Source organism: Muntiacus reevesi, chromosome 18 (assembly GCF_963930625.1).
Source record: "Muntiacus reevesi chromosome 18, mMunRee1.1, whole genome shotgun sequence".
Classification (NCBI taxonomy): Eukaryota; Metazoa; Chordata; class Mammalia; order Artiodactyla; family Cervidae; genus Muntiacus; species Muntiacus reevesi.
The window spans coordinates 55,134,814-55,206,902 of record NC_089266.1 but is presented as its reverse complement, the minus strand read 5'-3'; the positions used below and the strand labels follow the sequence as shown (position 1 = coordinate 55,206,902).

Sequence of the window (72,089 nt, the reverse complement as noted above, 5' to 3'; positions counted from 1 at the left end):
ACACTTAAAAAGAAAAATTAATAAACAATCTCTCCAGATTTTAGGCATTTGAAATTAAGAGTTGTGATCAATTAAGTCAAATGATGAAAGTTTATTAAATAGGTCATTTCCAAATAAAACAAGATACCAAGACATTAATCACTGAAAACTGGTTTCCTTTTACAAAGAAATTAAAGGTATCTAGATGATTAAAAAATATACTTGGTGCCACACTGAGATATTTTCTATAAAAGGCACATAGCTTTAGAAAATATTATTGGTTTTATGTTTGCCAATCTACAGAATGCTAATGTAAAAGTTCATAATTGCTTACTTCTTAGTTTTCACTTATAATTAAGGTTTTAAGAATTAAGGATTTGAATTTAGATATGAAATTAAAGTTGCTAGAAGTAATAAGGGAAACATTTCAGTATACAATGGCAAAGTAGGATATGTGTTTTCAGTAAAAAAAGATAGGAGTAGAACTGCATTATGCTAAAAAAAAAAAAGAAAGTAATTTTGTCTTAGAGCTGGTTGTCTGGATAGAAAAAATAAAAATAAAAGACAAATTAATGTGGATACAGAAATTTATGGAAGATTTGTGGAAAATAACACTGAGAGCAGAGTTTTGTGCATGGGAATGGTTGGCTTAGAATAAATTTAATTGTGTAAATTTTATAAGTAAGTTGGTATAAAAGCAGGATTTGTTTTTTTTTCTCTGTTAGAGGAGAGTTTTCTTAAAATACTTATCTCCTACCTTTAGCCGGGAATCTGTTATAACTTCCTTATTTTACCTTTGAGATCTTCAGTTGTCATTTTGGTTAAGTGGATAAATACTGATTCACAGTGACCTATGATCCTGTTTGACCAAGTAGTTTGAAACTTTTTGATATTTTTGGTGAAAAATTTCCCAGATCAAATTCTAACATAGTTCTTTGACCTCTAGCCAAGTTTTGGTTGCCTCAAAGGAACGTTGAAACATCCCAAAGAGAGATATAAGCTAATTAAGTTAATTTGGTACGTTAAATTACTTGGGAATCTTTGTCAAATAAGTAAAAATCTTCTTAGGTTACATTATATGAATAAATGTTGTTAATCTAGAAATCATATTGAATTTCTAAGAATCTGATAAGTTCTGGTAAAATGTTATCAGTCATAATTTAAGTAAATTATCTTAAAATGTTGTATGTCACAGCTGTAACCAAATTTCTTTGTCGATTGTGTAGTAAGCAGGTCTTTAACCACGTCTTCTTAAGTCTTTAGGCATTCATAGGCAGTTATTATTTTATTCTGATGGCTTTGCAAAAATATTTCCTCTTCAAGAATATTCTTAGAAAAGACTTTTTGACAAGTACAGGATTTTGATAACTATGAGGACACATCTGCTGAACTGGGTAAGAAATTAAGCAGTTCTAATGGAAAATCTGATGGCTTCATAAAACTGGTAACAAAAAGGGTTATTTACATAGTACTGTGTGAAATAGTGAATATGGTTATAAATTTATGGTTTCTAGCTAATGTATTACTAAGTTTCAATCTTTATTTTCCAGATAAAAGACTCTTATCTGGAAAAGTATCCCCACCTCAAACTAATTATGAGTTACAGCAACTTGGCGAATTATACCTTTTAAACAGAATTGAAACGTTTATCTTTTCTTTCTCCTTGATCCCTCCAGGGACTGGAAACTCTTAGGTTTCCAGAAACTTTGAAAATCAAGTAAATTAGGAAAACAATCTCCTAACAAGTTCAGCGATCTCAAATTATTTTGGGCCCTTGAAAGGGGAGAAATTGACTCAAATCTGTAGTTAATACAGGTGAAATCTGTGACAAGGCTTTGGCATGACTTTCCTGGCCTTACGAGGCCTTTTAAAAATTCAACCTGAATTTCCATATGAAAAGTTTTACCAAAGCCAGTTTTTAAAGGCCTGCATGATTACACATGTATAAATCATCAGGCCAAGTTTATTGAAACCAGAGTTATTTTGCAAACAAATTAGTCTTGTTTGGTAGAAACGAAGGTAATTTTAGGGAGAAAAAGATTATATTTATGTGGAAAGTAAATTCAAGTTGTGTTCATTGAAATCTCTGTTTACTAAGACTTACTTCCCAGATAGCTCTGCTGTTGCATTGTTGTAACTTTTAGTTGAATTATTAAAAGGACACTCTAGTTTGTTTCTGAAATGTCATTTATTAATATGTCTTTGGATGAAGATCTGGTGCCCCATGAGCTGCAATCCGGGGATTATTCATACTGGAAAAGGTATGATTTAAAGGACTATCTCCAACCTAGATGGGAGGATTCTTATCAGGTACTCTTCACTAGCTCATGCATATTTAATCTGAAGGAAATTGATGCTTTGATTACTGCTTTCACTTAGAGAGGGACCTTACAATGTCCTGGACTATACACAGGCTACTGATCTCAAAATCACCTTAAAACAAAGCTCACACAGAGGGCAAACTGCCAGACAGGGTGGTAGGAAGAAGTAGACAGATGGTCTAAGATGCCGAAGCAGCCCTGAAGACTGATTACTTTGGTAATTGCTCGTGCTTGCTTATGAAATGAATGCATTTCGTGATCTTATGTACAGATAAATTTAGTTGCTGCTGCTACTGCTAAGTCGCTTCAGTCATGTCTGACTCTGTGTGACCCCACAGACGGCAGCCCTCCAGGCTCCGCTGTCCCTGGGATTCTCCAGGCAAGAACACTGCAGTGGGTTGCCATTTCCTTCTCCGATGTGTGAAAGTGAAAAGTGAAAATGAAGTCACTCAGTCGTGTCCAACTCTTTACGACCCCATGGACTGCAGCCTACCAGGCTCCTCCATCCATGGGATTTTCCAGGCAAGAGTACTGGAGTGGGTTGCCATTGCCTGAATTGTTGAGTTTATGGCCAATTACTTATTTCCAGTACTTCTAGATTAACTTGAGTGGGTTTCTCCACTCAAGACTCTTAATGAATGACCCTTAGGAAATTATTCTAGAAGGAAGAAGCTATAGTTCTTTTGACATTGATATTGAATGAGATTCTCTCATTTGGCCAGTCAATCATAGCTGCTCTGATCATAAATATAAAAGACCCTCCTTCCTCTTTATGCTGGGAAGAGTTAAACAATAGTAAGTATGACCAGCTTAATAATATGAAGAAATGTGACTGGGTGCTTAATGAACAATGTCAAGATATCATTTCCTTCAAAGATAAGGATTGCTACTGAATATGTTCAAGTCAGATGACCTGTGGATATACTGGGCGGCACCTAATGGAAGTTCTTATCTTGAGTTCTTACTTACAACCTTACAGATACTACTAACTCCATTACTTATATTCTGCCTATTTCATACTCTGATAAAACAATGATTAGGTGACTTGCAGCAGTTGATGAGACATATAGTTCTATATTAGAACAATAATAGTAATAGTGTAACTTTAAATATGGGAAGAAGCAGCCAGAGGGAGTCATTTTCCGGACCGTAATGCACTAGTGAGACAGGTGGTCCTGAGGCTTGGCAGTGGTTGATAGGGCCTAGGCCAGCAACAGCACACTGAGAGGCCTACGAGTGAAGTCTTGGCCTGATCTAGGAACAAGCAATCCTAGCACTCTGACACAAAATAGTCAAGAAATGCCTCCCAGGCCACGGTCCAATTTGTGACCATGAGAGGGCACTGCCAACTAAACCCTGGCACTTGCAGCCTGTCACTGCAAGAATGATGTCACTAGCCACTGCAGTTGGTGACCTTCTGCTCACCCTGAAAGGAGTTCAGGGCGGACGTCAGGAATAAGGCACTCGTTTTTACTGAGAAATTCTGGCAGAACAGGCTTTCGGATAGCCAGATATTTTCAGGAGTTTTCATCAGACCAATTTCTTTCATCCTCTCCTATCTAGACAATCACTGAAGTCTTTAACAGACACATCTGCTCCTCATGACAAATAGTAACATCTTCGTGACCGACAGGAAACTTCTGCCAACATGTGTGCTTGATCGCATGTACCCTCCTTCACTAAAATCACATGCATACTGACCTCCCCTTCCACAAGCTCTTCAGAGCAGTTCCTCACAGTGATTTGAGTAACTTTCTCCAGGGCTATAGTCCTCATTTTGCCCCAAAGAAAACTTAACTCACAACACTCGTGCTCTGCATTTTTTTTTCAGTCAACACCTTCAGACTAAAAATGTTTAATAAAATGTTCTCATTTTTGATAAGCAGCTCTGCCACCATCTCTGATAGTCTACATAATTTAAGGCAGTAAAGTCATTGCTCTAAGGTCTCTTGAGGGTTGGGTCAAAAACAACTCCAAAGTTTTCTGCATCCCTAAGTTTCCCCTTTCAATGGAGGATAATTTTGAAAAATACACATAAAGGAGTATGACAATCTAAGTCATGGTGTGTGGCATCGTGCTCTATCACTAAAAGAAAAGCAAGATTCACCATAAAGCTTTGTGTCTACTTGTCAAATAAAGCTAGTTTTAGTTTAGTTTAATTAAAATAAGCATATTTTTATATTTTTCAGCATTAAATACTTTTATTTTACCTGTGTTTGTTGAAAGTCATATAACTTCATATTATCTCTATCACAGAATCCATAGCAAGAAAGATAACAAGCTGGATTTCCCTGGTAGTCCAGTGTTTAAGAATCTGCCTGACAACACAAGGGACGTGGGTTTTATCCCTGTTCCAGGAAGATTCCTCATACCTCTGCTCAATGGGGCATGTGCACCACGACTACTGAAGCCTCTGTGCTCTTGAGTTCATGCCCTGCAACAAAAACATGTGTGCTGACTGTCTCAGTCATGTCCGACTCACTGAGACACTTTGGACTGTAGCCCACCAGGCTCCTCTATCCATGGCATTTTACTGGCAAGAATCCTGGAGTGGGTGGCCATTTCCTCCTACAGAGGATCTTCCAGACGCAAGGACTGAACTCGTATCTTCTGTGTCTCCTGTGTTGCAGGCAGGTTCTTTATCCACAGAGCCATCAGGCAAACCCATAGCAAGACAAGCCACTGCAATAAGAAGCCCACATGAACTGCAATGAAGTGTAAACTCACTCACCACAACTAGAGGAAGCCTGTGCAGCAAGGATTTCCACAATCTTTTTGGGACTTCCTAGTCTACATAATTGTGTGGAGTCAAATCCCTGTGATAAAGTTGAATTTGGATGAAGATTAGTCAAAACACAGAAAGAATTTTCTTCAAATTTGAGGAAGTAAAAGAACTAGATTCAGTCAAAGCACAGAAGTTAAGTAATAATAGTGAAGGTTTACTTACCACTTTCAAAATGCCAAGCACACTCTGAACATTTCACTTATTAGAATGTTTCATCCTAACACATCTGTAAGTATAAAGCCTGTAATAGAGCAGGAACTTTATCTTGTTCCCAGCTATACACTCAATATATAGAACACATACAATTTTCAACTCTCTGCTGAATGAATGAATGAATCAAAAGTGGAACATGCTAAAGTCTTAGGATCTCAATCTGATCTTATGGCAGAAAGATGGATATAAAAATAGGCACTTTATCTCACATTCCACTAATTTCTTAACAAAAGAGTGAGATCTTAGAACAAATGAACTTTTAGAATTTTTAACAAATAGATTTTTTTTTGCCTTTTAGTTATTTTTTGCTTAAATTTTATTAAATATTTTATTGATTAAATATTTTATTGATTAAATTATTTTATTGATTTATAATATAGTAATATAATATATCAATTTATAATATTTATGATTAAATATTTATAATTATAATATTTATAATTAAATATTAAATGAAATTAAATATTTTATTGATTAAAGATTTTAAAAAAGGATTCTGCATTCTGTTTGAACACTTTTGGAGGAAGTATAATGACTGTCTAAAAGTTGACACATTAGAAGTCATCATTGGTGTAAATGGGGGTGGAGAGAGGCAAAACATTTCAAGAAAAGAAGTTTTTCATTTGCAGGCCAGGATGTTGGAAGTTAAGAAAATCTGATTCCCTCAGGGACAGGTATGGAGGTTGGTGGGGGTGGGGAGCAGTTATCAAACCCATTTTCTCCTACCTATTTTACTTGATTCCTCTCTAGTGGTTCATAAACTGAGAAGAAGCCAATGAAAACCAAGCAGGCCAAAAATGGTACTTAGAGCTCATTGAAGGATACACAGCAACTTTTCTTCTATGTCAAAAGCTTGGGAGGGGCCAGATCTGTTTCTGGCTCCTGGTTTCCACTTACCAATGAACACGGAGTTTCATTTTCCCAGGGAGAGTGAATAAACTCTTTCTTAGGAGCCTAATTTCAGGCCGGTGTTGAGTAATTGTTGGATTGCTGAAAGCATTTAAATAGGAGATCCTGTTGACTTCCAACTACTTCAAGCTCTTGTAAACAGTATTTGTTTTCCATCACAAGCTAGGAAATGTGACTGGGCAGCTAAGGTGCCAGCTCCCTGGAGAGGAGTGCAAGGAGGCTGTTTTCTCATGTCTCATTTTGGTTTATAGCATGCTGCTGCTGCTGCTGCTAAGTCGCTTCAGTCATGTCCGACTCTGTGCGACCCCATAGACGGCAGCCCACCAGGCTCCCCCATCCCTGGGATTATCCAGGCAAGAATGCTGGAGTGGGTTGCCATTTCCTTCTCGAATACATGAAAGTGAAAAGTGAAAGTGAAGTCCCTCAGTCGTGTCTGACTCTTCATGACCCCATGGACTGCAGCCTACCAGGCTCCTCCGTCCATGGGATTTTCCAGGCAAGAGTACTGGAGTGGGGTGCCATTGCCTTCTCCCTGGTAGGGTTGAATAATCACTAAAGCTCCATGTCTCCCCATCCGATTATATTCCACTAATTTATGAAACACCCAGCAACCTGCTGGAGGACTAGGAGGTCGACCAGATGTTTCCTGATGCAAAGTCAGAGCACTTGCATCTCATGAGAGGGGAGGACTGATGGCACACCCCTACTGACATCACAGGGTGAGGCGGCCTGCAGGAGATCTTCAAAGTAGAGAATCTTGGCCAGGGAAGAGTTCAGTTGGCAGTTCTGAGCTGGGATTAACTCTCCCAGATAACTAGGAAGAAGGACTCAGCAATTTAAGCGTGTTTATTCTCCAGGAGGAGTTAGGCCCTGCACTCTCTGAATGTCCCAGGGCTCTAGGAGAACCTACGCCACAGCTCCCCGGGCACAATTAGGATTACATTCACCATATTCCGCCCCCCACCCCTCTTGTCTGTGCTGGACCTAGCGACTTGCTCGTTAAGAGCAGACCATGCTAGAATCAGTGTAAAGAAAAGCAACAGTGATGGGATGTCATCCAGAGATTAGACCACAAAAAGTGTGATGTCCTTCTTGCTCAATTTCTCTCTCTGGAGCTGCTCACTTGCTCTGATGAAGCAAGTCGCCATTTGTGAGCTGCTCTCTGGAGAGGGATGTGACAAAGAACCGAGGGTGGTCTTTTGACCGTCAGTCAGCCAGGAGCTGAGACCCTCTGCCCAACAGGCTGGGGGGAACTGTGTCCTGCCAGCAAACTTCTGAGTGAGACTGAAGAGAATCCATCTCTGTGCTGTCTGGCTTTGCAAGTACTGTGGTCCCAGAGGATCCCTAACTGCAACTTTGAGAGACAGACGCTGAGCCAGACACCAGGACCAGCTCAACCACACCCAGACTCCAGACGCACTGAAACTCTGAGATAAGAAATGTTGTTTATAGTCAATAAATTCTGGCTACTCAGTGATAGGCGACTCACTTCAGTCAGGTCTCTGCTCAAGTGTCTCCCTGTTTAGAGTAATCTCTTGCCTCCTGAACCAAGGAGGCCAGCAAAACTGATCCACTGTTATCCTCTATATCCTTGCTCATCTTTATTTTTCCTTATGGAAAATTATTGCTACTTACTTTTATATTACATATTTATTGATTAGCTGGCTTCCCTACTAGAATGAAAATCCAATGAACACCATGTCTGTCATTTTCTTGGTAAATAAGATGAATATATATTTGCCGCAATGCTGCTTAAATATATTCATCAAATATTTATTACAGGGCTAATATATACCAGGTCCAGTGATTATAGATTCCCTGGTATCTAGGTCAGTAAATGTCTAAACAGATGTAGATAGACGGTAGATATCTCTACTGGCCTTAGTTTTGCTCTCAGAAATAATAAAGAACATATCAATTCTGTTCCACAAACCCAGTTCTAATTGTTCGGTTAACTCTACTTTTTGGGGTATAAGATCTCGTTATTAAATTTATTTTGTATGCTGTAGACTTATTTTGGAGTTTAAGCATGGGAATCTTACTTAGTATAGTTTTAATTTTGATTGAGTTTGGTTGATTTTTAATGTGTTAGTTTCAGGTGTACAACCAAGTGAATCAGTTATACATGCACACACTCTTTTAGATTCTTTTCCCATATAGGCCACTGTACTGAGTAACGTTCTCTGTGCTATACAGTAGGTCCGTATTAGCTGTGTAATTTATATATAGGAGTGTGTATGTGTCAGTCTTAGTCTTCTAATTTATCCCCCCCAATAGATGCTGAAAATAAATCTATGTCACATTGTAGACTTTTAATGGATGTTTGATGTTTCCTCATTCGGTGTTCACTTTTGCCATTGAGATTCTGTTTCAACTCTCTGCTTCCTTAGAGGAGATGTGGGAGCTACTGCTGAGGCTCACTGTCTCCTGGCTTCCACTGGGATGGGGCGGGCTCATGGTGCCATTAACCAGACCCCCAGGGACCATCTCCTGCATCCCCAGACTGATGAACCACAGTGTGTGTCTGCCTGAAGCTCCCACAGTCACTCTTCTTATCTTAAGACAGAGTCCTCCACCCCTGTTGTATGTGTGTGCACTGTCAATGGTGGTTAATTGACCTGGCTACTTTCCCACTCTCATAAGATACACCGAGATAGACAGCCTCTGAATGTGGATCGTCTATGTTGCTCCATTTTTATAACTGAGTTCTTTAAAGAGTCCTGACCTCTAGCTTTCTCTGCAAGCTTTAAGCCATTTGTTGTCTGTTTCTGGACCACAAAGGATAACAATTCTCATGTTGAAAAACTTCTGTATATAGTTGTGTCTATATAAAAATATAAAATATGACTATATTTATATTTTACATACACATATGTATATGTACAGGTAGTCAACTTAGCTCCCATCTTGAAACTATTATCTCTACCTCACTTTCCATTGGCCCTTCAAGTATTTCAAGATCTTTAAGATCTTTATCACATCATCCCATATTCTCACTTCTGATGTCTAAAATTATCATTTCTCTAATGACTCTAATCTCTAATAATTTTGTTATGCTTTAATACCAAAACTCCCTTCTCTATTCCAGTAGATACGTTAGAGTTCATTCAATAGCACTATATGGCTGCCAACGTGAGAGGAATAGAGTACAGTGGGACTATTCTTCCTCATACTCTTTTTCTGTTAGTGCTAAGTCTGATTTATCTTTTTTAACCATATATTTATACAACTAGCTCATAATAATCAAATTAGTAGAGGAGTGTGCTATCCTTGTCCGTATTTTAAATATTAAAGTCTGTCAAGCAATAGCACACTCCTCTACTTCTGAATGAAAGACTTCACACTAGTCTCTTCTGAGTTTTACCATGTTAGTTTTAACCTCTCACACCCTTTTGAAGAATGTCAGTTTATGCAGAAAGACTTCAGTTCAGTTCAGTTCAGTTGCTCATTTGTGTCCGACTCTTTGTGACTCCATGAACTCCAGCACGCCAGGCCTTCCTGTCCATCACCAACTCCCAGAGTTTACTCAAACTCATGTCCATTGAGTCAGTGTTGCCATCCAACCATCTCATCCTCTGTCATCCCCTTCTCCCACCTTCAATCTTTCCCAGCATCAGGGTCTTTTCAAATGAATCAGTTCTTCTCATCAGGTGTTTATTCCTGTCTTTACTAAACTGTCAGTCCTCTGATATATCGATCCCTGGTGAACTGCTATTTCTTCAATCTATATGACATTTTTTCCTCTCATTAACTTATCAAAAGGCATACTATATTAGCTTTTTTAGATGTAAAGCCCATTTTTTACTCACTGGGATTATGTCATCCATTTATTCAGTAAAGACGTATCAAGGGTCAACTCTGTGCCAAGAGCCAAGCTGGACATTGAATACACAGAGATCAACAAACAAATGTCATTCTTGACCTTATGAAACTTAAGCTTATTATTCACAGTTTTAGAAGTGTTTATTAGACAATACTGTAATTTCTAAGTTTTTATATTCAGAATTTTACTTTTTTTAAAGTACCAATCTTGATAAAGCAAAAACAGTGCAACATTAACTGTAGAATTTATGTGGTGGATAGTTGGGTTGTTCACTGTATATTTCTTTCTTTTGTTTAATCCCTCAGTCATGTTTGACTCTGTAACTCCTTGAACTGTAGCCTGCCAGGCTCCTCTGTCCATGAGATTTCCCAGACAAGAATACTGGAGTGGCTTCCCATCTCCTTATGTAGGGGCTCCTCCCCACCCCGTGGGGAACCTATATCTCTTGCACTGGCAGAAGGATTCTTTATTGCTGAGCCACCAAGGAAGCCCCATATTTCTTTCTCCTTTTATATATATTTGAAATTTTTCATAACAAAGTTTTGGGGTAAATTTTACTTGTCTTTCACAAGCCATGGAATTGTGCATATCCCTTTTTTAACTCCTTAGATAGCTTCACTTGCTTTTTATGAACTTCAGGATGCTATAGCCTCTGACTCCCAGGATTCCTGGTAAAATTGCTACATAGCATAAAGAACACTCAAAGTAAAGATAGACTATGACTCAAACTAAGAACCTAGCATGAACTGGGTCTGTGCCCCTTGACAAATCACTTAATGTCTCTGAGCCTTGATTTTCTGCATCCCTAAAATGGGATAATATTAACAGTCTAAGCTGTTTGAAAAATAAGTAAAATTATGTACATAATCACTTAGCATATTTAAAATGCATCTACCAAATTTCTGCTACTTTCTGAACTTGTACACCAGGCACATAACCATCATTTCCTTCTTTAGGAATCTGAATTAAGCAGTTAATATCCATTCAAGCTTTCTTCTTCCTTTATCCTTTGAAAAATAAAATTTTCAGAAACTCATATCTTTAATGTGTTGTTAGATGATTTAGTTCACAAATATGGTGTCAGAAGAGGTAAAATTTTCTATCACCTTCAGTTCAGTTCAGTCACTCATTCATGTCCGACTCTTTGTGACCTCATGGACTGCAGCACGCCAGGCCTTCCTGTCCATCACCAACTCCCAGAATTTACTCAAACTCATGTCCATTGAGTTGGTGATACCATCCAACCATCTCATCCTCTGTCAACCCCTTCTCCTGCCTTCAATCTTATACTTGCCTACTGCACTTCTAATTGCTGCATTTCATTTCTTTAGGTATGTTCTATAATTTGTTTAATCACTCTTGTGTTGTGGGCTTTTAGGTGGTTTTTTCTGCTTTAAATATTTCTGCAATAATTCTCTTGTGTCTATATATACATATATATACACAGGCAAGAGGAGATGTGCACGCTAGACAGTGAAGGACAGGGAAGCATAGCAGGTTGTAAGTCACGGGGTTGCAAAGAGTTGGACATGCCTTAGTGATTGAATAACAGCAATATTGTGTGTGTGTGTGTGTGTGTGTGTGTGTGTGTGTGTGTGTGTGAGTGTATTACATATATATATATTTATATGAGTCCTCATTAAAGATTTTTCTATCAATTCCTAAAAGTAGGATTTCTTCTGTCACAGCTTGTATGCCTTTTAAACTATGAACAAAACTGACAAAAATACAGAGAATGTGAAAAGTTTTAATGGAAGAGCAAAAAACATTCCCACATTGAGGAAAGCCACACAAATAAGGGTACCAAGTAGCATAATTTGTATTCTTTTATTTCTTCCAAGAAGTCAGCATCTTGACCCTCTGTGTGAGCTTGAATGACAAATTCCAGCTCCCGCCAAGTGACCACAAGCTGTTTGTCAGTCTCTCTTTATCTTATTCCTGTCTCTTCTGTGGTTAAGTCCACAGAGGTTAAACAATCCTCCTAGGACTCTCACCCCTAGAGCCTTGAAAACCAGTGTTTGCTGCCCTTTGGTTTTTAATCTCAGTAACTCCTCACCATACACAGACTCCTCATTGTATTATTCACACTTTCCAGATGAAACCCAAGGTGTGGCTCAACTGTGGTCAAAGAGAAGGAGTTCTGCACAATTTCACACACAGACATACACTAACAATCCACTTCACATCAGCAACTGAAACTTAAAATTGAGTGATTGTGACATGAGATCTTTAAAGAGCTGTCCCCTTGCCTTCAGTTTTATTAAAGGCACAGATGTGTAGTCACACTTAATGTGTTTACTTGGAAGCATCTGATGTTTACCCTTGCAAATGTATTATGCAGCCCTCAAGTTAGAGTGAACAGAAGGGCATTGTAACTTCATGTAGTCCGACTCCTTGCTTAAATTTAGGCTTGCACTCAAACGAGAAAAACCTTTGAGTATCAGTCATCTTGGACTTATTCACAGAATGTTGGGCTCTATTCACAAATGATTTATGTCTTTGCATAAAAGGGAGTGGGGACTTTGTATGTGTTGCTCAGAGAACCATCAACTGCCTCTCCTGAGGAATTTATATAAGATCAATATTTATCAACGTGAGCCAAGAATTGTGCCATACTCCTTGAGAGCCAAATACTTCATTTTCTGATCCTTCACCCATGGGAGGAGCACAGCAGACTGAAATGTTTGCAGGAAGGCCACTTAAAGTGGTGCTCACTCAGTTTCTGTTGCTTTAGATACAGTGTGAGATTTTGGCTGAAACTGCAGATTTCTGTCATGGATGTTGCTCATGACTAACACATAGTATTTATATATAGATATTTATCATATATATACAATGTATTTGTAAAACAAATGAGTAAAGAGATAAACAAACATTGTTTTCACTCTTAACAAAGAAAAAAGAGGATAGTCTACTGAATGTATTATTTTAAGATACATTAATTATCTGGACACCCGCCAGACATTTTCGCCTTGAATGAGGACACAGTTGTTACTTGGAATGATCTTCTAGCCATGTATGTAAATAGTTAAAAACATAATAATGAAAAGCCTTGTATTCTATATTAAAGGTTAAAAAGAATTTCTTGGAGATTCAGAGCAAGAATCAACACTCTGTTTAGAGAAATTTAAGAAAGATTAAGAATCTATAGGAGTTCAACAAGCTTGTGATGAATGAGGAAGGGAGTTTTAGAAAAAGTAAGGGCATAAACAAAAGAAACATAAAAGATCTTCAGATTGTAGAAATAGGATGTGTTGCCATGAACAATTAGAGGACTTGTGTCAGTAAGAACAGTCTAGTCTGAACTTTTCCATTAGAATCGGATTGCATAAGGCCTTATATACTCAGCTAGTGAGCTGTCACCTTCTTCTGTAAGCAAGAGATCCTCACAGACTTTTAAACATGGAATGACAGGATCAGATTTATTGTAGTGCTGCATTTTGGGGCAAGGGGGAAAGCATGTTCTTATGAGTAGGGTATAGATAAAGCATGGACTCTCAAGTAGGGCATGTGCAAAGAGCAAGAGAGCAGTCATCTTGAGTGACCTGGGCATACACACCACCACTGCACACCCTGTAGGACTTTTATAATCAACGCCCACCCCTCTTTCTTGATATCTCTGGAGTCAGCTGTGTTGAGGTGCACTGTAAGAAAACACCACAAATGCAATACAGACTCCTGCAGCTAAGACTATCAAGAATAAGCCAGGTATTCACTTATGTCAATTTTTCATGAAAGTCCGGAGGAGAACAACAGCATCGTGCTGTAGACTCAGCAAGCACACTCATGTCATAGTGAGACCGCCACTGTCACCCAACCTGTAAAGAAGCTTCCCTTCACTCAGACAGGGAGTGAAATGTAAGATGCTTCACAGGTACAATCCAGGGAGAGACCATGAACTTTAAGCAGAATACAAGCAGTAACAGCATTCTGAGGTAACACCACCACTGCCTGTAGTTTCTCTCTTGGCCTACTGAATCATACTGCTGTCTACCCTCAGTCCCTGCAGCCAGGGCCAGATGCTGGGACAGTCTATACTATCTGCATACCATCTGGTGAAGGACAGAGAGGACAGGACAGATGGGATTCCACTTGTTTATCAAGTCTAGTGCTGTCTCTATGGACTGCTGCTTTGAGAAGGGCTTCAGAATTGCATCTGGACTCAGCAGGAATGTCTCCAGTAACAAGGAAACAAACTTGTCTTTAGTGTAAGAAGGGAAAGTAGGGAAAGTGACAGAAGGCATAAGCTGAGCTGAGCTTTTGCTATCCTTGAGCTAGCAAGATTTTGGCAAGGTCTAGGTGAGAAATCATAAAAACTAAATAACAGCAATCTTAGTTTGTAAGTGAGAGGTGAAAGGAGCATGTTTAAATATTTTATATTATACATAAAATCTTTAATAGTAATTTAATGTATTTAGTATGTATAATATAATGCATTTAGAGGACTTCATGAATCATATGAGTTTTAAGATAAAAGAATAAAGGATGACTGGGAAAGATTGAGGGCAGGAGGAGAAGGGGACGGCAGAGGATGAGATGGTTGGATGGCATCACTGACTCGATGGACATGAGTTTGAGTAAACTCCAGTAGTTGGTGATGGACAGGGAGGCCTGGTCTGCTGTGGTTCATGGGGTTGCCAAGAGTCGGACATGACTGAGCGACTGAACTGAACTGAACTCTAGTACTACAAACATTTATTCTATTTTGCTGATAAATTTTAACATCAACCTCCACTGTTATTTTGGATAGAATACACTGTCTTTAGCATTAAAATAATATCTTGTGTTCAAAGTTGAATCTTCTGAGAAGGAAAAGCACGTAGATACATCTTTTTAAAATGTTTTCCCCCAAATAACTGAAAAATAGAGCTTGGGAAATGCTTACATTAATATGGAGCTAAAATTTCCTCCATGGTCATTTCTTTCCTTCTCTTTATCTTCTCATTATCAGATTTTTTTATGCATGAGAAAGCAAAATCTGAAAATTAAGATATAAAATAGAATCTCATGAAAGAAATAACCCAGAACCTTGTATTTTTGCTTCAAGGCAAAGAGCTATTTTCCAGTCTCCTCTTCCTTCTATTTCTGTATGTCAATGTCATATACAAATTCTTTATGGTGGGAAGAGTCATTTTTAGTGGATTCTAGTCTAGACAGTTATCGACAGAGCGCCTTATGGTACTCACTGTGGACACATTAACAGGTATTATAGCTTTTTCAGTGCTACCTTAGCACCAGCCTTGCTCTCACTGCTTCTGAGTTCCCAGCTGGTCACAGCTGCTTCTGCTGATCCTCCCCAGGTACAGGCTCAGCTCCCTTACCTTTTCCTGATTAAGATGAATAAGGCATCATGACTCCCATTCCAGGTTGGTATTATACTACCCTTGACCCCAAATTCATGACCCTAGATGACTGAGGGACTCCCACACTGCTTGCTGCTAATTAGTTCTGAGGTGTACTAGCAAGATTGGTTACTAGGAGGACTTGTGTACATTTGTGTTGCAGTTCATTTCTTCTACCTTTTTCCCCTTCATGCACCCAGTCTGCAATCTAGAACTGCAGTTCTGATGCCCTCTCCTTTTCCAAATGAGATTACACCTCCAGTTTACTAGTCAAGATTCTCGCTGTAGTTATCTAATTACTACTCTGGATATTCTTGCTGTGAACAAGACCTTGGAGATTGTGTCCGCCTGGCTTGTTAGGTTGGTCAGTTTCCACCAGTCTAATTCTTGTTCCACTCACCAGATGCAATTCACTGTGAAAGCCATTTTGAAATTAAAGATGGAGACGGGTACAGCCCCAGCAACACTGGGCACGACCTGACTTCTAACACCTCTGAAGTTGTCCCTTGTCTCACGCCGGGGTTCATTTTAAGCTAACAACTGCTCCATCCCCAGCTCCCCTGATAATACTGTAGACATCAATGAAAAGCGTCCAAGGTTCAAATCTCAAGTGGGGATAATCTATAATAGGAGTTACCTCATGGTAGTGACAGATGCTTTTGGTGTCAACATTTATTAGCTGTTAGTCATTCTGTAGATCACATTGCCCCTGATCATAGAAATGGACAGATCTGGGTTTTACATTTATCCCAGTTTCCTGAAGAAGGTCAAAACTTTGAAAGCAGGAGTGGCCTTCTCTGGGGCTAACTCAAGACCCCATTAGTCTTCCTTTGGGAAACACAGCTCTAGATTCTTTGGAGCACCCACAATATGGGATAGATTTCATATAATCACCAGTCCTTTTAATGTTTCCAGTTTTTTCTTTCATCCCTGTTCTAACGGTTCCTTGAAAAAAAAATAAACTTTGGGTGCACAGATAAATTTGTGAGTGGGAAGAAGGAATCTGGGAGAAAAGTGAAAGTGAAGTTAAGAAACTTGTTTAGAGAACCAGACGGCTCTAAACTTAGGAAAGTAGGCTACGTTGCCAGCAAGTGCATAGATAAGTTCCATCTTCTAACCTATCTCTTCTTTGGTTCCTGCCAATCACTCTTGGCCACACTCTTGCCCTGATCCTTAACACATACTAAGGCTCTGTGTGGCCTCCCTTGCAGGCAGAAGACTTGTGGCTGTGGAAGAATGGCCTCTTCCAGGAGTTTTTCTGAGGAGCAATTCCAGGAGGCTTGCGCGGAACTTCAGAATCCCAGGCTATTAGGCTGGAATTGGCAGATGGAATCCAGGGGCCTTACCATCTACCGGAAGCTAAACAGGGTAGGGTTTCGCCTGCTGGAGGCCACTGCGGGGGGCAGCATACAGGGGACAGTGGGAAGCTGCAGCCTGTCCAGACCCCAGAGGTCTTCTGGAGCCAGGAGGGATAAGCACTGGGGTGGTGCCTCCAGCTGACTTTGCCGCTTTTGGCTCCTAGTGGGTGGAGAGGCCAATTGACTTTATTCTCATATCAGGCCTGCCTGACAGGGAAATTGGTTAGTAAGAGAGGTTAATGGTAGACTTAACATGTGGGTGCACCTGATTCTCAGCCCCATGCACTTGCCTGTAAAAGATATGGAGCCCCTCTCCTTGGCTGATGCCCATGGTGCTTGTGTGGCATGGAGTGTCTTAGGTTTGAGTACAGGTAGAGAAGAGGCTGGACTTTTCAGAGCATGGGTGTGCAGGACAATGTATGTAAAGAAACCCAATGACTTGCTAACTAGCTTTTTGGCCTTCCCCCACTCTATCCCTTCCATCCTACATAGTAGAGCTCAGTCAAGCACTTGAGAGAGAGGCTGTGATCTATCGATGCCCTTCCTGTGGCACTGTTGATTATAGAGTTATTATTCATACTAATAGTGACTATAACAGTTAATGCATTGTATGCTTTCTTAGGCTCCAGGCATTGTTTAAATGATTTGCAGACATGGACTTATTCAATCCTCAAATCAATCCTAATATTAGGTGCTAGGTTTCTACTTATATGGAAATGAATATGTGAAACAGTTAAATTGATTTCTCAAGACTGACTTGGCTGTCTACCTCCAGACTTGTGCCATACATGTGCTCTTTCACTGACTCTGAAAGAGGGCAACTGCAGTCAGGAGGGCTATGCATGTGGAACTAGGTCCTATATCTCCCATGACTAATCCACCTCCCTCTGCCCTCTAGTCAACACCGACCATTCCCCCCCCTCCCCCAGAAGGGTTTTTGCTCCTCTGTTTTTGTGGCTTTCATCCCCTGAACTGAGACAAGAGTGTCTGGCTTTGTACTGTATATTGTTTCCATTGTGTATTGATATGTAGCAAGGCCCACCTGTCTCTTGGGGGTAGGATGGGTATTCAGAATGTTTCCTATCCTTATCAACGATAATATAAGTCTTTTTTCCACCTGTTCTGGGCATGAGAGCAGTCATGGTTCATTGATGTAAGTTACAAGTCTCTCCAGAGAACTTCCAGATGTTGGAGGCCATGTGGTCCTACAGGTGTGCCATTGAGCTTCAGCAGCTAGGTTGGAGGGCCACTCTCCCTTGCCACCATGATTTCCATTTGTGTTAAATATCAAGAGGCCCTGTTGTATCAGCTGCAAGCCTACAACATTTCCTACAGCCTTAGTCCACATCCAGTATTATATGCTGCCTGACCCATTTTGCTAGAGCCTCATTTTCTTTCCAAGTTGACTTCTATCCTTTGCTTTCCTCCTGGAAGAGAATTCCCTCTAATCTCCAGTTAGCAAATCTTGCCTTCTCAATACCACTCCAAATCAAAAGTGAATTCAGCTTGTCCCATTCTCTCTCCAGGCCTGCACTTATCTCTTCTAAAGGCCTTTGCCCTTTTCTGTCTTCTGGGTCTGTGTGGTTTCACCTACCGTGTATGTTGTTAACATTAAGTCACTTTTGCACAGCCATGCACTTCCCTGCTTGGAGTCATTTTACCTATGCATGTAGGTATGTCTTTTGGTCTCCAGGCCCTTGGCTGGAGGGCAAACAGAAGAGCCTGGCCCCTCTGGCAATCTTTACCTTGATTAACATACCAGACTATTATCTATAAAATTCCAAATCAGGTTTTTGCCATCTTTGCCATCTTTACAAATTCCTCCAAATAGCATACACAGAATGGAATTGTTTAAGGTTTACTAATACTGGGGGAGAAGCAGAGGATCTCAACGATACACCCAACTTTTTAAAAATTTATTTATTTTTTTATTGTTGGATAATTGCTTTACAGAATTTTGTTATTTTCTGTCAAACCTCAACATGAATCAGCCATAGGTATACATATATATTCCCTCCCTTATGAAACTCTCTCCCATCTCCCTCCCCATCCCACCCTTCTGGGTTGATACAGAGCAACTGTTTGTTTCCTGAGCCATACAGCAAATTCCCATTGGCTATCTATTTTATATATGGCAATGTAAGTTTCCATGTTACTGTTTGCATTCATCTCACCCTCTGTTCCCCTCTCCCCAGGTTCATAAGTCTATTCTCTATGTCTGTTTCTCCATTGTTGCCCTGTGAATAAATTCTTTGGTGCCATTATTCTAGATTCCATATACATGCATTAGAATATGGTATTTATCTTTCTCTTTCTGACTCACTTCACTCTGTATAATAGGTTCTAGGCTCATCCATCTCATTAGAACTGACTCAAATGTGCTCCTTTTTATGGTCGAGTAATATTCCACTGTGTATATGTACCACACCTTCTTTATCCATTCATCTGTCAATGGACATCTAGGTTGCTACCATGTTCTAGCTACTGTAAATAGTGCTGCAATGAACAATGGGATACATATTTCTCTTTTAGTTTTGGTTTCCTCAGGATTTATGCCTAGGAGTGGGATTGCTGGGTCATATTGTGCCTTTATTCCTAGTTTCTTAAGGAATCTCCATACCGTCTTCCATAGTGGCTGTATCAATTTACATTCCCACCAACAGTGCAAGAGTGTTCCCTTTTCTCCACACCCTCTCCAGCATTTGTTGTTTGTACTTTTTGATGATGGCCATTCTGACCGGTGTGAGGTGATATCTCATTGTAATTTTGATTTGCATTTCTCTAATAATGAGTGATGTTGAGCATCTTCTCATGTGTTTGTTAGCCACCTGTATGTCTTCTTTGGGGAAATTTCTGTTTAGGTCTTTTTCCCACTTTTTCACTGGGTTGTTTGTTTTTCTGGTACTGAGTTGTATGAACTGCTTGTATATTTTGGAAATTAATCCTTTGTCAGTTGTTTCATTTGCTATTATTTTTTCCCATTCTGAGGGTTGTCTTTTCACCTTGCTTATAGTTTCCTTTGCTGTGAAAAAGCTTTTAAATTTATAATCAGGTCCCACTTGTTTACTTTTGTTTTTATTTCCATTACTCTAGGAGGTGAGTCATAGAGGATCTTGCTTTGATTTATATCATCGAGAGTTCTGCCTATATTTTTCTCTAAGAGTTTTATAGTTTCTGGTCTTACATTTATATCTTTAATCCATTTTGAGTTTATCTTTGTGTATGGTGTTAGGAAGTGTTCTAATTTCATTCTTTTATGTGTAGCTCTCCAGTTTTCCCAGCACCATTTATTGAAGAGGTTGTCTTTGTCCCGTTGTATATTCTTGCCTCCTTTGTCAAATATAAGGTACCCATAGGTGCATGGGTTTATCTCTAGGTTCTCTATCTTGTTCCATTGGTCTGTATTTCTGTTTTTGTGCCAGTACCATGCTGTCTTGATGACTGTAGCTTTGTAGAATGATCTGAAGTCAGGAAGGTTGATTTCTCCAGCTCCATTTTTTTCTCAAGACTGCCTTGGCTATTCTGGGTCTTTTGTGTTTCCATATGATTGTGAAATTTTTTTGTTCTAGTTTTGTGAAAAATACCTTTGGTAATTTGATAGGGATCACATTAAAAACAAAATAACTCAAAACCTATGGGATGCAGCAAAAGCAGTCCTAAGAGGGAAGGTTATAGCAATATAATCCTATTTCAAGAAATAAGAAAAACATTGAATAGACCACCTAAATTTACACCTAAAACAACTGGAAGAAGAACAAACAAACAAACAAAAAAAAAGCCCAAAATTAGTCAAAGGAAAGAAATCATAGGAATCCAAGCAGAAATAAATGCAAAAGAAATGAGAAAAATAATAGTAAAGATTAATAAAACTAAAAGCTGGTTCTTTGAGAAGATAAACAAAATTGACAAAACTTTAGCCAGATTCATCAAGAAAAAAGAAAGAAGAATAAAATCAACAAAATTAGAAATGAAAAAGGAGAGGTTATAGCAGACAGTGCAAAAATACAAAGGATTTTAAGAGACTATTGTGAACAACTATGTGGCAATAAAATGGATAACATGGAAGCAATGGACAGATTCTTAGAAAAGGTCAATCTTCCAAGACTGAACCAGGAAGAAATAGAAATTATGAACAATCAAATTACAAGCACTGAAATTGAAATGGTGATCAAAAATCTCCCAAAAAACAAAAGCCCAGGACCAGATGGCTTCACAGGAGAATTCTATCAAACATTTAGAGAAGAGCTAATGCCTATCCTTCTAAAACTCTTTCAAAAAATTGCGGAGGAAGGAACACTTCCAAATTCATTCTACAAGGTCACCGTCACTCTGATACCAAAACCAGACAAAGATAATGCAAAAAAAAAACAAAACGAGAACTACAAGCCAATTTATCACTGATGAACGTAGATGCAAAAATCCTCTACAAAATTTTAGCAAACAGAATTCAGCAACACATCAAAAATTCATACACCTTGATCAAATTGGGTTTATCCCAGGGATGCAAGGATTCTTCAATATATGCAAATCAATCAATGTGATACACCATATTAACAAATTGAAAGATATAAACCATATGATCATCTCAATAGGTGCAGAAAAAGCCTTTGACAAAATTCAACACTCACTTATGCTTAAAACTCTTCAAAAAATGGGCATAGAAGGAACCTACCTCAACACAGTAAAGGCCATATATGTTAAGCCTACAGCAAGCATTATTCTCAATGATGAAAAACTGAAAGCATTCCCCCTACGATCAGGAGCAAGACAAGCATGTTCACTTTTGCCACTATTATTCAGCATACTTCTGGAAATCCTAGCTAAAGCAAGCAAAGGAGAAAAATAAATAAAAGGAATCCAGATTGGAAAAAAGAAGTAAAGCTCTCAATGCTTGCAGATGACATGATACTGCATGTAGAAAACCCTAAAGATAGTATCAGAAAATTACTACAGCTAATCAGTGAATTTAGCAAAATTGCAGGATACAAAATCAATACACAGAAATCACTTGCATTTCTATATACTAACAATGAAAAATCATAAAGAGAAATGAAGGAATCAATTCAATTCACCATTGCAACAAAAAGAATTAAATATCTAGGAATAAACTCACCTAAGGAGACAAAAGAACTATACACAGAAAATGATAAGACACTGATGAAAGAAATCAAAGATGATATAAAAAGATGGAGAGATATTCCACGTTCTTGGGTAGGAAGAATCAATATTGTGAAAACGACTATACCACCTGACTTTTGAAAGTCTACATTAAGACCTTTACTTCAGACCATCAATAGCCACATCAATCATCTTATTTCTTAATAATCATCAAAAGATTTCCACCCTGCTGTAATGAGTCCCTTGATTTTACTGTCTCTCCCCATTTTTGTTAATATAAGACCTATAAGGGGAAGCTGAGACAGGTAATCAAATAAGGATTGTTGGATTGCTGGAGTTTGCTGTAGTAGGCTCAAATTTCTTACCAAATGTTTGCTGAGTAAGGTGGATGTTCAGTAGATGAATGTCCTGATCATGATAATGGCAGTTCATCATGGCTTACATACAAATCACACCAGCTGCTTCATCAAGGATTTATTATTTGGAATTTGTAGATTGAGAAGAATCAGAGAGTCCCCCTTCTCAGACTTTTCAGTGGCCTTTATCCAGTAGAACCAAGCTTGGTACTCCCTAGAGAATAATCTGCTATGAGTTTGGATCATATACAGCTATGTACAATTAGCTAAGAAGCCACAATGAGATGTGATCATGATCTAAATGACACTGTAAGAAAGCTACTTTTACATGAATTAAAAAGACTAAAATAAGAGTAGAGGCATTTGAAAGAGCTTGCAATGTAACAAAAAAATGTATATTTTAAACTAAAACAGATTGTGGTTTTAGTAGATACAAATAATACTGAATTTTATTCTTGGACAAATTGCTACTTTGCTAGACAATATTTTTTTTTCATTTATTTTTATTAGTTGGAGGCTAATTACTTTACAATATTGTAGTGGTTTTTGTCATACATTGACATGAGTCAGCCATGGATTTTGATAATATTTTTATTTTCTCTTTCTATTGAATCAGAGAATTTTAGACTTAGAAAATCTTAGAAACCATTCTCTCCAACACCATCACATTTTCTTTTCACTTTTCTTTTACTTTCTTTTCTTTTTTCAGCTTCCCTGTTCTCACCTTTCCTTTTTTTCCTCCCCATGTTGTAATGGTAATAACTTATCTTTACACGGTACTTTAATATGCAAAATGCTATTGCATATACGTTTTCACTTATCCCTCTTCAGAATTCTAGGAGATAGACAGATATAGACTTCTTTTCCTACTTTACAGATGGTATTAGACCAACAACCAGGGTTGTTAAGTGAGCCCTATAAGACCTCATAACTAGTAACCAGACATGAACCAGTTTACTTTGATAAGCTCAGTACCAAAATATAAAGCTTGCTTCAATTTAGAAGTATCTTCTCTTTCCCCGAACTAAGCAAAACTAATGCAAAGCCGCTACGTGCTATTCCAAGTGGTATTGTGGGAAGAACATGGGTTAGAGTCAGATAGTCATTTCTGCTCCACCATGCTCGCACGCTCTCATTAATTTACTCAGGATGTGGCAGTGTTTTACTTGCTAAGTTATGTCTGACTCTTGCGACCCCATGGACTGTAGCCTGCCAAGATTCTCTGTCCATGGGATTTTCCAGGCAAGAATACTGGAGTGGTTTGCCATTTACTCAGGAGATACTCATCAAATGCCTCCTATGTAGTTGCCCTGGCAGGCACTGCCTTAGAGCAGGAAGGCAGAGCCTCTGCTTCAATGAATGAACAATAAACCATATTCAATGATGAGAATAAACTAATAGTAAAGAGAGACTCAATTTCTAGACAGGTTGAAAAGAAGTCTGGGATCCCCGAGGAGGAGAGAGGGATCTGGGGCTCTCAAAGAGGAGATAGGGGTCTGGAATTCTCAAGGAGGAGAAAAGGTCAAACTTTTTTTTTTTTTTCTTCATCTACATTCCTTAGTCTTAGTCACGTAAAACATTTTTTCTTTAAGCCCAGAGGCAGTGATTACACAACAAAACAACTCAGCTTAACTCTGTACTAAGGATTATATAACAACAATGTAACCTGTTTGTGGACAGTTTCTCCTTCTTGAAAACCTTATGACTAATCCTGTTATCTTCAAATTTATACTATGGGAGTGAGTTCTGGTAGTTCAGTTCAGTTCAGTCACTCAGTCGTGTCTTGACTCTGTGACCCCATGGACTGCAGCACACCAGGCCATCCTGTCTGTTACCAACTCTCAGAGTTTACTCAAACTCATGTCCATTGAGTCAGTGATGCCATCCAACCATCTCATCCTCTGTCATCCCCTTCTCCTCCTGCCTTCAGTCTTTCCCAGCATCAGGCTCTTTTCCACTGAGTTAGTTAGTCACATCAGGTGGCCAAAGTATTGGAGTTTCAACTTCAACATCAGGTCTTCCAATGAATATTCAGGACTGATTTGCCTAAGGATGGACTGGTTGGATCTCCTTGCAGTCCAAGAGATTCTCAAGAGTCTTCTCTAACACCACAGTTCAAAAGCATCAATTCTTCGGCACTCCAACTCTCACATCCATACATGAATATTGGAAAAACCATAGCCTTGACTAGAAGGACCTTTGTTGCAAAGTAATGTCTCTGCGTTTCAATATGCTGTCTAGGTTGGTCATAACTTTCCTTTCAAGGAGCAAGCATCTTTTAATTTGATGGCTGCAGTCACCATCTGCAGTGATTTTGAAGCAGAAAAAAATAAAAGTCTGTACTGTTTCCACTGTTTCCCCGTATACATGACATGAAGTGATGGACTGGATGCCATAATCTTAGTTTTCCAAATGTTGAGTTTTAAGCCAACTTTTTCACTCTCCTCTTTCACTTTCATCAAGAGGCTTTTTAGTTCTTCACTTTCTGCCATAAGAGTGGTGTCATCTGCATATCTGAGGTTATTGATATTTCTCCCAGCAATCTTGATTCCAGCTTGTGCTTCCTCCAGCCCAGCATTTCTCATGATGTACTCTGCATATAAGTTAAATAAACAGGGTGACAGTATACAGCCTTGACATACTCCTTTTCCTATTTAGAATCAGTCTGTTGTTCCATGTCCAGTTTTAACTGTTGCTTCCTGACCTGCATACACATTTCTCAAGAGGCAGGTCGGGTGGTCTGGTATTCCCATCTCTTTCAGAATTTTCCACAGTTTGTTGTGATCCACACAGTCGAAGGCTTTGGCATAGTCAATAAAGCAGAAATAGATGTTTTCCTGGAAATCTCTTGCTTTTTTGATGATCCAAAAGATGTTGGCAATTTGATCTCTGGTTCCTCTGCCTTTTCTAAAACCAGCTTGAACATCTGGAAGTTCACGGTTCACATACTGTTGAAGCCTGGCTTGGAGAATTTTGAGCATTACTTTACTAGCGTGTGAGATGAGTGCAATTGTGCAGTAGTTTGAGCGTTCTTTGGCTTTGCCTTTCTTTGGGATTGGAATGAAAAGTGATCTTTCCAGTCCTCTGGCCACTGTTGAGTTTTCCAAATTTTCTGGTATGTTGAGTGCAGCACTTTCTCAGCATCATCTTTGAGGATTTGAAATAGCTCAACTGTAATTCCATCACCTCCACTAGCTTTGTTTGTAGTGATGCTTCCTAAGGCCCACTTGACTTCACATTCCAGGATGTCTGGCTCTAGGTGAGTATGAGTGATCACACCATCATGGTTGTCTGGGTCGTGAAGATCTTTTTTGAATAGTTCTTCTGTATATTCTTGCCACCTCTTCTTAATATCTTCTGCTTCTGTCAGGTCTATACCATTTCTGTCCTTTATTGAGCCCATCTTTGCAGGAAATCTTCCCTTGGTATCTCTCATTTTCTTGGAGAGATCTTTAGTCTTTCCCATTCTATTGTTTTCCTCTATTTCTTTGGACTGATCACTGAGGAAGGCTTTCTTATCTCTCCTTGCTGTTCTTTGAAACTCTGCATTCAAATGGGTGTATCTTTCTTTTTCTCCTTTGCTTTTCACATCTCTTCTTTTCACAGATATTTGTAAGGGCTCCTCAGACAGCTATTTTGCTTTTTTGCATTTCTTTTTCTTGGGGATGGTTTTTTTTTTTTTGTTGTTGTTTTTTTTTTTTTTTTTTTTTTTTTTGGAGATGGTCTTGATCCCTGTCTCCTGTACAGTGTCACAAACCTCCGTCCATAGTTCATCAGGCACTCTGTCTATCAGATCTAGTCCCTTGAATCTATTTCTCACGTCCACTGTATAGTTTTAAGGGATCTGATTTAGGTCATACCTGAATGGCCTAGTGGTTTTCCCTACTTTCTTCAATTTAAGTCTGAATTTTGCAATAAAGGAGTTCATGATCTTAGCCACAGTAAGCTCCTCATCTTGTTTTTGCTGACTGTATAGAGCTTCTCCATCTTTGGCTGCAAAGAATATAATCAATCTGATTTTGGTGTTGACCATGTGGTGATGTCCATGTGGAAAGTTGTCTCTTGTGTTGTTGGAAGAGGATGTTTGCTATGACCAGTGCATTCTCTTGGCAAAACTCTATTAGCCATTGCCCTGCTTCACTTTGTACTCCAAGGCCAAATTTGCCTGTTACTCCAGGTGCTTCTTGATTTCCTAAATTTGCATATCAGTCCCCTATAATGAAAAGGACATCTTTTTTGGGTGTTAGTTCTAAAACTCTTGTAGGTCTTCATGGAACGTTCAACTTCAGCTTCTTCAGCATTACTGGTTGGGGCATACTGTTGGTTGGATTACTGTGATATTGAATGGTTTGCCTTGGAAATGAACAGAGATCATTCTGTCGTTTTTGAGATTGCATCCAAGTACTGCATTTCAGACTCTTTTGTTGACTATGATGGCTCCTCCATGTCTTCTAGGGATTCCTGCCCACAGTAGTAGATATAATGGTCATCTGAGTTAAATTCACCATTCCAGTCCATTTTAGTTCGCTGATTCCTAGAATGTCGACATTCACTCTTGCCATCTCCTGTTTGGCCACTTCCAATTTGCCTTGATTCATGGACCTAACATTCCAGGTTCCTATGCAATATTGCTTCTTTACAGCATCCGACCTTGCTTCTATCACCAGTCCCATCTACAACTGGGTATTGTTTTTGCTTTGGCTGCATCCCTTCATTCTTTCTGGAGTTATTTCTCCACTGATCTCCAGTAGCATATTGGGCACCTACCGACCTGGGGAGTTCCTCTTTCAGTATCCTATCGTTTTGCCTTCTCATACTGTTCATGGGGTTCTCAAGGCAAGAATACTGAACTGGTTTGCCATTCTCTTCTCCAGTGGACCACATTCTGTCAGACCTCTCCACCATGACCTGATCATCTTGGATGGCCCCATACAGCATGGCTTAGTTTCATTGAGTTAGACAAGACTGTGGCCCTGTGATCAGATTGGCTAGTTTTCTGTGATTATGCTTTTAGGGTTTCTGCCCTGTGATGCCCTCTCGCAACACCTACTGTCTTACTGGGGTTTCTCTTACCTTGGACGTGGGGTATCTCTTCACAGCTGCTCCAGGAAAGCACAGCCACTGCTCCTTACCTGGGACGAGGGGTGTCTCCTCACGGCCGCCCCTCCTGGCCTTGAATGTGGAGTAGCTCCTCTCGGCCCGCCTGTGCCTGCGCAACAGAGAACTATTCAAAACCCTAAAGGATGATTCTATCAAGGTGCTGCATTCAATGTGTCAGCAAATCTGGAAGACCTAGCAGTGGCTACAGGACTGGAAAAGGTCAATTCTCATCCCAGTTCCCAAGAAGGGTAGTACTAAAGAATGTGCTAACAATCAGACAATTGCACTCACTTCCCATGCTGTGTGGATCACAACAAACTGGAAAATTCTTAAAGAGATGGGAATGCCAGACCACCTTACTTGCTTCCTGTGAAACCTGTATGCAGGTTAAGAAGCAAAAGTTAGAACCAGACAAGAAACAATGGACTGGTTCCAAATTGGGAAAGGAGAATGTCAAGGCTGTATATTGTCATCCTGTTTATTTAATTCAATGCAGAGTACATCATGCACAATGTTGGGTTGTATGAAGCACAAGCTGGAATCAAGATTGCCAGGAGAACTATCAACAACCTCAGATATGCAGATGACTCCACCCTTATGGCAGAAATGGAAGGGGAACTAAAGAGCCTCTTGATGAAGGTGAAAGAGGAGAGTGAAAAAACTGGCTTAAAAGTCAACATTCTAAAAATGAAGATCATGGTATCCAGTCCCATCACTTCATGGTAAATAGATGGGGAAGCAATGGAAACAATGATAGATTTTATTTTCTTCGGTTCCAAAATCACTGTACATGGTGACTGCAGCCATGAAATTAAAAGATGCTTGCTCCTTGGAACGCAAACCTAGACAGCATATTAAAAAGCAGAGACACTACTTTGCAAACAAAGGTCCATACAGTTAAAGCTATGGTTTTTCCAGTAGTCATGTATAGATGTGAGAGTTGGACCATAAAGAAGGCTGAGCACTGAAAAATTGATGCTTTTGAACTGTGGTGTTGGAGAAGACTCTTGAGAGTCCCTTGGACTGCAAGGAGATCACACTAGTCAATTGTAAAGGAAATCAGTCCTGAATATTTATTGGAAAGACTGATACCGACTCTGAAGCTCTAAGACTTTGGCCACCTGGTACAAAGAGCCAACTCATTAGAAAATACCCTGATACTGGGAAGCATTGAAGGCAGGAGGAGAAGGGGAAGACAGAGGATGAGATGATTGGTTGGCATCACCAACTCAATGGGCATGAGTTTGAGCATGCTCCAGGAGATGGTGAAGGACAGGGAAACCTGGTATGCTATAGTTCATAGGGTCACAAGGAGTTGGACATGACCGAGCAACTGAACAACAACTTATGTTGAGACTCCTGGTCCAGGGACCAGATTTGAGGACAACTGATGTATGAGGGACCTCTTGCATGGTGCTCAAGAGGGTTCTGAGTTTGGAAGCAGGAGTTGATAAACAGTGGGGACTGAACGATAAAAGTGAAAGTAAAAGAGTATCTGAGACAAAGGCAACATCCACTTTAAGACTCACTCTCTCTGATTTTTAAAATAGTCACCAGTTGGTAGTGCATGAGGTTCCCTGAGCAATGTTGAGAAATTCTCCTGGCAGAGCAGGGCCATGGGTCACTTACACAAACTTTCCCAGGGATCTTCAGTCAGGTCCTCTTGGAGCTTTAGGCTGGTTCCCGTGCCAGTAGAAATGGTGACGTGACAGCAGATCATGTGAAACCAGCGTACAGATCATGTGCAGCAAGCACATCATTGATTTAGACCAGGAAAATACTGGTATAAAAAGATCTGGGGAATTTCCTGGTGATCCAGGGGATAGGACTCCGTGCTTTCATTGCTGGGGTCGCAGGTTTGATCTCTGACAGTGGAACTGAGATCCCACAAGACTTTCAGTGCAGCAAAATACAAAGGTCTGGCTGATGGTTTGACTTCTTATGTTTTTTTAGATGTCTTTCATCGTGAAGTAAAGCTGCTTTTAGCCTTTCATAAATCTTCTAATCAGTAAGTTTAGTGAGGAGCAGATCACACTTTCCCAGGGACTGTTCTTTCCTCTGCTGTTAACCTATTAAATTATTAGGAGCATGACCTCTCTGGGAAAACTCTGTGGTTCGCCAGGCTGGGCTGAGAGGAAGTTTGACCTTTCAGAGGGAAGCAAATATTTAATTGCCATTTACCTCCATGAAAGAGAAGCTTCCACTCTCATTCTCCAGGTAGAATCATAATCTGATAGCATCATTGTTTTCTTTACTTCTGAATAATGGGACTATTCTTCTCCCTTCCCCCACCCTTCTATGTACCAGCAAGATTCCTGGAACAATTTTTTGCACTCAGGACACTTATGGAGCCTATTTACTCATGGGTAAGGTCACCAGGTTTACTGAAAATCATATGCAGCCTCCTCCTCCTTCCTGCTACTGATTGAGGCCACCCCCCTCTGCGTGTCTCTTTCTGTCCTATTCTACCATCCCTGAGCACACAACTGGATAGACATGTCAGAGCCTTGGTTCTCCTTCAGCTGGAAGGTGTGGTAGGAGGCAGTATGAAGATGCGGGTCCTAAGATGTGGCTTTGAGGAAATGAAGTGAGAGAGCTGAGAGGATTCTGCACATTTGTCTGCAGGTATAGCTTTGTGCTACCACTCTGCCTTTCCCTACATCCTTGCATCCAGATCACACCAGGTGGCTATTAATCAACCAGAACTTTTATTATCATTGGGCCTTGGGACACCTTGACAGTTAAGGTGACTTGTTGGAAGGAACTAGACATTCTGGATCTTTAAACGTGTTATTACACCTATACCTGGGCTAATCAGGGCTTGAACTGGGGCAATGTCACATAGAAAATGGTTCTTGTTTGGTCTTCCAACCTGCCTTTAGCATCAAAATCATCACCTATGAGCAGAAGGAGAATTCTATCAGGCTCTCCAGTGGGGGTACTTTGTTACTTCACAAGCTCACCACTCCCAACACTATTTTGGCAAACTATTTTGCTCTCTGTGGAAACCATGCAGATGAATATATTTTTGTAAGAATGGGAGACTCGTGTGAATATAGAACTTTGAATTTTAGCCTGGGACCTTTAATGTGTTGTTAAGATATAAAAAGGCTAAGAAATATAATACAACTTCCTTATCTTGGCATTTAGTGTAAGAAATGCTTCTTTCTGTGTCTGCCTTTGGGTTGTCTGAATATACTCTAGTGAGACAAAAACTCCAGAATATTGGTTCATAATCTATCCAACCAGTCTTTCAGGACCTATTGTATGCCAGTATTTTGCTGAGCTCCAGTAATTCCTGATGAACAAGACAAAGTCCATGCCTTCTAGAAACTGTAAGGCTAAAACAGGCAGTTTTTATGCTATGTAGATCTGAGTTCCTGACCTAAACTATTTTTTTCTCCCTGACAAACTTGTTTTAGCATTTGTTTCAGAGCAGGTGATCTGCTGCTTGCTCAGTTTTTATTTGTTTGAAAAGTTTTTTTTAATTTTTTCTTCTATTTTGAAGGACAGTTTTGTTGGATATAAAACACTAGGTCGGTGACTTATTTCTTTCAAAATGCTATATATTTCATTCCATTCTTTTTTTGTCAGGTTTCTGATGGGATGTCTGCTATAATTTCCATCTGTATTCCTCAGTTGATAAAGTGCTCCCCCATCCTCCCTTCCATGGCTTCTTTCAAGATTTTATTTTTCTCTTTGTATATGATATATTTAAGATTTTTGGTATTTATCTTGTATAGTTTACTAAAGATTGACAGATTTACTTGAAGGGCAGCCTGAACTTAACTAATAAGTTTCCATGTGATTCAAAATAAAATATAATATATTTGGGACTTATGACACAAAGATTCCTCTCCTGTATGTGGAATTGCAACATGACTGTAGTAATTCAGAGCTTTCCTGGGTTGTTGTTTTAGAATGGATGGTGGCAATCATCTAAAGCCAAGATTGTCATTTTTATTTTCCCTGTAAGAGCCAAATAAAAAATATTTTAGGCTTTACAGGCTAAAAGGCAAAATGATGGTTATTTTGTACAAACTTTTATAACTACTTAAAATGTAAAATCTATTCTTAGGTTGTAAACTGTTCAATAATAGCTAACATGGCAGATTCAGCAACCCCCAGTTTAAAGTGTAGTTTTGTTGCCAAGTTGCTCTGTCAGTTAAAGATTTATGAACCTAAAACCCTAGCTGAGTCTATAAAGTGGAAAGAAATCCTTCCCTGCCAAATTTCTACAAGGATCCAACTGGAAGATACATTTTGAAGCACCTCATAAATTAAAAGGTGTTTGGCTGTGAGCTATAGCTAGAGCGATCTGTGTCCCAACATATCTACCATAGGCTTAGCTTACCCTTTTCCTGTTGAAAAATATAATAATACCCCTGTCATTTGAAAGAGTTATGGTTGAAATGATAAATTATAAGGTACCCTGGCTGTGGCTGAGTGCACTCCAACTGTTTATTGTTTACCTAATAATATGTTGGGAGAGGTCAGTGACTCTTTGAAGGCAGGATAATACACTTTGATCTCTGCCATCACATCGCTGGCTATAAGTCCAGGTTCTGCTGCAACTAATGAACTTCAAGTCAGGTTCCTTAGTTGTGTGACATTGGGAAAGCTTCATAATATAATTAAAAACCTTACAGACTTATTAAGTCCTACAAATTCTTTTTCATTTAAAGTTCACAATTCAATGATTTTTAGTAAATTTATGATGTTATGCAACATTCACTGGAGTTTAAGTTTGGAACTTTTGTGTAACCTCCAAAGACATGTCTTGCTCATTTACAGTCCCTTGCTGTTCCCACTTCCAATTCCAGACAAACACCAAGCTGCTTCTTATCTCTACAGAACTAACTTTTCCGAGAATTTCTCAGAACTTCTTTAAACCTCTTTCTTGTTGTCTATAAATGAGTTTACTAATGATCTATACCTCATGTTTTCATTGTATACATTAAGTGAGGTGACCCCTGTAAAGCACTTAGTCCAGGGCCTGGTATTCAACAAAGATGCAGTAAACATTAACTATCAGTGTTATTTTGCCTAGTTCTCTGCAGTCCTTCAGCATTAAATTTGCCATGTGTTTTTGGAGAGATATCAAATATTGAATCATATTTAGTCAGCTGTCTTTCTTCTTAACTGTCATGGTACATACTTCCCAGTGACAGCTGCAGCTTTGACACCTGCCATTAGGAGTGATTTTCCTTAATGAAAAATGTTTATTTTTCATATCTTCTGAGCCCATTACATGCCATAGAAGGTTGGTGTTGTATAGCTGCCACAGTGGTAGATTTGAGAGGCTTCCTGGCCCATGAGGAATGAAAATGAGCTCTTCTAGGAGAGGCAAAGGAAATTCAGTGCACACTCAAGTGCATACTGACAGGATTAGAGAGATGTGATTTATCAAGGCTGTCTTGTAGTTAGCTATGTAAATGCAGATAAACACCATAATTGAAAAGAATGAGTGATACCTTTCTCTAGGTCAGGCTACAGGGTGTAAGAATGGTGGGGATTACTCCTCTGTAGAAATTATTCCTATGCAGGAATTGCAAATGTCAAATGCAAGCTTTTTGACATTTGGACATTTCTCATATATAAACACATTACCTGTTACATAATTTACTCTGCTGAGGATAAATAAATGTACTATAGCCAGTAGTGTTTCTTTAAGTATTTTAATAGAATATTTATATTTAAAGTATTTAACAGTATACTTTAAAGTCAAAAAAACAAAAACAAAAAACCTTTCACTTAGTAAGAGGACTTTAATTCAAAACGATTATTTGCCAAGGGTTAGGGATTATCATAGTAGGGAGAAAGCTTTGACCATAAACTTCAGAGTGTCTCAGGAGTGAGGCAGAAAGGTCTTTTTTAAGTCAGCAAGACTGAAGCCACATGTGCGGGAGTGAAATGAAGATGATCTAACTGGAGAATGTAACAGAGAATTTCTTACCCTGGAGCCAATCTATTCTCAATGGTGACTGGATCTGATGCTGCTCAGGCTGAGGCTGGGCCAAGTTTAGGGGCCTGGAGGGAGAACAGACACTTTAGTTCGGCTAACAAGCATTTTGTTCCTATTGGTCAGTAGAGTAAGCAGTTTAGCTGATCATTAATGGGACATAGAAAGGGAATTTAGAGGCATTGTGTCTGGCCTTGTGACAAGTGAACAAGGGGTTTGTATATGACTCTCATCCAAAGCCTGGGGGAAAGGTGGTTTGTTGGTGGTAAGCTGTTTTCTGGAACACAAAGGGTGAGTAAGTTTCTTTACTGTTTTCCAGGATCACAGAACTGGAGTAAAATTCATCACCAGTAAGGTTCACTTGCAATAATTAGAATTGCTTATTCCATGGTGGGTCAGAGGTTAAAGTGTCTGCCTACAATGTGGGAGACCCGGGTTCTATCCCTAGGTCAGGAAGATTCCCCTGGAGAAGGAAATGGCAACCCACTCCAGTATTCTTGCCTGGAGAATCCCATGGACGGAGGAGCCTGGTAGGCTACAGTCCACGGGGTCACAAAGAGTCGGGCACGACTGAGCAACTTCACTTTCACTTTTCACTCATTGCTGCAAGTAAAATAAAACTGAATTAAAAATGACAATCAAAGAGAGGTTTGTTTTTCTAGCTAACAAGTAGTTTAGAGGTTAGCAGTTGCTGATTTGGATCCGCTTATCAATGTGGCTGGCAAAACTCTTTGAATCTTTTCAGTCCACATCCTCTTGTCTCTTGTCACAAAACAGCTTCTGCAGATGTAAATATCATGTGTATATTCAAAACAGAAAGGAAGTGCCATATAGCCGCTCCTACCTGCATAGGAGACCAGAAAATTTACTAACTATGCATATGACCATAGGGTTTCTCTCTACAAGAAAGATAGTATGTGTTCTAACAATTTTATTTCTTCTACTAATTGTATTAAACATTTTATAGTCACTGATTCTCTACCATTGAAAAATTCTCTAGCTATATGAAGTGTAGCAAATGAAATATCCTACAAATGGAGTATAGAAAATCATGCAATGTGTTTTACTTTAACAAAAAATGAGCTATTCTTAGAACTGGTTTTCTGGAGGAGCTTTAGGAAAAGCCAAGAACATCTTGAGTAAACTTATTTGAAGTCATTGAAGTGCTAATGTGGTTAACAAGTACAGCAACAAGCTTGAAAGAGTTTATATAATTTGCAAGACTTACACATCAATTCTAAAAACATTGCCCAAATAAACTGATTTATTTTCTATTCTTTTGTACAAACAATGGTACCCAATCTTGATGAGATGCTCCTTTGATACTGGTGATATAGAGAAAACAACTATCTTAAAGATTTATGAAATGTATAAAGACACTTCAAATATTAATGTCCTTTACTCTAAAATTTAGCTCTAGTAAAACTTACTGCTTTCAAAATGAAAAAATGATAAATTATGGACCAGGCTTATATGGAATAATTTTTTCACAGTATTCACATTTGTAAAATTGTTTGGAAACAATTTTTCAAATAACTTATGAAAATAAATTAGGCATGATCTTTCTATAGCTTTAAAATTGTATTCTTTAAAATAAGAACAGTCAGTCAGTTCAGTCACTCAGTCATGTCCAACTCTTTGTGACCCCATGGACAGCAGCATGCCAGGCCTCCCTGTCCATCACCAACTCCTGGAGCTTGCTCAAATTCATGTCCATTGAGTCTGTGATGCCATCCAACCATCTCAGCCTCTGTTGTCCCTTTCTCCTCCTGCCTTTAATCTTTCCCAGAATCAAGGTCTATTCTAATGAGTCAGTTCTTCCTGTCAGGTGGCCAAAGTATTGGAGTTTCAACTTTAGCATCAGTCCCTTCAATGAATATTCAGGGCTGATTTCCTTTAGGATTAACTAGTTTGATCTTGTTGCAATCCAACGGATTCTCAAGAGTCTTCTCCAATACCAGAGTTCAAGAGCATCAAATCTTTGGCACTCAATCTTCTCTATAGTCCAGTTCTCACACCCATACATGACTACTGGAAAAACCATAGCTTTGTATATACCAACCTTTGTCAACAAAGTAAAGTCTCTGCTTTTTAATATGCTGTTCAGTTTGGCCATAGCTTTTCTTCAATGGAGCAAGAGTCTTTAATTTCATGGCTGCAGTGATTTTGGGGGCTAAGAAAATAAAGTCTGTCACTGTTTCCATTTTTTCCCCACCTATTTGCCATGAAGTGATGGGACCAGATGCCATGATCTTAGTTGATGACTGAGTGACTTTCACTTTCAAAATAAGAATACCACCCGTTTATACCATGTTACTTTCATTTTATAACATATGTTACAAAGAACTATTTATTTACTTAAAAGAAATATGTCTCATTCCAAAAAAGCATAATACACATTCTTTTCAAGTGCACAGGGAACATTTTCTACAACTAACCACATACTAGAGCACAAAACAAGCCTCAACAAAGTTAAGAGTTATAGAAATTATTTCAAGCATCTTTTCTGACCACAATGGCATGAAACTAGAAATCAATCCCAGAAAAATGAAAAATAGAAGAAACAATTACATGAAGACTAAACAGTATGCTACTAAAAAGTGTTCAAATGATAAAATCAAAGAAGAAACTAAAAAATACTTCAATGAAATTGACAATGAAAACAGAACTATACAAACACTGTAGAATGTGGCAAAAATAGTTCTCAGAGAAAAGTTCATATTGATACAGGTCTTCTTTAAGAAATAAGAAATCTCAAGTGAATAATCAAACTCACCACCTAAAATAATAAGAAAAAGAAGAACAAACAAAACTTCAAGGAAGCTTAAGGAAGGAGTTAATAAAGTTCAGAGAGGAAATCAATAGAGATAAAAATAATGGAAATGGAAAAATCAATACAACCAAGACCTGGTTCTTTGAAAGGGTAAATGAATTTGATAAAATTCTGGCCAGGCTCACCAAGAAGAAAAGCGAGAAGACCAAATGAAATAAAGAGTGAAAGAGGAAAAACAACTGATACTGAAGAGATATATATATATAAAACTATGAACAATTACATGCCACCAAATTTGACAAATTAGAAGAAATGGACAACTTTCTAGGATCATACAGCTCACCAAAACTGAATCAAGTAGAAATAGATTGCTTGAACAGACCAATCACTAGAAGTGAAATAGAATCTTTAATTAAAAAAAAAAAAATCTGTACAAATAAAAGTCCAAGACCAGATGGCTTCACAGGCAAATTCTACCAAACACACAGAGAAGAATTTAGACTGATAATTCTGATACTCATCCTATAGTTTGAAGAGAAAGGAACGTGCCCAGAGACATTCTATGGGGCCACCATCATCCTGCTACTAAAATAAGACGAAGATACTACCAAAAAAGAAAATTACAGACCAATATCTTTTGATGAATGTACATACAATAATGCTCAACAAAATATTTGTAAATTGAATTGAACAACACATAAAAAAATCATGCACCATGGCCAAGTGGATTCATCCTAGGGCCACAAGGCTGGCACAACATATACAAATAAATCTGTGATACACCACATCAACAATAGAAAGGACAAAACCACATAATAATTTTAATAGATGCAAAACAAAAATTTGATAAAATTTCACATCAGTCCGTGATAAAACTCTTATGAAAGTGAGTACAGAGGGAACATGTCTCAATATAATTAAAACTATTTATGACAAACCCACAGCCAACACAAAAATCAATGGTGAAAAGTTGAAAACCTTCCTAATAAAATAGGGAACAAAACAAGGATGCCTACTCTCACCATTTCTCTTCAACACAGTATTGAAGACGTGTGTCTTAGCCATAGCAATCAGACAAGAAAAATGAATAAAATATATTCAGAATGGTAGGGAAAAGGTAAAATTGTCATTATATGCATGTGACGTAATACTCCATATACAAAACACCGAAGACGTCACACCAAAATAGTAGAACTTATAAATGAATTCAGCAAAGTAGCAGGATACAAGATTAACATATGGAAATCAGTTGCATTTCTTTACACCAAGAGTCATATATCAGAAAGGGGACTTAAAAAAAAAAATCTTTTAATAATGAACCAGAAAAGTAAAATACCTAGGAAAAAACATGACCAGGGAGTTGAAACACTTACATGCTGATAAATATAAAACATTAATAAAGGAAATTAAATAAAATAAAAAAAAAAAGAAAAGCATCCTATGCTCTTGGATTGGAAGAATTTTGTTAAAATGGCCATACTACCCAAAGCAATATGCAGATTTAATGCAATGTCTATCAACATATTCATGATAGTTTTCCCAGAATTATAACAAATAATTCTAAAATTCATATGGAAATATAAAAGACAAAGAATTGCCAAAACAATCCTGAGGACAAAGAACAAAGCAGGTGGCATAACCTTCAGAAAATACTACTTAGCTACAGTAATTAAATCAGCATGATACTGGCACAAAGACAGACATTCAGGTAAATGGAATAGAATAGACAACTCAGCAGTAAACTCACATACCTATGGACAATTAATCTTTGATAAAGGAAACAAGAATATTCAATGGGAAAAATGCAGTCTTTTTAGCAAGCGGTGTTAGGAATGTTGGACAGCCACTTGTAAATCAATGAAGCTAGAACATATCCTCACACTATACACAAAAGTAAACTAAAAATGCCTTAAAATTTAAATATAAGACAAGACATCATAAAATTCCTAGAAGAAGCAAAACATTCTCTGATTTAAAGCATACAATGTTTTCTTAGTTCAGTTTTCCAAGGCAATGGAAATAAAAGCAAAAATAAACAAATGGAATCTAATGAAACTTACAGGATTTTTCACAGCAAAGGAAACAAAACAAAACAGAGAGATGAACTATGGACTTGGACAAGATATTTGTACTTGATGCTGATGACAGGGCTTAATTTCCAAGAGATACAAACATGCCCTGTAATTCACTAACAAAAACCAAACAACCCAACCAAAAAATGAGCAGATCTAAACAGACATTCCTCCAAAGAAGATATATACAGATGGTCAATGGGAACATGAAAAGGTGCTCATCATCATGAATTATTAGAGAAATGAAAATCCAAACAACACTGGTACCACCTCACATCAGTCATAATGGACATCATTAAAATCTACAAATAATAAATCCTGGAGAGAATGTGGAGAAGAAGGAACGTCTTAACACTGCTGGTAGCAAGGTAATTTGATTCAGTCATGGAAGAATTATGGAGGTCATCAAAATCTAAAAATAGATTTGCCATATGATCCAGTAATCCCACTCCTGGGCATATAATCAGTAAAACTATAATTCAAAAAGATAAATGGACCCATATGTTCATAACAGCACTATTTACAATAGTCAAGACATGAAAACAATGTAAATGTCCACCAACAGATGAAAGGATAAAGAAGATGTGGTGTGTATACAGACACACACACACACACACACACACACATACATACATATATATATATATATATATATCACTGAGCCATTATAAAGAATGACATAATGCCATTTGCAGCAACATGAATGGACCTAGAGAATATCATACTAAGTGAAGTTCAAGTCAGAAAGAGAAAGACAAATGCCATATATTATCACTTATACACGGAATCTAAAGTATGACACAAACGAGCATGTTTATGAAACAAAAACAGACTAACAGGTATAGAGAACAGACCTGTGGCTGCCTGGGGGAGATGGAGAAGGGGTGTGAAGGATTGGGAGCTTGGGGCTCGCAGATGCAAACTTTTACATATAAGATGGGTAAACAACAAAATCCTACTGTATAGCCCAGGAACTATATTCAATATCCCGTGATGAATTAAACCATAATGGGAAAGACTATGGAAAAGAAGATATGTATATCTATAACTGAGTCATTTTACTAAACAGCAAAATGTAATGCAACATTGTAAATCAACTGTACTTCAATAAAAAGTTTTAAAAAGAGAAGAAATATATCATGTACTGCAATTAGGTTATTTGTGGATTTTAGCATTACATGCCAATTACATTTTCTTCACATTTTATAATTTTTCTTAATGAATATGAATTATTTTTATAGTTATAAAAATTCACTTTATTTTTTCAAAGACAAAATGAAGTTGTGAATATGTTTGCTGAGGGTCTCTTTCAGAGGAAATGATTCTTTGATGCAAGAATTTGGATGGGGTTGCTAAACACCTAAAAAGAACATTTTGTTGATGGACAAGGAAAGCTGTCATCCCACAATTTGTCTTCCGGTGTTCTGGCATTTCTCAGTCCTGCTATGAAGGGAGTGTTTAAAGGAAGTTGTCATAATAGTTCATTCTTGAGTATTCACGTAAATCACATTGCTTTATTTTTCTCTTCTTTGAGGGCTTTCTTTTTTCTTTTCTGCAATATTACAGGACTGAAGTCACTAAGGGCTAAAATTATCAATACATTCAGGAGGGATGGGAATTAGTTACAGGAAGCAGTTTGTCTTCATTCATCCAGATAACCAAAGCTAATCCATGTGAAGTTGGAGAGGTCATAATCTCTATACATAGCTATCCTTTTTGCTCACTGCATATAGAAAATGGGGCTGCAGTATTCCTGAACAGAAGTTTTCATCCCAAGCTAACTAAAACATGTGTGGGTGTAGATGTATGCTGGGTGTAAAACCTCATCCCCTTCCCGTCTGTGAACCTGATGGGAGAAGACAGGGGGAGAAGGAGGACTTTTCTCTTGAGTCCTGTCCTTCCTGTGGGGCATCCGTGGCACAGCACGCATGGGGGTCAGACCTACCAGCTTCTCATCTGCTGGTTGGAAACACTTGGTATAGCTGGAACATCCTTATGAATTCAATTTCAATGTTACTTCCCATTTTCTGCCAGGTACATTCACAGACATCTGAGATTCCTAAACTGACAATTGTTGTCATGCCACCTAAGTCAGGAGACCCTTAAAGCCTCAGAATCTCTAAAAAGATTTCCACATTTACACCTTGACTTCACATAAGTTCTTGGAAGTGTTTAAGAATGTGGGTTCATTCACGTTTGGTTAGCCGATAGGACTCCGTTAGCATCTGGAAGTATAGGTACATGTAAAAGGTTCGTTTTTGTTTGTTTTGTTTGTTTGCTTTTGTACTGGAATTAGTCATTAGTTTAATCTTAAGAAAGAACCCTTTGGCAAGAGGGTCAGGAATTGTACAATAAACCTTTTAAAAGGCAGCGGGGTTAGGAATTAGTTGCCATTGTACAGAGAGTGAAGTGTATCCACTCCAGCCTACATCCTCAAAGAATATGGCTTAACATGAAAACAAGGAAAATCTCTTGTACTTAGAAATCTAGAAATGATCTTTTTTTCTGAATAAAAAGGACTAGTATGGTTTGAAGCTGGTGTTTCTTCCCCCATTTTGTTCTTCTTCTTCTTCTTTTTTTTAACATTTTTCATAGGAGGATAATTGCTTTACAATGTGGTGTTGGTTTCTGCAACACAACAGCATGAATCAGCCTCAAGTATACATATATCCCCTCTCTCCTGTACCTCTCCTCCATCCCTCCCCCGTTTCATGCCACCCTTCTAGGTTGTCACAGAGCACTAGGCTGAGCTCCCTGGGTTATACAACAGCTTCTACTAGCTTTCTATTTCATATATGTTAATGGATATGTTACAATGCTACTCTCTCAATTTGTCCCACCCTCTCCTTATTCTGTTGTATCCACAAATCTGTTCTCTATCTACATGTATCCCTTTTTCATTCTTTTATACACAAGTTTTATAGAAAAAACAAAAGCAGTTGCTGAAAAATTTCATCTTGGAATTGGTAAAACAATAATGTTTTGGGCTTCATTATGGCCCATGGTTATCTAAAATAGTCTAAACTCTGCCTATGTGACACTTCCACATGAGTATTTAATAACTCAACTCAACATGCTCAACACTTCAAACTCGACATGCTCAAAGTAGAACTCTTGGTCAGCCCACAGATCGCCACCTCTGCAAGCTTTCTCTCTCTCAGATCTCCCATCTACCTGGTTGTTTAAGCCAATGTTACAAGATTTGTTCTAGCCATCTCTGTCTCTACGGCCGACTTGTCAGCAATATTCTGTTGACATTACTCCCAAAATGTTTCCCTAAATTACTGACTTCTCCCCGTCAGTATCATTACCTCTCTGGCCAATGGCCAACCTCTCTTCTCTGGATCATTGTCCTGGTCTTCTTACCCATCTCCTTACTCACTTATGATCTATTTTCTACCAAGAAGCAAGAACTATTTTTAAAAAATCATTTCCCTATTTTAAGTTATTGACTGGCTTTCCATAGCTATTAGAATAAAATCTTTTTGCCCAAAGCCTTGGTTCACAAAGCCCTTTGGACCCAGCCCCCACGACCTCTCTGACCTCAGCTCCTATCACTTTTCTCCATCACAGTTCTCTGGTCTGCCTGACTTTCTGTTCTCTGAGTAAGAAAATCCATCCATCTGTGGGCCCTCTCCCTACCAGAAATGGGCTTTTCTCATCTCCCCATGGCCAGCTCCTTCTAATACTCAGAACAAACTCTTCTGATGAATCCCGCATAGAGACATTCCCTAAACACCTGATGATATACAACAAACCACCAGCCCGCCAAAACTAGACACCGTTTATCACATAACCTTCTTTAATCCTACTTAAATTACCTGGGTAGCTAATCACCAGCATCTGGGGCAAAGAACAAACAGAACTGACAGCAAGATCAACAAGATCTTCACCTGTTTTTTTCACCATTGCATTACCAAGACTTCAGAGATGTTCAGTAGTGATACAGCACAAGCAACTATTTTTCATATGCTGTGTAATAGCAACTTGGGAATCAACAGTTTGTTTCTACCTGTTCTCATTTTACAGCCGACTGGACTTTATGAGTATAAGCTCATTGGTACTCTGAGAGCTCCACCAGATCTACTTGCAGATGTCTGTATGGATTTAGGCTATATAAGACGGCAGATCCCACAGGTTACAGGTGAGCGACATATATTCCTTTTAAAAAATCAGTTAGAAGGTAGAATCTATTGCTATTTTACCTAACCAACAGAGATCAATAGGTTTAGTTTCTATCATACTATGTTTCATTTTAAATTTTGGCTTAAACATCTGAGGTGCTGGGCTGAAATATGCCTTCAATATTTCTAGGACTTCCTTGTTATACTTTAATAGATTCACACTCCTGTTTGAACTTACTACAAGTTTGTTGTCTTGTTTATATATATATATATATATATATATATATATATATATATATATGATGTATACAACTGGAAGAGCATGGAAGGCTTCTTGGAGGAGGTGGTTTCTGAGCTTTGTTTTTAAAATTGAATCAAAATTTTATAAACAGCAAGAATATACACACATGGTGAGGTGAAAAGTGAAGGGTGAGTGGGTTAAGGACATTTGGTCCAGGGAACAGTATGAGTAAAATGAGGAAGGCATGAAACAACATGAATTTTTTTTTTTGGATCTGTGAGCAGTTGGGTGTTTTTGGGTTGTTGAGGTAGCAGAATCTGGAATTAGCTTGGGAGGAGAGTCCAGAGACCCAAGGGCCTAGGCTGGCCACCTGACTACACTTCTTAGATTTTTCCCTAGAAATGATAGAGAGTTATGAGTGGCATTAGATAGGGGATCTTTCTGGGACTTAGAGTGGGGAGTGGTCTCTGCTGTCCCAGGCACAGTAGAATAGATACAGCTAGCCCAGGGGCCAGAAACCCTGCCAGGCACTTGCTGTGGTTAGGAATCTTGGTTGCAAGGAAGAAAAGCTAACAAATTGCAGTGTAATGAAGGGAAAAAGTGTTTATTGGTTTGTGATGTTGAAACTCCATGGGTGCCTGGTTTCCAGAATAGCTGCACATAATACTTCGTTTCTCCAGATTGACTCGGTTTTCTTCTGAATTGACCACATTCTCAGGCAGATTCTGTGTCAAGCAGAGAGGCCACCAGAAGATGCAGGCTTACATTCTAACCAAGGACACAACCCCAGAGGAACAGGGACTTTCCTACTGATGGCATCCAGAGTCTCAGCATTGGCTCTTATCGCCTCAGCCTGGATCATATATTATTTCCTTGGGGATGTTTGTCATGGTTTAGGGCCACATACTGTTTTCAAATACTCTTACTTTATGGGGAATGGTGGTGCAATATAGTCAAGGAAAAGCCAGATGTTCTCTGTCCATCTCCCTACCAGTTATGGTTCAGTCATGTGCTGTAGCCATTTACAGAACCTCTGATGTGTGGTACTTGATATCAACAGTCCACAGTATGGAGTATGCTCCAGAGGCTGCAGTAGTTTGACTTCTCTGGAATAATCCTGAGGTTTATAACCTCATTCTGGTCCTCTCAGATCTTCTATAAGCTGCCTGAGAACCTTTACAAAGCCTCTTTTGGGCCTAAACTTGCTAGAGTGGCAAGCCAAGATTCTGTCCACATATGCCTTCCCTAATCACTGTGACCATGCTTTGCTCATTTTTCCAGCCCTGAAATTAACACTGAGTCAGTCTGGGAATAACAGACCAACTGACCTGCCTCTTGAGAAACTGTATCCAGGTCAGGAAGCAACAGTTAGAACTGGACATGGAGCAACAGACTGCTTTCAAATCGGGAAAGGAGTATGTCAAGGCTTTATGTTGTCATGCTGCTTATTTAATTTATATGCAGAGTACATCATGAGAAATGCTGGGCTGGATCAAACACAGGCTGGAATCAAGATTGCCAGGAGAAATATAAATAACCTCAGATATGCAGATGAAACCACCCTTATGGCAGAAAGTGAAGAAGAACTAAAGAGCCTCTTGATGAAAGTGAAAGAGGAGAGTGGAAAAGTTGGCTTAAAACTCAACATTCAGAAAACTAAGGTCATGGCATCCGGCCCCATCACTTCATGGGAAACAGATGAGGAAACAGTGGAAACATTGGCTGACTTAAATTTTGGGGGCTCCAAAATCCCAGTAGATGGTGATTGCAGCCATGAAATTAAAAGACGCTTACTCCTTGGAAGGAAAGTGATGAGCAACCTAGACAGCATATTAAAGAGCAGAGACATTACTTTGTCAACAAAGTTCTGTCTAGTCAAGGCTATGGTTTTTCCAGCAGTCATGTATGGATATGAGAGTTGGACTATAAATAAAGCTGAGTGCCGATGAATTGATGCTTTTGAACTGTGGTGTTGGAGAAGACTCTTGAGAGTCCCTTGGACTGCAAGGAGATCCAAAGAGTCCATTCTAAAGGAGATGAGTCATGGGTGTTCATTGGAAGGACTGATGCTGAAGCTAAAACTCCAATGCTTTGGCCACCTGATGTGAAGAGCTGATTCATCTGAAAAGACCCTGATGCTGGGAAACATTGAAGGCAGGAGGAGAAGGGGACGACAGAGGATGAGATGGTTAGAAGGCATCACTGACTCAATGGACATGAGTTTGAGTAAACTCCGGGAGTTGGTGATGGACAGAGAGGCCTGGCGTGCTGCGGTCCATGGGGTCTCAGAGTCGGACACGACTGCACGACTGAACTGAACTGAACAGCCCTGTTTAAAGCAAATAGTGGATAAGGATGGAAAGGATGATGCCCTGAAGGAGAATGAGATTCTGGTGCAAGAAGGGGAGAGTCATAGCAGAGCAGGCCAAAGCAGCAGATGTCCACTCATTCCCTTCCTTTCAGGTCATCGTCAACTCTTGTAGTGATGGACTGATACATTCTTAACTCAGTGGTCTGCTTCTAATAGGTTTTCTTTCTTTAAAAGCTAGATTAAATAACACATTTCTGTGCTGTCAGCACCTTCTCAGGGGATTCTCTTGGTGCCTTCAGAAGCTTAGGCTTGGCTCCTTCTCTAAATGGTTTGTTAGAAGCTTCCCACACAGCTTGCGGGCAGATGCTGTGCACTTCATAGCATCGCTTTGCTCTCTCTCTCCAAGAGCTGACGCTACTTGCACACAATAGCATGGTGGATTTTAAGGAAATTTGGTCCCTGTAACTGTGACATAAAGCAACATGGGGGAGAGACAAGAAACTTACAGTTAACATAGTTAAGCCATTTCCTAGCTTTTTAGGAAGGACACTAACCTCTCTGGAAACTTCATTTTTAAACTGGGTTGCCCAGTTCCAGGATACCTGTAACATGTCACAAAACTTAAGATGAGGACAAAGGTCACAACAGGAAAAATTATTGGTACTGTAGTGCCATCTGATGATTACCAAGATTTGAGAACTTGAAAATTTATTTTTGGATGCCTAATTTTGTTTCACTGCCTTCTGTCTTAGAATGTTGTTTGTGGTATACAATGAACAAGTTTTGTTGGGTTCTTTTGTTTTTACTGTGTTTTTATATCTACCAGACACTGTCCCTGGGCAACAAGATTTCAGTGGTTCTAAATATCTGACTCTCTCTAAAATTCAATGCCTCACGACTTAGTGATTTATTACCCTAGAGGGCTGTCGTATCAAAGTTTCTTGTTAATTGAAGCCAAAGGGACTTCCAGATGCAATAACATCTTTTGTGTTGTTGGTTTTTTTGCTTTGCTTTGTTTAATAGAAGCCTATGAAACAGAATGCAATGGAGAAACAGTGATCTACCTGAAAATGGAGCTCCCTTTTTTTTTGTCCGGAAGAGACGTATCCTTTTCAAACACATACTGTTAGTCAGCTTTCTAAGTGTTTTTGTTCCCCATGGCCACGACCCAATGGTGGTATATCCAGAAAGTGTGGACAACATGATCTTTGACTCTTGCATAAGCATCTGCTAAAACTGTTTCTTTTTGTGTAGCTTTCAGAGACCTCAGAGTGTGACTTCTGGGTCAGACTCCATGGAGCATCTATAACTGTGGGAAGGCAGCTCATACTTTCCTGAGAATTTTTCTAGAAAATCCTTGTACCACAGATTTGGGGGCCTGAAAACAACTTTTCCTTAAGGGTATTCAATACACTCCCTCGGTCTGTAGAGGAGGAAGCTGGGACCCAGAGAGTTAAGGTCACATACACACAGGCGGTTAGCAGCTGACTCGGGGATGGAGCTCAGGCCCCACATTTCCAGCTCTCTCCACCTCCCCTCCTCCCCCAGCATTGGCTCTGGGCCCTGTGTGTGTGTGTTTCCTGCTCAATTTCTTCAAATCTAATTATCTTCCCTGTAATAGGGCCATAGACATAGTGGTTGGTCTGTGAATCTTTATTGAGGTGAAATGATTATATCACTCTTGGTGAACCAGAACCAGTGAGGACATATGCCTACTAATATTTGGGTATCCACATATCTCCCTATGGTCACCAGGTGTAAGTAACCTTGCCTGACGATCCTCTGTGCACAGAGGTCAATGATTAGGGCTTAAGGGGAGGACAGAGAGCAATGACCCCACTGTTTCCTGAGTGAGATTCTGCTCCAGTCTTTCTCCAATGCCCCCACCAAGCCTGTCTACAGGCAGTGTTACCCTTTTTTCTTGCACAGTGAAGCTGAATCTCAGCAAAATTAAGTTGCCTAGGATCACAGCTGATAAATGACCAATCCTCTGAGATCTCATTGCTTTACTGGAGAAAGGAGGAGTGAGGTCCCCTCATAATTAGAGCTGCAAGGAATCATTGACAAGCGGGTAATGCATGTCTTGAGCTTCCCAGGTGGCCCAGTGGTGAAGAATCTACCTGCCAGTACAAGATATGTAGGAGCTTTAGGTTTGATCCCTGGGTCAGGAAGATTCCCTGGAGGAGGACACGGCAACCCACTCCGGTATTCTTGCCTGGGAAATCCCATGGACAGAAGAATCTGTCAGGCTACGGTCCATGGGGTCACAGAGAGTCAGACAACAGTTGGGAACTGAGTGTGTACACAATGCCTGCTCTGAAGAGAAAACACCAGGTGGGAGGCCACAGGGTTTTGCAGGGAAGCTAGGCAGACCAAGTAGGAAGTGAACTGACAGTTTAAGGGAGCAAATGCCACGTGGAGGCAACAACATAATTTCCTTTTGCTTCTGACTTGTGGGCTTTCCTTTTATCCATCTGAGAGGCTTCCCTCTTGTCTCGCCTTGACCGGCAGTGCAGTGCGTCTATGTGCAGCAGCGGCGAGAACTGGACTTCAGGGGGCGGAAGGTGCAGGTGGTCCTGGCCAAGACCACCTCGGTGCCACAGTTCCCAGAGAGGTCAGGCTTCATCCGCGTGAGACAGTGCCAGGTGAAGCTGGCCGTGCAGAGCAACGGCAGTAACCGGAGCAAAGGTAAAAAGACGGCATCTGTTGGTGTGCTGCTGCGCCCTGTGAAGTGTGAGCGGTCCCTGTGAGGCGCGTGAAATGCATGATGCACTTTCCCTGAGGTCAGGGACTGGGCATGGGTTCAAAGGAAACAAAGGAGACTCAGTTCACGCCTGAAGTTTGGCTACAATGCAAGGTGGAAGTTTAAATCTGATCAGTCTATTTTTTACTTACTCTTGCATTGTCCAGATGAAATCAGAACATCCAAGTGAACCAAAAGGTTTAGGAATTCACTTCAGGCTGCTCTTGTACTGCACATTCTGGCTGGAGATGGGCAGGAAGGCTAGTGGGACCATCTCTGAGGAGGTACCGCTCACTCAGCAAAAGCTAAGAGACTCAGGACGTGTCTGCCTTGAGTTCCATACTCAGGAGAGAATCTGGGAGGGGTTTATGTGGCCACCTGCTGGACTGGAAGGGGTGTGGCCTTGAGACTGCAGTGAAATCTGAACTGTAGTTCTGATGTGTGTTAGATCTGCCACCTTGGGTGCATCAGCCCACTCTTCTAAGTCTCAGTTTTATCATTTATAAACCAGAGTTTAATTTTATCAATTTTTATAATCAAGATAATTGAGAGAAATAATTAAATGAGATATATATCCAAATATCTAGCACTTATGCTATGCTATGCAATGCTATGGAAAGTCACTTCAGTCATGTCCAGCTCTATGGACTGTAGCCTGCCAGACTCCTCTGTCCATGGGGATTCTCCAGGCAAGAATACTGGAGTGGATTGCCATGCCCTCCTCATCTAGCACTTGCCACGGGTTTAATAAATAGCAGCAGAATGTGCCTCGGCTGTTTGCCAAAGTGTGTGTATAAGTCTCCCATAAAGGAGATGGGAGAGTCCACTTGAATTGTGTGTTACCTCCTTCCTTAATTCCTTGGCCTGCATATAAACCTGGATGTTTGCTGCTGTATTTTTCCTCCTTTTGAACTGCCCTTCCCTTCCCTCTCTAGTGTTCATTTACTACTTCATAAACCCTGGTGGCTGGATTCCATCCTGGATCTTCAACTTGGCTGCCGAGGTGAGACCCCCAGTGGCAGGAGTGGAAGTGAGCCTGACAGATGTTGACTGAGCTTGAGGGGCTGTCAGACTGAAGAGACGTACAGTCTCGGGCCTCAGGATGCTCTTTGATGAAGCAGCACGGTTGACTGACTTTGGTGAGGACTGGGGTTGCCAACACCTAGGACCGAGGTTGGGACAAAAGACCAGAATCTTTACCTGGAATATCAGCTCCACGCTACTTTCCCACCAAGATCCCACCAGCGTCACTGTCTGGACCCTTTGGACAATAACCTGCTCCTTGTGGGAACAAGGGTGCCTGTGGATGCTGTATCTGCTTATGGAGGAGTTAGGCCAACATGGCTTGGGAGACAATGTGATATGTTCAAGCCTGGGGAAGCCTCCAGTTTTGTTTTTGTGTTTTCTTTCTATAAGGAGCAGGGACTTCAGTGGTATGCAGATCACTCATGGAGACCATTCAGTCTGCTTTGTGAGGTCCTACTTACAGGCTGGTGGGGTCACCAATTCCCAGGGAGAGTGAAAATGTACACAAACTTGAGTAAAACACATCATGCTTTGAATTCTGGTCCTACTTCTGACTATGTAATCTAGGGAAGCCATCAGTTTCTTCCCTCCAAAAAAAAAAAATGGGGATGGATATTTCCACAATGTGTAGAAGGAGTAACCAAAACAACATTTGGGGAAAGTCTGGGCAATGTTCAACACTAACTAAGGGATGACATATCCTGCCTCTTGCTCCCAATTCTTACCAATTTCTAATTCTGTAAAGCAAGTCCTTTTTTTCATCTTTTGGAAGAATCACACAGCCCAGCCCAGTCCCATTTCCTGAGTTTTCTATTTCTTTTCAAAAACAGTGTCTTAGAATTATCTTAGATTTCTATTAGCAAATGCTAAAACATGCAAGGTCTGACAACTGTGGCCCCTACCTTACCTGTGCCCTGAGTCTTACCTTTTTCATCATCAGTGACAACATTCTGTTGAAATTTTATCAGGAGCCCTATTGTCATATTTATTATTCCCCAAGGCATCTTCCTTCACCATTGCCACAACCTGATAATCAAGAGTAGTTGCTGTGAGGACAGAGTGATGACAATCTCCTTTTCTTTGCAGAATGGTATTCCTGGCTTTCTTGCTAATCTGGAGGATGCCTGCCTGAGGTACCAGAGGAGAACCTGAGAGATTTGGGAGCTTTTTGTTTATGAATGATGTCCCTGGAAGTGCCACAACTACTGATGCTCAGCATGTCTGTCATTTTTTCATCTCAGAAGCCTGCACACTCTCCAGAACCTTGTGCCCAAGTGTGCCAGCCTGATGCCTAGCTTCCTTTCCCATCCTCCCCACTCTGGGACACACCGCCTTGTTTCACTATAGAATGTGGGCCAGATTCGGAAAACCCTTGCTTGTTTATTTTTTAAAAGGGAAATCCTCAGGAGGGAACCCAGTCATTCCATTGTTCCATTCTAGGGGGATGGTGAGTGGAGGACTGATAACACTGCCTAAGAGTGACTGACCTGAGCAAGTTGTCTCCCTCCCACATGTGAGTTTTTGCAACACAAGAGGGTGACTTCTTGCAGGTGCATGACCTTCAGAGTTGACTCACAGTACAGCAAGAGTGGAAGACTCGTGTCCATTTCCCTTTGGCTTTGCTGACTTGATTTGCCTGATTTGAGATGATAATCTACTAAGCCTCTCCACATTTCTATTTGTAGAGGATCATGAGCAGTTTTGATTTCAAATCATTTTGAAAAATGTTGCAGACCTGACTACGTGTATAGTGTGGTGACAGTTATCTCAATACTGGTGTCTAGGTTTTTCTCTGCCACTGGAGAAGGCTGTCTGTACCTCATTAGCTCTGAATTCTGGACACTGAGGCATCAAGACAGCTCTGGCAGTTAAAAGAAACAACCTGTTTTACACACAGGATTGAAAAAGTTGTCTTTTAGGCAAGAAATGGATTTCTCTTCTAGAATGTTTGGAGATGTTGGAGGGATAATTGTTGTTGTTGCTCAGTCATATTTGACTCTTTGCAACCCCATGGACTGCAGCATGCCAGGCTTCCTGTCTTACAGATCTCCCAGAGTTTGCTCAAACTCATGTTCATTGAGCCAATGATGCCATCCAACCATCTCATCCTCCATGTCCCTGTTCTCCTCCTGTCCTCAATCTTTCACAGTAGAAGGGTCTTTCCCAGTGAGTTGCCTCTTTGCATTAGGTGACCAAAGTATTGGAGTTTCAGCTTCAGCATCAGTCCTTCCTATGAGTATTCAGGATTGATTTCCATTAGGATTGACTGATTTGATCTCCTTGCAGTCCAAGGGACTCTCAAGAGTCTTCTCCAGCACCACAGTTCAAAAGCATCAATTCTTTGGTGATCAGTCATCTTTATGGTCCAACTCTCATATCTGTACATGACTACTGGAGAGAAAACATAGCTTTGACTGGACAGATATTTGTAGGCAGAGTGATGTACTACTGCCAGGGCATCTCGCTGGGTTGAGAGTGGCCTGCTACAGGTTCAGGGGCTCTAGCAGCAGCAGTCCTGGGAGGCACAGCAGGCATACTGGCCTAAGTCCTTTAGGAGGAGGCTGCCACCCCCCATCACAGAGTCTGTAGCCTACCACAAAGACTGCAAACGCTAGGACGGCTGCCTTAGGCCAGACTACAGCTCAGCCCCACCTACCAGCAGAAAATTGGATTAAAGCTTTACTGAGCATGGCCCTGCACACCAGAACAAGTCCCAGTTTTCCCCACAGCTGGTCCCTCCCATCAGGAAGCTTGCACAAGCCTCTTATCCTTGTCTATCAGAGGGCTTACAGAATGAAAACCACAATTACAGAAAACTAACCAAAATGATCACACAAATCACAGTCTTATGTAACTCAGTAAAATTGACCCATGCCATGTAGGGCTACCCGAGAAGGACAGGTCATGGTGGAGAGTTCTGACATGATGAAGAGGTCTTTCTCCACTGGAGAAAGGAATGGCAAATGACTTCATCATTCTTGCCTTGAAAAGGGATAATAGTTCTCTTATTATTGGATTAGCATGGTGGTTGACTCTACAGTTTTCTATCAGGAATTCTACCTAAGTTATCCACTTCTCCCACCACCAGGAGACTTCCCATTTTCTACTTTTCTCTTGAAATTTGGAAGGAAAGATATTCTGTGTACAAAGGGACAGTCTTAAAATCTCAGGTAACATTTTAATTCCTGTGTGTGATGGTTCCAAACCTTGATTAATGGGCATAAAATTTCAGCATTTAATTCCCAGAAACAGCAAATTTATTAATGGGACACCTCAGATTTTGTCTTTTCTCTTTAGAAGGGGAAGTGCATTGAATACCGAATAAATAGTGACTTATACTTGTCCTGTCTTCAGTCTCCTTCCTGCTTTGTTCCTTTTGTGTGAATGCATCTGTTAGGTCTCTTCAGTTTGTAGGTCATATCCTAACTAACTCACGTACTTGAATATAAAAGATATTTTAGACTCACTTACATGTAAGACCAAATGTAGAGTGGTCTCATGTAGGGATTTACGGGTGCTCAAACTGGCATTTGGAATCAACTCTGTTCTTCTCTAAGCTTTCTTTAATGTTAGGCTGTTTTTGCTGGCAGGATCACTTCTGTTAGCAAAGGGTTGGCCTGCATCTTCCCAGGTTCATAGCAAGTCAATAAAAGACAGCATTTCTTTCCAGTAGATCCAGAACCATCCTATGCTTTCCTCTAAAACATATGCCAATCCCTGCTGCCATCACTGTGGTCTCATGGACAGAACTGTGCAAATTAACAATTACTTCATAAATGTGTCATTAAAATATCACTGTCAGTAAGGTGGCTGGAATTTAATTTTAGGTAAAGTAAATGTGAATGTCTCATGTAATTGAGGTCAAGTTACCAGTCATTTGTCATTGAAAGACAAGTACTAAAATTATAGCCTTTGAATAGAGAGTTGACATGAAATGCTGTCAGGCAAACTGTATATTTAAACAGTATTTTATGATCTGCTAAAAACACTGAGATTACTAAGAATACTAACATTCTAGGTAGGAGATTTTTTATTTTTTAGGAGATTTTTCAAAAGTCACTAAGCTTGCTCTGATTAGTAGAATTAAGCCCCTTATGGCATTCCAGATTTCTGAATCAGGGAAGGCAGTCCTACATAGCACTGAAACTTGAGGTTACACGGGAAACTGAGAACCCCTGAGCAAACAGTAAACTTCTTGTTGCTCAGTCACTAAGACATGTTCAACTCTTTTGATCCCATGGACTGCAGCATGCCAAGCTCTCCTGTGCTTCACTGTCTCCTGGAGTTTGCCCAAACTCACATCCATGAGTTAGTGATACTATCCAAATATCACATCCTGTGTGGCCTGCTTCTCCTCCTGCTCTCAATCTTTCCCAGCATCAGGGTCTTTTTCAATGAGTCAGCTCTTTGCATGAGGTGGCCAAAGTATTGGAGGTTCAGCAACAGTCCTTCAAAGGATATTCAGCATTGATTTCCTTTAGGATTGATTAGTTTCATCTCATTGGAGTCCAGGGGACTCTCAAGAGTCTTCTCTGGCACCACAATCTGAAAACAGCAATTCTTCAGTGCTCAGCCTTTTTTATGGTCCAACTCTCATATCTGTGTATTACTACCAGAAAAGCCATAACTTTGACTATATGGATTTTTGCCAGCAAATAATGTCTCTGCTTTTTAATATTCTGTCTAGGTTTGTCACTGCTTTCCTTCCAAGGAGCAAGTATCTTCTAATTTCATGTCTGCAGTCACCACCCACAGTGGTTTTGGAGCCCAAGAAGATAAAATCTGTCACTGTTTCCACTTTTTCCCCTTCTATTTGCCATGAGGTGATGGGACTGGATGATATGATCTTTGTTTTTTGAATGTTGAATTTTAAGCCAGCTTTTTCACTCTGCTTTCACCTTCATCCAGAGGTTCCTTAGTTCTTCTTCACATTCTTCCATTAAAGTAGTATCATCTGCATATTTGAGGTTGTTGATATTTCTCCTGGCAATCTTGATTCCATCTTGTGTTCCAACCAGCCTAGCATTTCACATGATGTACTCTGCATAGAAGTTAAATAAGTGGGGTGACAATATACAGCTTTGGCCTACTCCTTTCCTAATTTTGAGCCAGTCCATCTGTCTAGTCCATGTCTAGTTTTAGCTGTTGCTTTTTTACCTGCATACAGGTTTCTCAATAGGCAGGTAAGGTGGTCTGGTATTCCCATCTCTTTCAAAATTTTCCAGTTTGTTGTGATCCACACAGTCAAAGGCTATAGTATATGAAACATAAGTAGATTTTTTTTTTTCTGGAATTCCCTTGTTTTCTCTATGATCCAATGAATGTATCCAGCTTGTATATCTGGACATTCTTGGTTCATGTATGCTGAAGCCTATCTTCAAGGACTTTGAGCATTACCTTGCTAGCATGTGAAATGAATGCAATTATGCTGTAGTTTAAACATTTTTTGGCATTGCCCTTCTTTGGGGCTGAAATGAAAGCTGACTTTTTCCCATCCTGTGGCCACTGCTGAGTTTTGCAAATTTGCTGCCATTGGGAGCAGCACTTTAACAGCATCATCATTTAGGATCTGAAATAACTCAGGTGGAATTCCACCACCTCCACTAGCTTTGTTTGTAAGAATCCTTTCTAAGGCCCACTTGGCTTCACACTCCTGGATGGCTGGCACTAGGTGAATAACCACACCATCGTGGGGGCCCGGGTCATTAAGACATTCTTGTATAGTTCTTCTGTGTAGTCTTGCCACCTCTTCTTGATCTCTTCTGCTTCTGTTAGGTCCTTACTGATACCTTCCACCCTGTAGAACTCATCTTCCAGTGTCAAATCTTTTTGCTTTTTCATGCCATTCATAGTGTTCTTCAGGCAAAAATACTGGAGTGATTTCCCTTTCCTCCCTCCAATGGACCCCATTTTGTCAGAACTCTCCACTAGGTCAGAACTCTCCACCTGTCTTGGGTGGCTCTGCATGGCATGGCATAACCAGAGCTTCATTGAGTTATGCAAGTCCCTTATGCAAGACAAGGCTTTGATCCATGAAGGGGCATATAGCAAATGTTAGGGGCCTGAAAAACATAGAACTGGTGTTTTGGAGGTTGACCTGTATTCCTCAGGGTCTGCCTCTCTTTTAGGGGCTGAAAGTGTCATTTGGAGCTCCTTTCTATTGCTAAGATGGATGCAGCCAATTCTAATTGATTTTTGCTCAAACAAACTCTTAAAAATCTTAATACTCTTCAGTTTATCTTTAACAGCTCTGGTGTCAGAAGAAAGAGCTGAGCCAAAAGGACCTCAGCAGCACAGACAAGGATACTTGGATGTCTGCTGAGTTTTTGAGCTCACTGTTCTCCCACTGCTTCTGGAAGCGGTGAGCAAGCCCTTCTCAAATTCTAGCTCTGCAGTTTTACATGAGTGTTCGTACTTATTTTAGCATTTGTTTCTCTGGACTGAAGCCCCAAAGTTGTCCAGAAAGAGACTAAATCTGACTTAGAAATTGGTCTGGGTCTCAGATTGAACTTGGTCCAGCTTAGAAACTGGACTCAGTCCAGAGTCAGACTGGGTCTTATTTAAGTTGGACTGAGTCCAGTGTGAGGCCTCAGGAGAATAAACTTTTGTTTTAAGGCTGGATAAATAAGCTACCCTCACCAGAAGTAATCTTGATCTTGGTGACCACAGGGGAGAAATTTTACCCCAGATTTCCTTATCATTTATGATATTATCTAGAACAAAAGTGATCTCAGTCAACTACTCATGATAAAGGGTAGAGGAAAAATGTTTTTTCCTTCTCTAAAAATTTTTGGTGATCAGGATGGGACCCATTGGGACATCCTTCTTACTCCAGAGCCTGCAGACAGCAAAGGTAAGGGTTCTTACCAAAGTCAGCTCTCTCATCTCTGTCTCCATCTGTGGTGCCTATTTAACAGAGCAAGGTTAAATTGCACTTTCTCCCTTCCTTTCCAAATTTAGATTGATAGGGAGAAAACATTTAAATGTATCAGATCTTTGAACTGTGACTCTCAAATTTGCTTTTGAGTCCACATTCATTGTAGATCCCTTCTACCCCAAAGACAGTCATCTCCTTCTTGTTTGTCTAACTATTGTTATGAGAACTTGGCTTAGCAAAAGCCAGGTTGGGATCCCCCAAAATTTTGACTTGGGTTGCACTCCATGTGCAGCTGTGGTTTTATCCCTGTTGCCAACTCTCAGCCCTTTCTTCATTTTGTTTACCCTTGGGACTTGCTCTAGATCTTGGGAAGATAATGTCTTTTGCACTCTCTTTGGGGACTTGTCTTGTTTCCATGGGATTTTTCAATACTATCAGGAATATGTACTGTTTGTCCAGCTCAAACTTGACAATATATTTGGCAAAGTTCTCTTTTTTATAAATTTTTTAAGTAGCTCTCTTGTAGGGAACTGGCCAAATATGAAGCTGATAATAAGTGCCTGATGGGAATTTGTTTTTAAGCCTTCTCCACCAAGCTAAAATTAAACTTTACACCATAAGGGCAAGAAAAACTGAAACCTGTATGATGGACTTACCAAAACACTCCAAAGACACACAATTCTAAATCGAGAACATAGGAATCTTTTTGTATATATAATTTACTTTCTTATTAAAGGATAATTGCTTTATAGAATTTTGTTGTTTTCTGTCAAACCTCAACATGAAGCCTCAACACACACACACACACACACACACACACACACACAAAGGTGTGTGTGTATATATATATATATATATATATATCTCCTCTCCCTTTTGAACTTCCTTCCCACCTCCCTCCCCATCCCACCCCTCTAGGTTGAGAATATAGGAATCTTGATTTCCATCTTAATTGAAGATCTTCTCCCTGATGTAAAGAAGCAAACTGAGAATAATAAGGATGTATGGGTGGGTTGGCCTCCATATTATTCAAATTGCCACTCAATTCTTTGAGGAAATAAAGAAACATATATTATCTTACAAACCAGGCCTTTATTATAACTGAAAAGGAGGCTCTAGGAAGAATTCAAAGCCCACTTGTCCTTTTTACCAATGCCCAAATGTACCCTTTTCATCTCAAAATGTTTGCAGATATTCTAAAAGTTATGGACTTATGGAACAAAAGTCCTTGGTGCAACTTCCATTCTTTCTTTGTGTCTTTGAGATATAAATATTTTACATAGTCTTCTCTAGGATACAGAGGAATTCTCATAAGAAGGAGAGAAAAAAGTTCATTTTGATAATTTGGAGAAGGAGACATCTTAAAAGTCTCACTCAGAAATATTAGTAAAAACCTATCTGAGAAGATAACCTTAATTTACTCCATCTTCCAGAATCACAATGGACCTAAATCTTCTTTTATAAACCACTGAGTTTCATATTATCATACCTGCTTATTTATTTCTCTATCTATATGCTATAGTGAATTTTTTGTACTTCTGAATGATATTTCCAAAATTATTTTTAAAGGCTCCAGTAAATTGACTTGAAGTTCAACAAGAAATATACAAATCAAGTGTACTATCAGAAATATTAAAACTAACCCAAATGTTTTCCAGATTCATGCGATCTAGAATAATATTTGGTAAATAAACCTATCTTACAAGGACAATTGAATGGTGCTACAAAAATAGTGGAAAATTCCCTCATTTTAATCTGGTTATACACCCAAACTTCTAACCAAGAAATGGTTCAGCTATAGGAGCCAATTAAATTACTATAAAACATCTATAAAACAAATCTTTTTTTTCTTTGCCAACTAAAAATTGTCACTCACCACCTGGCACTGCAAGAGTGAAGTCCCCAGCTACTGCAGTCACTGACCTTCAATAGACCTTGAAAGGAGTTCAGGGCAGAAATGAGGAATGAAGCATTCAGTGCTCTGGGAAGTTCTGGCAAAACAGAATTTTGCATGGTTGGATATTTCCAGGAGATTTTAATAGCCCAATTTCTTGCTTTTTCTTCTATCTAGAAAATCACTAAAACTATTAATGGACATCTGCTCTACATGAATGGCAGCAATCTTTCTGAGATGAGTGGAAACCCTCTGCCAAAATGTTTGCTTGACTGCATGTATCCCCCTTCACTAAAATCACATATATACTGACCTCCCCTGCCCACTTTTCAGAGCAGTTCCTCAGAGATATCTGAGAGGCTGAACCCTGGGCTATAGTTCTCATTTTGTCTCAAGTAAAACTTAACTCACACACATTGTGCTTTTTTTTTTTGTTGACAACTTTGGCAATCACCAAAGAGACCCAGAGCAGACTTGTTGCCTTCTTCTGAACTTTATGAAGAACCAGAGGTTGGTACCAACAGAGACCTCCTGTGCCCATCCACCTTCTCAGAGTTCAGAAGAACTTAGAGTGAGTCTCTCTTGGTTCTTGCATCTCGCTTATAGGTTGGTGATCCTGAGTTCTATTTGGTGGCCTATAACAGGTATCTGGCCCCCAGATGAAAGATACTGGGGGAAGCAGGGCAGTTGAAAGACACTGGGGAAATTTCCCACCCAGCTGAAAGAAATTAGTTTGCTCAGTTCAAAGACACTGAACGACCTGAGGCTAAGTGGTAAGATAGGAGGCTGATCTGACATATTTCCTCAATTTGGGTGCCTTAATAAAATTTACTGGGATAAAGTGAAGATATTAGATGTTATTTTTTTTACAAAGAAGAGTGACAAGATTCCTCCCAGTTAACTATGGCTTTCCAAGGCAACTGAGAAATTTACAAGAGTGCTGGAGGCAGAATCCTCATACCTTGCAGTGGTACCATAGGGAAATCCATTCATTAATAAAAAAACTTGATCATCTAGGGATCATGAACGAGAATTGGCCATTCAGTGATCTGACCACCCATGATAAAACCAAGATCTAAGCACTAAAGGAAGACACTAAGACGCTTTAAGAGGAAGTGAAATAACTCTGGGGTGATGGTTAATGGAGTTAAGCTCATAAGCAGCACATCAGCCCATCACACAATTTCATTAGTAAGTTTTATTTCCAAACAAATTCAACTTAAAATGGGAATTAAGCTTACCAAACAGAGAAATGCAGGGTGCCAGAAAACCAGCCGCTGACTAATACCCAGACAGGTTTACGTGTGTACAAAACTCTTACTTACTCAACTGGGAAGCAAAGGTCAATTTTGCCCTGAAAGTGGATGATATGGGCTCTTTTATTTTGTACAAGTTGCTGGAGAAAGTTGGTCTGATTAAACATCTTTTTTCAGAATTCTGATTCTGAGGGAACAAGTCCTTCTAGGAGAACTTACTTTTCCCTCCCTGTGCCTTGAGATATTTTGTTCTACCACAGTTTCCAGGAATGCTTATCTTATCCAGAACATCTTGAAAGTGAGGGGCTAGAAAAGGGGAAAAGAGGACTTTTAAAATTTAACATATTCTAATTGCTATTTATAAAGTAGAGAATTTTATATTGTAATACTGGTTCATGACTAGGTTTACAGAATGAAGCTATGAGATCTCTGGGTGGGTCTGTCTTTATACCTATGTGTGCAATATTATAAAAATTAATTCGTAAATTAATTTTACTTAATTAACTTAAGGTTTTCTCAGGTGGTGCTAATGGTAAAGAATCTACCTGCCAACGCAGGAGACATAAGAGATGAGGGTTTAATCCCTGGGTTGGGAAGATCCCCTGGAGGAGGGCATGGCAGGCCACTCTAGTATTCTTGCCTGGAGAATCCCATAGACAGAGGAGCCTGACGGGCTACAGTCCACAGGGTCACAAAGAGCTGGACAGAACTGAAGCAACTTAGCACGCACAATTGACTTAAAGGCAATTAAGTGCTTGCATAAACTCTAAGAAATATGAATCAAAACTGGACAGAATGAATTTTAGGTTCATATGAACTGGGAAATAGTTGGTATTATATTAATACCTGTATTAAAGTTTATTGATTTAATTAATATTTGCGTGTTTTTAGAGTCATCAACTTTCTGTATAATACTTTTATTTTTCCTAGGTTTAATAGAAGTCAAATAATATCTTATTATATCTGTTGCAAATTTTCTAGCAAAAAAAACAACAAACTTAGTATGATGAAATTTTTATAAGTAAATTATCTCTAAATGAGGTAAAAGTTGTGTGAATTCTTTAGGAATAATTATGCTTTAAGAGTATTTAGTTAAAAATAACCTCTACAAATTTTGATAACTAGAAATCTTAGAGTTGTGCTAAATTAAGTTATATGATAGAAATTTATGGTATAGCAAGGTCATTCCCAAATAAGATAAGACACTGAAACACTAATTACCGAACAATTGGTTTCCAGTTACAAAGAAACTAAAGGTATTTAATACTGTTAGTAAATATGTTTAATGCTATACTGAGAATTTTTATAAGAAAGCACATGTTTTTAGAAATTATTACTGGTATTTATGTTTACTTGTCTATAGAATGTTAATGTAAAAAGCAGTTCATAATTGCTTATGTCTTAATTTTTACTATAAATGAATGTTTTTAAGAATTGAGGATTCAAATTTAAAATATGCCATTAAAGCTACTAGAAAAAAACTTAGAGAAATATTTCAGTGTAGAGTAGCAAAGTAGGATGTGTGTTTTCATAAAGAAGATATGAGGAATGGAATATGTTTTATTAAGAGAAAAATAAGTAATATAGTCTTCGAGCTAGTAGTTTCTGGATATAAAAAAATAAGTGCCAAACTAATATTACACAGAAAGTTATGGAAGGTGTGTGGAAAAGGAATTCTGAAAAAAGAGTTTTGTACATGGTCAGAATTAGTTATGTTTAGAATACTTTTTTAATTCATTTATTTTTTATTTTAGCTGTACTGTGTCTTCACTGCTACACACAGGCTTTCTTTAGCTGCGGCGAGTGGGGGCTACTCGCAAGTTGCGGTGCGTGGGCTTCTCACTGCAGTGGCTTTTCTTGTTGCAGAGCATGGGCGCTCGGGTGCATGGGGCTCAGTAGTTGTGATGCTTGGGCTTGATAGTTGAGGCTCATGGGCTCTAGAGTGCAGGCTCTGTAGTTGTGGCATACAGGCTTAGTCGCCCCCACGGGCAGGTTCGAATCCTCCTGGAGGAGGAACCTATGTCCCCTGTATGGGCAGGCAGATTTTTAACCACTGCGCCACTAGAGAAAGCTTAGAATAAATTCAATTGAGTAAACTTTAGAAGTAAGCTGGTGCAAAACCAGAATTTGTTTTTTTTTTTCCCTCTGTTAAGAGAACAGTTTTCTTAAAATATTGGTCTGCTTTTGATAACAGATTATAAAGTTTATTTTACCTTTAACCGGTAATCTGTTGGGGCTTCCCCAATGGCTCAAAGGTAAAGAATCTGCCTGCAATGCAGGAAATGCAGAGAAGTAAGTTCAATCCCTGTGTCAGGAAGATCCCTTGGAGAAGAAAGTGGCAACCCACTCCAGTAATCTTTCCTGGAAAATTCCACAGACAGAGGAGCCTGGTGGGCTACAGTCTGCTGCTGCTGCTGAGTTGCTTCAGTCGTGTCCGACCCTGTGCGACCCCATAGACGGCAGCCCACCAGGCTCCCCCGTCCCTGGGATTCTCCAGGCAAGAACACTGGAGTGGGTTGCCATTTCCTTCTCCAGTCAATGAGGTAGCAGAAAAGTCGGATACAACTCAGAGACTGAACAAGAACAAAACTGTAATCTGTTAGAACTTTCTAATTTTGCCTTTGAAATCTTTTGTTGTCACTTTGGTTGGTTAAATGAATATGTATTGATTCACAGTGATCTGTGATCCTATTTGAGCAAGTGTTTTGGGACTTTTTGGTATCTTTGACAAATTCCACAAATCAAAATCTAATGAAGTTCCTCTGACCTCTAGCTAACTTTATTTTTTTATAAATTTATTTATTTTTAATTAGAGGATAATTGCTTTACATTGTCGTGTTGGATTCTGCCATACATCAACATGGATTAGCCATAGGTATACATACGTCCCCTTCCTCTTGAAACTCCCTCCCATCCCATCCTACCCCTCTAGGTTGTAACCGAGCACCAGATTGAGTTCCTCGTGTTATGCAGCAACTTCCTATTAACTGTCTGCTTTACATATGGTTACATATATGTATATATCTCAGTGCTACTCTCTCAATTTATCCCACCCTCTCCTTCCCCTGCTGTGTCCGTAAGTCTGTTCTCTATGTCTGTGTCTCTGCTGTTGCCCTGCTGATACGTTCATCACTACCATTTTTCTAGATTCCATATATATGTGTTAATAAACAATATTTGTTTTTCTCTTTCTGACTTACTTCACTTGGTATAACAGGCTTTAGATACATCCGCCTCACTACAACTGACTCAAATTTGATGTTTTTTTATAACTAATATTTCGTCGTATATATGTAGCACAACTTCTTTATCCATTCATCCAATGATGGATATCTAGGTTGCACCCATGTCCTGGCTATTGTAAATAGTGCTGCAATGAACACTGGGGTACATGTGTCTTTTAGAACTGTGCATTTCTCAGGGTATATGCCAAGTAGTGGCATTGCTGAGTCATGTGGTAGATTTACTCCTTGTTTTGTAAGGAATCTCCGTACTGTTCTCCATAGTGACTGTATCAATTTGCACTCTCAAGAATGGAAGGTTTCTCTTTTCCACATCCAGCATTTATTGTTTGTAGATTTTTTGATGATGGCCGTTTTGACCAGTGTGAAGTGATACCTCATTGTAGTTTTGATATGCATTTCTGTAATAATAAACAATGTTGAGCATTTTTTTCATGTATTTATTAGCCATCTGTATGTCTTCTTTGGAGAAGTGTCTAAGTCTTTTGCCCCCTTTCTGATTTGGTTGGTTGTTTTTCTGATATTGAACTGTATAACTTCATGAGCTTCTTGTATGTTTTGGAAATTCATTTACAATTATTTTCTCCCATTCTGAGGTTCATCTTTTCATCTTATTTATGGTTTCATTTGCTGTGCAAAAGTTTTTAAATTTAATTAAGTGCCATTTTTTTTTTAAATTTCCATTACTCTAATAAGAGATGTGTCATAGAGGATCCCTATGTCATAGAGTGTTTTGCCTATGTTTTCCTCTAAGAGTTTTATGCTTTCTGGATTTACATTTAAGTCTTTAATCTATTTTGAGTTTACCTTTGTGTATGGTGTTAGGAAGTGTCCAAATTGCATTCTTTTACATATAACTGTCCAGTCTAACTAATTTTAGAATGCTTCAAAGGACCCTGAAATATCCCAAAGAGAGATATTAAACTAATTAGGTGTATTTGCTATGTTAAATTACATGGGAAGCCTTGTCAAATGAGTAATAAATCTCCTTAGGTTATATTATATGAGTAAATGTTATTAATCTAGATATTCCAGAAACTAAATGGAACTCCTAAAACTCTCATATTTCCTAGTAGAATATTATTTGTCATAATTCTAGTCAATATCTGAAATTGTTGTATGTCACAGCAGTAAGCAAGTTTCTTTGTCAGTTGCGTTGTGAACAGGTCTTCACCCACACCTTCTTAAATAGTCATTCATACAGTTATTGTTTTATTTTGATGCTTTTGCAAAAGTGCTTCCTCTTCAAGAAGACTCTTAGCAAGGACTTTTTGACAAGTATAAGATTCTGACAACTTTCTGATCATACCACTGAACTGAGTAAGAAATTAAAGAACTGTAATGGAAAATCTGATAGCCTTATAAAGTTGTTAACTAAAAGGATCACTTATATAGGACTGTGGGAACTGGTGAATATCATTATAAAATTTATGGTTTCTGTGTGAAATATTACTGACTTTTAATCTGTGTTTTCTAGATATAAAGAGAGTTTTCCTCTCAAGCTAGTTATGACTTATAGCAATTTGGTAAATTATACTTTTGTAAGCAGAATCAAAAGTTTTGTCTTTTTAATGTAACTGATCCTTCCTTTGATTGGAAACTCTTATGTTCCCAACAACTTTAAAAATCAGGTAAATTAGGAAGTTCATTTCCCAACAGGCATAACAATCTTAGAGCATTTGAGGTACCTTGAAAATGGAGGAATTTACCCAAATTTATAGTTATCTCAGGTGAAATCTGTGACAAGCCTTTAGTGTGGCTTTCCTGGCCTTGATCAACATTTTAAAAACTCACTCTGAGTTTCCCTGTAAAAGATTCCCACAAAACCAGTTTTAAAACAGCCTATATGATCAATTACACTTCTGTAGCTCATCAGGCCAGGTACTGAAACCAGAAATATTTTGCAAAAAATATCACGTAAATTTGGCTATATTTGGTAGAAATTAGTATTACTTTAGAGAGAAAAAGATTATGTTTCAGTGGATATTAGATTCAAGGTTTTTGATTTGGGGATTTTTGGTGGTTGGGGGGAGGGGTATGGACAATTTACTTTGTGTTCTAGAATCCTCAGTACTTTCCAAAACTTCCACAAAGAACTGCTTTCATAGGAATGTTTCAAACAAAATCATGAGAAATGTCAACGCCTTGGAGAGACCCCATGGATGCATGCACCCCACTGCCCCTCCCCTCCTCCCACTAATCTCTGTGGTGCCTTTGAAAGGAATAGGGTGAAGGAGACATTGTAGGATCTCCAGGCCTCTGCCTTACCCACCCACATTTGCCAGCCTGAGGGGAAGCCTGCCAGTCACCTTCCCTGCCCTTGGCTGCAGCAAGCAAATCTTAGATGCTAGAAAGGCTGGGCTCCTCCCTGCCTCCTCCGTCTAATCTAGCCATTGAACTTACTGACCTGAAAGAAAAAGTAGTCCAAGTATTTTTCAAGCAGCCACCTGACTGTTTCTTTCCTTTTACACCTTGGTTCAAAGAGCCAGCAGCTAAACTTTGATCACCTCCCAGCACCTGGTACCATGCTGAACATTCAGCACCAACTGATGCTTTTAAACTTACACTGATCTGGTGACATCAGACTGTCAGGACCACTAATTTGCAAATGCCACACAGAGAAGGCACAGAGCCTGAGTACATGGAAACCAGAATTTGAACCCAGACCACAACTCCATCCAAACACCAGGCATTCCATGCCCTTGTGTTATTTGCTTCAAACATGTGTTCTCTGAATGATATTTCTTCACTTGCTTCCAGTGGTCTCTTGTTTACTGTTAAGATCTTCCTCTGTCTTGTTCACTGCTCTGTCCCCAGTGCCTGGAAGAGTCTGGCAAATAGCAAGTACTCAATACATGTTTGGAGGATGAGAAGATATTCAAGTGAATTAGCACATGCCTGTTCTGCCCAAGGCTGTATACTGTCACCCTGCTTATTTAACTTACATGCAGAGTACATCATGAGAAATGCTGCACTGGAAAAAGCACAAGCTGGAATCAAGATTGCCGGGAGAAATATCAATAACCTCAGATATGCAGATGACACCACCCTTGTGGCAGAAAGTGAAGAAGAACTAAAGAGCCTTTTGATGAAAATGAAAGAGGAGAGTGAAAAAGTTTGCTTAACGCTCAACATTCAGAAAACTAAGATCATGGTATCTGGTCCCATGACTTCATGGCAAATAGATGGGGGAAACAGCAGAAACAGTGACTGACTTTATTTTTATGGGCTCCAAAATCACTGCAAATGGTGATTGCAGCCATGAAATTAAAAGACACTTACTCCTTGGAAGGAAAGTTATGACCAACCTAGACAGCATATTAAAAAGCAGAGACATTATTTGCCAACAAAGGTCCATCTAGTCAAGGCTATGGTTTTTCCATTGGTCATGTGTGGATGTGAGAGTTGGACTATAAGAAAGCTGAGCACCAAAGAACTGATGCTTTTGAATTGTGGTGTTGGAGAAGACTCTTGAGAGTCCCTTGGACTGCAAGGAGATCCAGCCAGTTCATCCTAAAGGAAGTCAGTCCTGGTTGTTCTTTGGAAGGATTGATATTGAAGCTAAAGCTCCAATATTTTGGGCATCTGATGTGAAGAGTTGACTCATTTGAAAAGACCCTGATGTTTGGAAAGATTGAAGGCAGGAGGAAAAGGGGAGAACAGAGGATGAGGTGGTTAGATGGCATCACCGACTCGATGGACATGAGTTTGGGTAAACTCCAGGAGTTGGTGATGGACAGGGAGGCCTGGCGTGCTGTGGTTCATGGGTTTGCAAAGAGTCAGACATGACTAAGCAACTGAACTGAACTGGACTGATGGCTTTGGTATGACCTATCTGCTAATGTTAGGGTTGTGCTCTTGTTTTGCTGCTGTAGTGGCATGGGGCATCTGGCACTGGAGCTTGCTACCCTTTGGGTGGGTCTTGAGTGTTGAGATGGAAGCCTTTGGGAGAGCTCTCATTGATTAATGTTCCATAGGGATCAGGAGTTCTCTGGTGGTCCAGTCTTGGATTCAGGTCTCCCACCTCAAGCGTCCAGGTCTCATCCCTTACTGTATAGTAGCAAGATATTACAAGCCACACAGTACAGAAGACAAACCCCTCAAGAGCCCAGAAGACTCAGAGAAACTCACACTAAAGTCCTCTGATATTTCTAGGAATATTTTTTCTTCTTTCTAGGAAGAAATATTGTGTGCCCCTCTTGTGGGCAGTTTGAAGTCCTCTCAGTCATAGATCTGGCCTTACTCCGGCTTGTGTGTGCATTCTAAGCCACTTCAGTCACGTCTGACTCTTTGTGACCATATGCATGGTAGCCTTCCAGGCTCCTCTGCCCATGGGGATTCTCCAGGCAAGCATACTGGAATGGGTTGTCATGCCCTCCTACAGGGGATCTTGCTGACCCAGGGATCGAACCTGTGTCTTCTGTGTCTCCTGCACTGGCAGGTGAGTTCTTTACCACTAGCGCCCCCTGGGAAGCCCACTCCAATTCGTACATGCTCCCGAACTCCACAGTTGCCCGTAATACCCACAGTCACACTACTTGTGGATATTTGATCTGCTGCACCTGCGGCTGCTGGAGCTGATTCTTTTTCTCTTCTTCAGTCATGCAGCCCCTGGTGTTCTGCTTTGGTTTTGGGTCCAGCTCTGCTTGTATGTCATCCTCCAGTGACTGTTCCCTGGCCAGATACGAGGGGGCAAAGGCCAAGGCTTATTAGGGCTCACTTGCTGAATCCGGCTAGGGAGAAGGAGGGGTATGGAAGCCACAGATGGGATATACTGGGGAATGCTTGTGCTGGCAAAGACCTGCTGCATGTTGCTACAGTCTGAGGGGGCTCAAGCTCTCTCCCAGAGGAATTGGCCCCTGGTCATGGGTCCCTAGAAAGAGCCAAGCTACGCAGGCTCCCAGTAAGGAGTGGTCAGCAATGGTGTCTGCTCACAGCTTGGTGGTAGCTGCCACTTCTGGGGTCAGGACTGCATCAGGGATGTTTTGTCCACTGCCTCAGGCACTTTCTCTGGCTTTGGCAGTGGCTGAGGCTTATGCTTCGCCTTCTGGGACTGTAAACCACAGTGTCTAATTCCACCCACTGGGACTCAGAACTGTTTTGCCAGTTTTGGATTTTGAAGTCCACTGCTAGGCACTCAACTGTCTGCTGACACAAAGAATTAGAGTGGCACAGCAACAATGACCTCTTGCCATTCTGGGGTTTCCAAGTCTTTTCCCTGCGCCTTCTCAGCTGTTGCACTGGTCCCCTCAGAGTATCCTCCTCGCAGCCAACTCTGGTCCTCTCCCTGGGGTCTGACACCAACACCTGAGCCTTGACAACTGCTCCCATCCTCTGCAGGAGGCAGAGGGACAAGAGTCACTTTTTGAGTGCAAAGTGCTATTCACAACAGTCTCTGTAGTGATTTCTCTCCATTTTGCCTTCTGAGCACCTGTTGTTGCTCTCCCCTCTGAGGTTGCAAACGTCCACCCTGACCTGGCCTGTGAGGGGATTTCTGAGGGTGTGGAAACTGTTCCTCTTTCACGACTCCCTTCCTGGGGCACAAGTCCCTGTCCTGAAATCCTTTGTCTCCTTTTAACCTTTATCTTTTGCCCTGCCTCATTCTAAGCAGACTGACTTGCCTATTTGGAAGTCTGCTGTCTTCTGCTAGCATTCAGACATTCTGTAGGAGCTGTTCCAAATTTAGATGAATTTTTGATGAACCTGTGGGAAGGAAGGTGATCTCCCTGCCTTAGTCACCCATCATCTTCTTCACTTTCATCAAATTTTTAGGATTTTTAGCAACTAGAATTGTTTGATCTTTGTTATTTTTGCTTAATTCTATTACTTAAAATTTTTAAGGAAATTATTTTTGCTTCTTCATTCTGTTTGAACATCTTTGAAGGACGTATACAGGCTGTCTAGAAGTCCACACAGTAGAAAGGTGTTATTGATGTAGCTACTTAAAGGAAAAGAGGCAGGAGGTAATGCAGGATAAGAAGAGAGGAGTTTTCATTTGCAGGCCAAGATCCTGGAAGTTAGGAAAACGTGATTCCCCTATGAACTGATATGGAGGTTGATGAGGGTGGAGGCAGTGGTCAAGCCCATTTTCTCCTATCCACTTTACTTGATTCCTTTCTAGTTCATAACTTTCTAGTTCATTCCTTTCTAGTTCATAAACTGGGAGAAAGCCAGTGGAAACCAAGCAGGGCAAAAATGATACCTAGAGCTCAGTGAAGGACACAGAGCAACTTTTGTTCTATGTCAAAAGCTTAGGAGGGTCTATTTCTAAGTGGTCATGAATTCTGCTTGCTAATGAATGTGGAGTTTCATTTTCCCAGGGACAGTGCATAGCACTCCCCATTGGGAGCCTGATTTCAGGCTGGTGTTGAGTAATTGCTGGGTTGCTGAAAGCATCCAACTAGGAGCTCTCCCTCGACTTCACTACTTGGCTCCTCTCTCCTCCCAGCTACTTCAAGCTCTTGTAAACAGCATTCATTTTCAATTACAAGCTAACAAATGTGATTGTGAAGCCAAGGTGCCAGGTTCCTGGAGAGGGACTGCTAGGGAGGCTGTCTCCTCACATCTCATTTTAGTTTGTAACTTGCCGGTGGGGTTGAGTAATCACCGAAGAACAGATCAGAATGCACCTGGTGTAAGAAGAGACACAGTGATAGGATGTCACTCAGAGAATAGGTTGTGAGAGACTGTGATGTCCTTCTTGCTCACTCTAGCACTCCTCACTTGCTCTGATGAAGCAAGTCGCCATTTCTGAGCTGCTCTCTGGAGAGGGATGTGAGAAAGACCTGAGAGTGACCTTCTGACCAGCAGCCAGTCAGGAGCTGAGACCCTCTGCCCAACAGGCTGGGGCGAATGGAGTCCTGCCAACAACCTTCTCAATGAGGCTAAAGAGAATCCTTCTCTGTCCTGCAGTTTTGCAAGGACTTCAGTCCCAGAAGACCCTGACTGCAGCCTCACAAGGGTTGCTGAGCCAGATACCAGGACCAGCTCAGCCTCACTCAGGCCCCAGACAAGCCGAAACCCTGAGATAAGAAAGGTTGATACATTTGGTACAGAGTGCAGGTGGATAATCCTCCTCTTCACTTCACTCAGGTCTCTTCTCAAATGTCTCCTAACACATCCAAAATCAACCAAACCCACAAAACTGATCACACATTATCCTCTAACCCCTTACCCATCTTTATTTTCATTCTGGAAATTATCACCACTTACACTTATGTATTTATTTATTAGCTGGATTCCCTACTAGGATGAAAATTCAATGAATACCATGTCTGGCAATTTGCTGTTAAAAATAAAGATTGTATATTTGCATTGATGGTGGTTAGATTTATTTGAAAAAAAAAAGTTATTGTAGGGCTACTTTATACCAGATCATTGACCCTAGGTTATCTCTCCCTTTTCCCTGGTATCTGGGTCAATTAATTTAGTCTCTTGGCTAATTATTTTTTCTTGCTATTGTTACTAAATCGCTGTTTCTATGCCTTTAACTGAATTTTTAATTAAAATGCCAATATTTTGTCAAGGCCAGAGGTTACATGTACATTCTTGATTGAAGTCCAGCATAGGATGATCATAATTATTTGAAACTTTCTTACCTTGCTTTGTAATGAAGTCTAACTTCCTGCTACTTTCCTCTATTGGCCTTAACATTTTGTTCTCAGAAATAATGATAACACATCTACCCAGCTCCCACAAGCATAGTTCTTTTGTTGCTGTTTAGTTGCTAAGTCGTGTCCACCTCTTTTGCGACTCTGTGGAGTGTAGCCCACCAGGCTCCTCTGAGCATGGGATTTCCCAAGCAAGAATATTGGCGTAGATTGCCATTTCTTTCCCCACAAGCATCGTTCTATTTGTTCCAGTAACTCTATTTCTTTGTGTGTACATTTTGCTTATTGAGTTTATTGTCCCTCTTTTAAACTATAGACTTATCTTAGACATTTGATGTTTCCTCATTTGATGTTCACTTTTGCAAGTGAGATTGCAATTCAACTTTCTGTTTCTTTAAAGGAGGTGTGGGAACTACTGTTGAGGCTCACTGTCCCTGGGGTTCCACTGGGAGGGGCAGGCCCACAGCACCACTAGTCAGGTCTCCAGAGATCATCTCCTCCATCACCTAACCTAGAACTTTCCTGTGTGTCTACCTGAAGCTCCAAGAAGCTTCTCATCTCCAAGAAGATGCTTCTACCTCTGGGGTACATGTGTGTGTGTGGTCAACAGTGATTAATTGGCCTGGCCACTTTTCTGTTCTCATGAGAGACACCAGAGAAAAACTCTGAACATGGGTCATCTGTATTGTTCTTCCCATCTTTGCAACTGGGTTCTTCCACAGGAGACCTGACTTCTAGCTCCTCTCAAGTCTATCTCATCCATTTGCTGTTTCTGGCCCACAAGGTGTAGCAATTCTAGTGTGAAAATCTTTATGCTTTAATTCTTATGTGTGCATTTAAGTGCCTATATGTTACAAATATAAAATAAGACTATATATATGTATACATATGTATATATAGTCAGCTTAGCTGCCAATTTGAAACCAGTATGTCTACTTCCTTTCTTTCTGTCCTTCAAATATTTGAAGATAATTATCATCTTCTCCCTTATTCTCGCCCCCTTAGTCTAAAAATATCATGTTCCTTTAACCATTCTAATTGCCAATGATTTTCCGAGTTTTAATCACTCCCTCCTCTATTCCAGTAGACACATAAGATTCAATTAGTAGCACTATATAGATCCCAGTGTGAGAGGAATACTCAGGGCACAGTGAGACTATTCCTTCTTGTAATGTATATAGTTTTCCTATTACTGCTAAATTCGGTTTATCTTTTTAAACTACATATTCATACAACTGGCTCATAATAATCAATAATCCTTCCACTCTTCTTCCACGTTTTGAATACATAGACTCTAACAAGTGACAGCCCCCTTTCCCCACCTGTGTAATTGACCACTAGCTACCATGAAAGACTTCACACTGATTTCTGCTGAGTTTCACCACGCTAGCTTTAACCTCCTCACACTCTCTTGAAATGTGTTGGGCTATGCAGAAACACCAGCTTAAGTTTATTCTTATGTTCACTCAGCTGACTATATCCTCTGATGAACTGATCCCTGGTGAATTGTTTTCCTTCCATCTATGGGACATGTTTTCCTCTCTTACTAACCTTTCCAGTGAGCATACTATACTAGCTTCTTCATCTGAATCCCACTTTTGCTCACTTGGATTAGGTCATCCATTCACTGACTAAAGATTTATCAGAGGCCAACTCTGTGCCCAGAGTCACGCTGGTCACTGGCTATGCAGAGATAAACAAACAAACATAGTCTTGACCTCATGGAACTTATGGTGTGATACTAAGAGCCTTATAATTTTGGTAGACTTGATATTATACCTATAGTTTCTGGTTTTTATGCAGTCAAAATTTTATTTTTAAAATATATAACCACCTTTATAAAGGAAAAGTAGCAAAATGTTAACTGTAGAATCTAGATGGTGGATCAATGTACATTCTATTTCACTGTACATTTCTTTCTACTTTTCTATATATTAGAAATTTTTCATGGTAAAATTTTGGGAAAAAGCTTTGCCTGTCTTTCACAAGCTTTATTTCTTTAATAACCCTCAACCATGGGATTGTACGAATCCCTTTTTAAAGCTCTTTGGATAACTTTTCTTGATTTTATGAATGTCCAGGTATCACTGCCTTGCTCTCCCAGGGTTCCTGGGAGAAGCAGTCACGTAATATCAGTAGAAAGAGCACTCACAGTGAAGATGACTGAAACTCAGAACTCAGCACCTCGTGGTCCTGTGCACACTGACTCCATCGCCTTTTGTCTCTAAGCCTTGATTTGCCTCATCCCTTAAATGGGGTAATGTTCACACCCTACATTGTTGTGAATTAGAATACTTAAAATACATCTGCCCCTCTTCCACCACTTTCTCTGCTTAGTCACCTTGGACGTAACCATTATTTCCTTCCTTGCAAATCTGGATTAAGTAATTAATGCCCTTTCATGTTTTCTTTCTTTCTCTAACTTTTGAAGAATAAAATTCTTAGAAACTCACATCTGTAATGCATTATTAGATGTTTTTGTCTAGTAAATAATATGTCAGAAGAAGTGAATTCATCTATCACCTTCAAATTTATTTTTCTTCAGGTATGGGACTGATATTAAAGAAGTGCCATTCATACCTAAAGCAGATGGTCTGAAACTGCTGCTACTTTGTAAAAGCTTACTGCTGATGGCTATCTTAGTTTAACATATT

At 39.8% G+C, this 72,089-nt stretch overlaps 1 protein-coding gene across 1 annotated transcript; it reads left to right on the top strand.

Annotated features, from left to right (window-relative positions):
- The first annotated feature begins 16,608 nt into the window (after positions 1-16,608).
- Positions 16,609-49,708, top strand: LOC136150200 (phosphatidylcholine transfer protein-like). The gene is made up of 6 exons (XM_065910941.1): positions 16,609-16,740; positions 42,141-42,255; positions 45,811-45,890; positions 47,304-47,475; positions 48,466-48,533; positions 49,643-49,708. The coding sequence occupies exons 1-6, from the start codon at positions 16,609-16,611 to the stop codon at positions 49,706-49,708; spliced, it is 633 nt and encodes a 210-aa protein (XP_065767013.1).
- The last annotated feature ends 22,381 nt before the right edge of the window (positions 49,709-72,089 follow it).

Bases quoted from the DNA above. Each gene is read 5' to 3' on its own strand.
- LOC136150200 (XM_065910941.1), top strand. From the start codon at position 16,609: ATGGCCTCTTCCAGGAGTTTTTCTGAGGAGCAATTCCAGGAGGCTTGC. The intron at 45,891-47,303 runs GTATCCTTTTCA...CCGGCAGTGCAG, and splicing joins TTTTTTTGTCCGGAAGAGAC to TGCGTCTATGTGCAGCAGCG. The intron at 48,534-49,642 runs GTGAGACCCCCA...TTTTCTTTGCAG, and splicing joins TCTTCAACTTGGCTGCCGAG to AATGGTATTCCTGGCTTTCT.